Raw genomic sequence first — 72,089 nt, forward strand, 5'->3', positions numbered from 1 at the left:
GCCAAGAGAGGCAACCTACCCATGTCACATGGCATAACTCTCAGCAAGAAATAGTGTTCGCAGACTCCTGGTGAGTGAGAGAGCATGAGTCAGATTCCATATGCTTCACTTATTGGATCGACCATGTATTCCATGATATGTACTAGGCTGGATGTATCGTATGTCTTGAGTGCTACAAGCCGATAATAATCAGACCTAGGAGAGGCGTATTGGACTGCGGCCAAGAATATCTTAAAGTACCTGAAAAGGAACAATAATAAATTTATGTTCTATGGTGGGAGTAAGGATTTGGTTGTTGAAGGTTACACAGACGTAAGCTTGCAAACTAACGCAATCATGGTACATATTCTGTCTAAATGGAGGAGTGTTAAGTTGGAAGAGTACTAAGCAAAGCACAATTGCAGATTCTACAACTGAAGCCGCATACTCGGTAGCTTCTGAAGCAGCTAAGGAGGCAGTTTGGATTCGTAAGTTGTTGGCGAACTTGATGTTGTACCCTCAATCAACGGTCCAATAGATCTCTATTGTGATAACAATAGAGCTATTTTTATCTCTATTGTGATAACAAGGGAACATCAAAAAGCCAAACATGTCCAGAGGCGATTTCAAATAAAAAGGGAATGAAAGTCCGAGGGTAAAATTAGAATTTGTAAGATTAGAACGGACGACAATGTAGCCGATCCACTCACTAAACCTTTTCCTCAAGTGAAACACAATAAGCACGTTAAGGCAATGAGAATCAGGCATGTTGGAAATTGGCTTTGAAATCCATGTTTATGTGTTTTAGTTAAATTTGGGGATTTTAATGTAAAACAATATCTTGAACCATTCATTTATGGAGTAATTTAATTTTCACAAATTGTTATATTTCATTTCTATTTAATTGTAGTTTGGAATTAAATAAAGAGTCCATTCGACTTGAGAATATTTAAAATAAGGTATCAAGACAATTTCTTGTATAAAGAAACATATATTAAGTGAACGTTGAATATCATATAGAAATCATCCCTAATCAAGGTCATTTTAAAATTGGATGACTAATGACCACGTGAGATTAGTGTGCAGTATAATTTATAGTAGCGTTTCTTGTGCTACAAGGACAAGATTGTCATAAATCATTTACACATGTATTAGTTTGGAACTATACTGAAATGACCTATGAGAATACTTTAAGTGATTTAACAATCGTCATAAGTATATTACTTATTATGGCTATCAAAACCTCTTTCCTCAACCATGAGTATTGTAAGTTCTCTTGTTTGAGTACTAGTCCATTTTGACGTTGTCAAACGTCTTCCGTACAAGTGGATCATAAAGGCAACACTCGGGCGACTAGGGCCTCTTAGTAAGGGAAGCTAACAATGCAAGACTGGAAATGTCCCCCTATTAACAGTAGTGAACATGTCTCTGTTGTTAACTAGGCCTCTCGAAGAGCGAGACTGTGAAAATGCATGGCCATGCTCAGATGGGTTTTAGAAATTATCTGCTTATTTATAGTCAAACTCGAAAATCGAGAAACACTTCTGGACGTAATAAGGATAACGAAGAATCTTACGTTATAGTTCATGAAAAGATATTAAGTGACATAGAAAACAGGCTATACACTAAAAGCACACTTGTCCGGCTGGAAGGACAAGTGGGAGATTGAAAGGAATGGTGTCCTAGGGTTCAGAATTAATTAAGAAAGCTAATTATTCAGTGAGGTCAAGTGATTGGAATGCCTAGATGAGGCCGCTTCTAATCAGTAATATTAATGTATAATTAATATTACAGCTTGCTCTTGATTGACCCCTTCGGGTCACACCCAATCATTTAACCGAACCGAAGCGACGAATTAATCTAATGGATTAAATAGTCAATAAAGATTTTATGAACCTAGATGTCGGATTTTGAGCTTAGAGCGTCTAAGCTGAGTTTCGAAAGTCAAGTTGAATTTAAGAATCGACGAGACGAAAAAATCATCCAAACAACAAGCTAAATTTTAGTCGTAGCCTCACGTTGGCCTAGCTAAGCAAGGGCTAGGCTATACATGGCTGCTAGCCATAAGCGTTAGCAATGCCGTAAGCCCAGCAGCCCTATGTGGGTGCCGGCTGGGGCTTGTTGGCCGAGCTTATGTGGTAGCAAGGCCAGCCACAAGCTAGCGAGCGGGGCCTCACTAGCTACTACTAGCGCTGGCTAGCTCGAGCTAGCATGCCTAGGCACTCATACACCAGCGAGCTTCTGCTACTGCTGCTAGCACCGAGCTTGGTGCGCGGCACAGCAGCAGCGCCCAGCAACAAGTAGCTCACATATACGCGGCATGATGTTGCAGACTGGTGCGAGGCTGCTAGCGCGTGGGCCAACTAGCAGTCCTAGCCAAGCGGCCACGCCGCCAGCGAGGCAGCCTTGGCGTCCTAGGCAGGTCATGTTAGCTAGCGCGCTTTGGTTAACCGAGTGTGTGGGGCGGTTTGGTATGGGGAGCAAGGGAGGTGTGGTCCTCCCATTTGGTCCTCACCTTAACTCTTGCTTTCCTTGTGCCACTTGTTGTTTGTGATTGTTTTGGCTTTTAATTTAATTTAGAATTATATTAAATCTTAATTTTGCCTTTTTACCAAATATCCCACATTTAACGATAATAGGAATTCATGGGAACATTTCTCTATAAATACTAATCATTGGGTATTGGGAATTTCACTTGAGTTGGTGAACTCTAAGGGATCTCCAAAAGCGAGAAAATCTTTGTTCGTAAACTCTAAGTTATTTAGGTCTAGCTCCGCCTAAACTATGGGGTAAGGGCCGCTTACGGTTCGACAGTGAGGGTGTGAGCCGTCGAAGGTTTTAGCACTTGTGAAACATGAAGCTTTCAAGTTTGAGCTCATCGCTTGAGAGAAGCACACTTCTAGGGTGAGTATTTTTTCTCTCTTCTCTTTATGTTTGTGTTATTTGTTTATTTTCATGCTTTTGTTTATGTTGTAATTATTATGCATGCCATCTAGTTATCGGGTTTTATTTTCGCGCGGTGTTTGCACACTGCAAAACCCAATAAGCCTACCTTTCCGATCACTTAAATTTGCTGAATAATTTGCTCCGTAATTATTTTTATCCCTCCATTGGAATATTACACTTGTTCGAAGGACACAATTTCTTTCATAAATAGGAGTCTCTAGTTAGAAATTTAACTCTACAATTTTGAAAACCCTAATTCCTCAAACTCTCTTATTATAACACTACTTTTCCCCTCTCTTCCCAAATACTCTTCAACCCTGATCTATATTTTTGAAGTTCTTGGAGGTACGAAGAAGGAGGGAGGTCTATAAACACCCAATACGAAGATCTGACAAAAAAAGGTGAATGGTTATTAGTTTTCTAAGCGCTTAGATAAATCACTTTTCATTTCTTAATTTATGTAACATTAATTGAATAATAATTAATATTGTTTTGTAACATTAAATAAGATTAATTAATTTATTTGCATAGTATTCTTTCGTTAATTAAATATTATAATTGGAATAATTAAATTGTTATAATATCACCTAAAACAAGCAAATATTGTTTTAGTTTTTGTTCCTTTTATGGACTTGGAATAAAAAAAGAATAATGTCATTTGTTGCAATGTAACTCTTCGTGATTCTTGTTTGTAAATAAAATCAACTAACTTAACTTTTTAGAATCATGTTGCATATATTATTTGGTAATAAAATTGTAAAAAAAGAGAGCTAGTAGAGGTCGTAATAGGTCTAGAATTGCGATTCTAAAAAGAATGTTTGCCTAGTACCCTTGCTATTCATGTTAATTGTCCCTAGAACTCTACTTGGGAGAAAGGTATGAACGAGGTTTAGTAGACCAATTTTAGCATGGGTAAACTTATTATTCATGTTAATTGTCCCTAGAACTCTACTTGGGAGAAAGGTATGAACGAGGTTTATAAGTTTTCCTAAAACTCATTGGCAAGTCTCTATTAGTTTCTTAAAAAATAATGTATTGCTTGACTCCTCTTAGATTCAAGGTCTCCCAAACAGTCAGGAATTCAAATTTCAATACACCCTAAAAAGTGTAAAGTCCTATGCTTTTAAGGGGCCAATGGCATAGAGGAAATGAGATCCCCAACGACGGGCTACCCTCCTCACACCTTCCCCGTTACGATTTTGATCCTTATCTCCATCCCTCATCTTGATTCAAGCCTCCTTCCCCTTCCCCTACCCCAATATTGTCCTCTCTCTCCTTACCCTTATCTTTATTTCAACCCTCCCATCCCTGTTAACGTTTTTAGCCCCCATCCTCCTTGGTTTAAGGTGGCTTCGTGGGGTGAGGTTGGGGGAAGGGATGGCTGGGATTGGTGTTTTTTTTTTTTATTTTTTTAAATATTCAATTTTTTTCTTTAAATTTTATACAAATCACGTGGTGGCTCGTGTATATTAAACCAAAAAAAAAATTACCTATATAATAGGCCAGGTTGCCGGTCATTACTTGGGACCACACAAGTAGAATGACCCCCCGAACTCATTTATGGCTTAGTAGACCAATTTTGGCATGGGCAAGCTTATTATGATTGATGTTAATTATCCCTTGAACTCTACTTGAGAGAAAGGTATGATTGAGATTTATGAGTTTTCATAAAACTACACTACTACAAAAAGGGGAATACAGAACGCCTAAAACAAGTTATATAGAACGCCTTAGAGGCGTTCTTCTGAGGGGATGCCTTATAAAGTCTATAGAACGCCTCCAAGAGGCGTTCTATATCTAGCAAAATACAGAAACGCCTAACCTCTTATTCTAGGTACAAAGTAAATTAAAAACAAGGAAAAGAGAACAGTCATCTTAAGATAGGCGCTCTATATTCATATAAATAGAGAACGCCTACTGATGCCAGTTCTCTTTTCCCTCTAGTTTTTGTAAAAAAAATTATTATTATTAGTACTAATAATAATAATAATAATAATAATAATAATAATAATAATAATAATACCACGTAAAAGACCAGTATACAAGTATATATTGCTACGGAGTATATTAGTTCGTATTCTGTGGTAAATAAAATACAAGTATATATATTAGAATCACATTTGATTATTACATAATTTCCCGAAAAAAAAAAAGAAAAAACAGATGTATTTGATTAAAATTAAATAATAGATACAATTAAGCTATTGTACACCAGAAAATCATCATCATCATCTTTTAATCAGATTTCAACGAGGGGAGCTTCATCCATCAAGTATTCAAGTATCATCCATCCTAAAGAAAAAAAAATGACATAAAGAACTTAGAAATATAAAGGAAAACTGAATCAAACCGAGTAAACCAATTAATTCATAATCAATGTCGAGCAACTTTACAATCACAAAGACCATGAGCTGATTAACAATTGTATCAATAAGAATTAACCATGCATAATAAACAAGCAATTTAGCATACACATAATCAAAATAGCTGACATTAAAACACTTACATCTACAATTGATTATTATGTTGGGTTTCGATGAGTCCAACTCATCGCGGAAGAAAATCCGAGCCAAGACCACACTCACAATTAATATAATCACACGACATAATTAACTTAAACAACAAGAATTAAGGAAAGATTAATACCTTTAACGCGTGCTTCGCTCACTACAAGAGCTCTTATTTCGGAAAGCTTTTAGCTTCGCTCGCACAAAGACCTCCAACGGAAGTCCACCCACAACACGACCCCGACAAAGGTTCAATGCTTAGAGGTTAGCTAAGCCCAACCTAAACTCGAGTAATTATATGTGTTAAAAGGTTTTCTCAATGGAGATGCCTTTTCTAACACCTTACTCAAGTGATTTTCCCAATACCCCAACTTGGGTAATTATATGGAAAAACATGAGTGAGATTTGCTCTTCCATCAATGTGGGAGAATTGATTATTCCTTTTATTTTTAAATCAAAAATAAAATTAATTATCAAGCAACTAATAAATCAACAAGTGGCATACTTAGGAGAAGAGTTAGGTGAGGACCACAAGGAGGGGAGGGGACCAAACTTGATCCCCAAGGAGCTCCATTTGGCCGGCCAACTATCCCCATACATGACCAATCCCCGGCTGCCACGTGGCACCCCAAGAGGAGCACCAAGGCAGCCGGTTTTGGGCTACTGCCACGGCCTAGCAGCTGCGGCCAAGGCGCGACTTGCGGGTGTAGCCTCAGCCAGCTAGCTGCTGGCCTTGGTTGCGGCTGCTGCCCTTGGCCGGCTGTCGTAGCTAGCACCATGCTAGCTGTGGTGTACTAGCATGCACCAGCCAGCCTAGGCTCGGCTTGGTGAATTTGCTAGCCACCCCGGCTTTTACCAAATGCCCCTAGGCATCGATTTGCTCGGGGCATTCCGATCCTAGGGGTATTTCTGTAAATTGTTGAATTATTAGTAATTTTACCGTCTCGTCCTTTATTATTTCGACTCGACTTCCGATGCTCGGATTTGACACTCCAAGCTCGAATTTTCGACGTCTAAATATTAATTACTCGAGTGACTCATTAATTCCTTCCGAATTAATTCATCGTGTCGGTCCGTTTGTTCCTTGGGTGTGACCCAAAGGGTTCAGTCAAGATTAAGCTGTATTATTAATTATACATTAATATTATTGATCGAAAGCGGCCTCCACCTAGGCATTCCGATCACTTGACCTCACTAAATAATTATCTTTCTAATAATTTTGAACCCTCTTTCGGAATAATACACTTGTTCGAAGGACACCATTCCTATCATACTCCCACTTGTCCTTCCGGATAAGTGTGCATTTAGTGTATAGTCTTTTTCCTATGTCTCTTCATGAACTATAAAGTAAGATTTATTCGTCATCCTTATTATGTCTGGAAGTGTTTCTCGATCCCGAGTCTGACTATTAATAAACAGATGATTTCTAAAATCTACTTGAGCACGACCATGCATTTTTACAGTCTCGCTCTTCGTGAAGCCTTGTAAACAACAAAGACATCTTCCCTATTTTATTAAGGGGGGATATTCCCAGTCTTGTAATGTAGCTTCTCTTACTATGAGGACCTAGACGCCCGAGTGTTGCCGTTATAATCCCCTTTTACGGCAAGCGTTTAACAACATCAAAGCGGACTAGTACTCAAACAAGAGAACTCACAATACTCATGGTCGAGGAAATAGGTTCCGATAGTCATTATGAGAAGTATACTTATGACGATTTTTAATTCTCCAATCTCATAGGTCGATCCAGTATGGTTCCAAACCAATACCTGTGCAAATGATTTACGACAATCATGTCTTTGAAGCACAAGAAACGGTGCTATAACTCAATCTACACACTAATCTCAAGTGGTCATTAATCGTCCATCGTTTAAATGACCTCGATTAGGGATAATTTTCGATTATAATATTCAATGTTCACTTAATAGGTGTTTCCTTATCAAGACTGGTCTTGATACCCTATTTTGAATATTCTCATAATCGAATGGACTTATTATTCAATCCTAAACCACAATTAAATAGCAAATGGAGTGATAAAATTGCATGAAATTTAAATTATTCCAAAACTTGAATGGTTTTTCTTAGTGCCTTACATTAAAAATTTTAAAATTAACTAAAACACTAAACAGGGAAATCAAAGCCAGTCTCCAACGTGCTTGATTGCCATTGCCTCAACGTGCTTGTTGTGCTTCTCTTGAGGCAAAGGTTTGGTAAATGAATCGGCTACATTGTGAACCGTTCAGACTTTAAAAATTCTGATTTCACCTTCTGATTTCCATTCTCGAATCATGTGAAATCGCCGCTTGACATGTTTGACCTTCTGATGTTCCCTTGGCTTTCTGGCATGAGCAATAGCTCCATTGTTGTCATAATAGAGGGCTATTGGACCCTTGATAGAGGGTACAACATCAAGTTCACCAACGAACTTACGAATCCAAACAGCCTCCTTAACCGCTTCAGCAGCTGCCAAGTACTCGGCTTCAGTTATAGAAACTGCGGTTGTGCTCTGCTTGACACTCTTCCAACTAAACGCTCCTCCATTTAGACTGAACACATATCCAGATTGCGATTTAAAATCGTCTCTGTCAGTCTGGAAGCTTGCGTTGGTATAACCTTCAACAACTAATTCTTTTGAGCCACCATACATCAGGAATTTATCCTTGTTCCTTTTTTGGTACTTTAGCATATTCCTGGCCGCAGTCCAATGGGTCTCTCCTAGGTCTGATTCGTATCGGCTCGTAGCACTCAATGCATATGATACATCTGGCCTAGTACATATCATGACATATATGATCGATCCAATTAGCGAAGCATATGAAATTGATTCATCCTCTCCCGCTCATCAGATGTCTGTGGACACTGCTTCTTGCTTAGGGTTATGCCATGTGACATGGGTAGGTGACCTCTCTTGGCTTCCTCCATGCCGAATCGTGCTAGTACCTTATTAATATAAGTACTTTGGCTTAATCCAATCATCCTTTTCGATCTATCCCTATAGATCTTGATGCCCAATATGTACTGAGCCTCTCCCAAGTCTTTCATTGAAATACAATTTTCGAGCCAGGCCTTTACAGACTCTAACATCGGAATGTTGTTTCCAATGAGCAATATGTCATCGACATATAAGACTAGGAAGGTGATGTCACTCCCACTAACCTTCTTGTAAACACAAGGTTCATTTGGATTCTTGATAAAACCAAACTTACTGATGGCTTCATCGAATCGCAGATTCCAACTCCTACTAGCTTGCTTTGGCCCATAAATGGACTTTTTAAGCTTACAAACTTTCCCAGCATTGTTTTGGTCGACAAAACCTTTCAGGCTGTGTCATATACACAATTTCTTCCAAAATACCATTGAGGAAGGCGTTTTTTACGTCCATCTGCCATATTTCATAATTGTAATATGCACCAATCGTTAGGAGGATCTGAACGGATTTAAGCATTGCGACTGGAGAAAAAATTTCATCGTAATCAATACCATGAACTTGCATGTAACCTTTTGCTACCAATCTAGCTTTGTAAATGAATACATTTCCATCTTTGTCTATTTTCAACTTGAAAATCCACTTACATCCGATAGGTGTGTAACCCTCGGATAAGTCAACCAAGTCCTAGACTTGATTTTCAAACATGGAATACATTTCAGATTTCATGGCCTCTTGCCATTTAGTAGAGTCGATGCTTGCCATCGCTTGCTTGTAGGTTGCCGGTTCATCTCCATCCATAACCTGGATGCCCTGATTCTCAGTTAATACTATACCAAGATATCTATCAGGTTGAGATCTCGGCCTCTGAGACCTACGTGGGGTAACGGACTGAGCATTTGCATTGTCGGTTTAACTTTGCACATTTTGACCAGCGTCAACAAATTTTGTTTGAGCACTTTGATTGTTAATCTGATTTTGTTGCTCGTCCTCTCGAACTTCATCGAGTTCGATTTTCCTCCCACTTGTCATTTTGGAAAGGTGCTCCTTCACCAATAAGACACCATCGCGAGCAACAAACACATTGTTCTCGGATTTATTGTAGAAGTAATACCCTTTAGTTTCTTTTGGGTAGCCCACAAAGTAAACCTTGTCAGATTTGGGATAAGTTTGTCAGAAATCAATTTCTTGACATATGCTTCCCATGCCCATATCTTTAGAAAAGACAACCTAGGAGGTTTCTTCGTCCATAACACGTATGGAGTCTTTTCTACAGCTTTTGATGGAGCACGGTTCAGTGTTAGTGCCGCAGTTAGAAGTGTGTGTCCCCATAAAGAGATAGGAAGATCACTAAGACCCATTGTAGATCGTACCATGTCTAACAAGGTTCGATTTCTCCTTTCGGATACTCCGTTCCATCGTGGAGTTCCTAGAGGTTTCAATTCTGAAAGTATACCCTTTTCTTTCAGATGGTCATCGAATTCTTGGCTCAAGTATTCACCACCTCAATCCGATCAAAGGGCTTTGATTTTCTTGCCAAGCTGATTTTCAACTTCACTCTTAAATTCTTTGAACTTTTCCAATGATTCAGATTTGTGCGACATACGGTAGACATATCCATATCTACTATAATCTTCTGTGAACGTGATAAAATATCGATGTTCGTTTCTTGTGGCGGACTCATTGGTCCACATACATCGGTGTGTATTAGACCCAACAAGTCTCCTGCCCTTTCTCCCAACTTGGAGAATGGCTGCTTAATCATCTTGCCTAATAAACATCCTTCACAATTCTCAAACGATTGCAAATCGAAAGAGTCAAGAACACCTTCCTGTAGAAGTTTCTTGATGTGTTTGATGTTAATGTGGCTAAGACGACAATGCCACAAGTACGTTTGATTTGACTCTTAGATTTGGTATCATTGTAAACATGTTTGTCTAAACACACATAAACGTGTCATTCCATAAATAAAAGCAAGAAATAAAATATAAGTCTTGTGGTCAAAGTCAAAATGACGTCTAACGCCAAGAGATCAAAGTATGGTTGATAAAACTAAACAAGTTTTAGTTTTAGACAAAACATGAGATTATAAGCTTTCTTCGGACGGGTTATCTTCATCTTCCACTTGTGTACTCATATCCACTTGAAAAGCACCGGTCACTTTGTTCCTGAAATAGGAGCACATAGTGAGTCAATTTTTCGGTATCTAATACCTTATAAATTGCTTATATTCAAGTGTAAAGATGATACTTGAGATTGAGGCTCTTTTCCTCTCGTCTCATCTTCTAGATACATGCTACATTCTCTCTTGTAGTGTCCTTGCTTACTACAATAGAAGCAGCGCATCTTAGCTTTGTTCTTGAACTCCTTCCTCTTAGGCCTTAGAGCAAACTTAGCCCCCTTGAAAGAATAGGTTTTCTGAAACTCTTGGATAACTTCCTCTAAGGACAGTTTGTTCTGTTTAGCGGTAAGTCGCATCTTTAATGCAACATAGCCCGAGTGGAGTGAAGCTTAGAACCATGTGAGCCGCTTGCTCATTCTCCACCGGTTTGCCAATTGCTCCAAGCGGGTGAATAACCTTGTCATCTTAAGCACATGAGCTTGAAGTGGCATCCCGGGTCTAAGTCTTGCATTATAGACCCTAGCCCATACTTCTTGCCTCTCTTTGATGAGACACCCATCTTGCGGTGGGTTGATCCTCATGTTAGAGAGTGACCTAGTCATCTCCTCCACATGACCATCATAGTTGCCTCTGACGCTCTTTGTGACTCTTAAATTGACTACATCCTCTAGAGCTTTGAGGAGCATATCCGGAAAATAGTTAGAAAATTTCCCCTTCCATTTGTTCCGGAATGGAGTTTTCCATGAGTCGCGAGACTCTCTGGCAATCATAACTCCACTCCTTATGAGCCTCATCGCTCATAACCCCTTTTGAGTAGAAACTCGGGTTGGGCGTATCCAGAATATGCTCTAGGTAGAAATTTCGGAGGGTCTTTCGGAATTCTTCCTCCCATTCCTTAAAGTTAACTAAATTCAAGCAAAATGGTAACTTTTCGGGAATATTCGGGCACATTAGATTGTTGTCGATAGTTGAAGACATGATTCTACAATTGAAAGAATTTAAAATGAAAAATCATTCATAATACTTAAATAAGATTGAAATCATGCATTTTAATCAAACTTATTTAAACGTCTTATTCACACATTAAAATTGTCCCCATTTGGTGAGAATAAGTCGATTCCAAGATCCAAAGAAACAAAGAGTGGTTAAGCATGCTTTGGCTTGTCTTAACACTCAATCTTTTAAGGTAAGCAACTTCTTTGCTAATGGCTCCAAGCCACTCTTGGTTGGATAAATCGTCGCATCTAATGCTCTCTCAACAACTTATCCACTTTGTCACGACATGTTAGGACTCCATCATTCATATCACTGAGTATAACCAAAACCAACACATATGCGATGTCTTGCTTTAGCAAACCCATCATGATACCTTACGTATCCTAGGGAGTAATGGTGATGCCTTGATTTGGCATAGCCCATCACTACTCTCAATAGGTCGATAAGTGTTGTTTTGGAATGGCAATTTCACTCAATATTTTAGGGACCTAGGGTTTCTAAGTTGGTTGATTTAAGTGAACTTAATTAATCATCGCAACATTCGAAATCCTAAACATGCATCTAACATATGAACCACATATATATATAAAATCATAAATATATATATCGAAAACATAAATAAGGATGCATTTGGCAACTAGCATGACCCCTTGAGTCTTTAAGGGACGCCTTTTGCAACTTCATGGCTTCGTCTTCCAAGAACCTTCGTCTTCAAGACATAACCATAATTATGCAAATACTAGTATCTACAATTAGGAATAATCTAAATATTAAGGTACAAAATACTCAACGGTTCGCATACCGTATTTAGATTTACAAAAATACATCACGGATCGCAGTCCGTAATTACTATCCTAATCGGGCCCACTAGTTGTCATTTCATAAAACCTGTTAGAGAATATACATTCCATTCATCCATTCACTATTTGTGAATGGCCCATGCATTTTACAACGATAAACAAGTAACAATGCATAAAACACTCGTAAACTAGTAACTGATTTAGGTCGTTAATCCAATTAACATGCCTAATTAAAACTAGTCAAAGTTGTTTTAATCGATTATGTAATTTAGCGCAATTAAAATTGAATCTCCCACTAAATTCCGCATCCATCTTAATTAATCCAATTAATTAAGTCGGTAAAACCAAAATTTTGTCAAAATTATGCCGCTCAAAACCGAGGCCTAGCCTCAAAATTTAATTAAAATAATTAAAACCAAAATAATTAATTAAAATAATTAAAACGGCAATAATTGCAAATAAACATTGCCTTAAAATGAGGCACAGGTGCTAAGTGAAGGCAACTGAGCACAGCCGTGACTCATGCCAAGCGTCACACCCATAACCTATAATGTCGCATACGCGTAGACTCCCTATGGGGAGTGCTTGCGACACAAGCCACAAAGGCCACGCAAGCTTGCTGTTGTGCGCATCGTGCCACAAGCTCGTAGCACACCAACACGCACACCCAAGCCACAACAAGCAACGCACACCACAAGGCTCAACCACACGCAAGCAACCACAGCAGCCGAGCCTATGCACAACAGTCCACATGGTCAGCGTTGCTGCCGCGCCATGGTGCTGTTGTTGCTTCAGCTGGCAGGCTGTGCTTGCTCGCTGTGGCAGTAGCCACTCACAGGCCGCACCCTCATCGAGGCTACCCTTGGCAGCCACATGCGGGCTGCATAGCAGCCCGGCTCGCCAAGGGGAATTTTTCCCTCAATTTTCATGCAACACCCCGGGTTTTTAACCCCAATTTTTGCATGACTAATTAATTAACTCCAAATTAATTTTAGAATTAACAAAATGAGCCAAAATGAAAATTAATACAATTCCAACTTAAATTAAAAAATTCATTAAGGTGCACATACCCAAAATTATTTCCAAGAACCATTCTTTGATAAAATTGGTTTAACTTGGTACAACAAAATGAACAAGGGTGATAACTCACTATTTATTTAAATAATTTAAATTAATCATGAAATTTTGACAAAATAAAGGGGGGTTGGAATTATGAACACAAATATTCAAATAAAGATTTCAACTTTAACTTGTGAATCCTTGAAAAATTATATCTTCCAACATGAAGATAAATGAAATTTCTATCACAAGATTCAAACTTTATGATTCCAATCAACATAATACATGATTAAATCAAAAGTTCAACTAAAAATTCATGGAATTTCGTAACTCAAAGTTTCAATCACTTAAAACAATTAAAGATTGAATCATAAGTACCTAGAAGCATCAAAGAACAAATTTTTCACACTTAATGCAATGGGTTTGCAATTATATGAAAATATGAACCAATCTTTCAAGCACCAATTACTACAAAGTAACCACTTAAAGAGGTTTAAAATTGCAGAAAAATTAAGGAAAGAACCAAATACATAACCACAATAAATATGCCATTAAGATTCAAGGTTAGAAAGACTTAAAATTTTTCGTCAAAACAAAAAATCCCTCGAAAAAGGCATTTTTGGTCGGATTTTGGCTAAAAACACAGTGCTGAAAGGGTAAAATCATTTCCAGAACACGTATTCCACCCAAAATTCACTATTTTTGGGCGAAAATCTAGGTTCTGGGCTGAAGACAGCTCTGATACGGGCGAAAACCGAGCTACTAATCTAATTAGCAACATAAAACCAGAAAAATTAAGCCATAAAAACACCTTAAAAATTATGATTATAAAAATAAATGAGCAAGGCTCCGATACCACTTATAATTAATATAATCACAAGACATAATTAATTTAAACAACAAGAATTAAGGAAAGATTAATACCTTTAACGCTTGCTTCGCTCACTACAAGAGCTCTTACTTCGGAAAGCTTTTAGCTTCGCTCGCACGAGGACCTCCAACGGAAGTCCACCCACAACACGACCCCGACAAAGGTTCAATGCTTAGAGGTTAGCTAAGCCCGACCTAAACTCGAGTAATTATATGTGTTTAAAGGTTTTCACAATAGAGATGCCTTTTCTAACACCTTACTCAAATGATTTTCCCAATACCCCAACTTGGGTATTTATAGGGAAAAGCATGAGTGAGATTTGCTCTTCCATCAATGTGGGAGAATTGATTATTCCTTTTATTTTTAAATCAAAAATAAAATTAATTATCACGCAACTAATAAATCAATAAGTGGCACATTTAGGAGAAGAGTTAGGTGAAGACCACAAGGAGGGGAGGGACCGAACTTGATCCCCAAGGAGCTTCATTTGGCCGGCCACTATCCCCATACATGACCAATCCCCGCCAGCCACCTGATACCCCAGGACGAGCACCTAGGAAGCTAGTTTTGGGTTGTTTCCACGGCTTGCGGCTACAACCTTGGCTCAGCTAGCTGCTGGCCTTGGTTGCGGCTGCTGCCCTTTGACGGCTGCCGTGACTAGCACCATGCCAGCCGTGGTGTGCTAGCATGCACCAGCCAGCTTAGGCTCGGCTTGGTGCATTTGCTAGCCACCCCGGCTTTTACCAAATGCCCCTAGGCATCGGTTTGCTTGGGGCGTTCCGATCCTAGGGGTATTTCGATAAATTATTAATTTATTAGTAATTTTACCGTCTCGTCCTTTATTATTTGGACCCGACTTCCGACGCTCGGATTCGACGCTCCAAGCTCGAATTTCCGAAGTCTAAATATTAATTACTCGAGTGACTCATTAATTCCTTCCGAATTAATTCGTCGCGTCGGTCCGTTTGTTGCTTGGGTGTGACCCGAAGGATTCAGTCAAGATTAAGGTGTAATATTAATTATACATTTATATTACTAATCGGAAGCGGCCTCCACCTAGGCATTCCGATCACTTGACCTCACTAAATAATTAGCTTTCTAATAATTCTGAACCCTCTATCGGAATAATTCACTTGTTCGACACCATTCCTATCATATTAATTGATAAACCAAACATTCAAACATTTAATTTCAAGTGCATATACAACGACCAAGTCAAAAATTGAATTCAAGCTATTAATCAACCTATTGTACTAGTCAATAAAAACAAATTGGATATCATAATTCCAACAGTAAGACGAATAAATATCCAAAAAATTCAACATAAAAATGTGAAAGAAAAAAGAATACTCGTAGAAACAAACAAGGATATATCGCACATCGTAACCCTTTACCAACTAGGATTCAAACCGGAATTATGTTCTTAAACCACCACCGCATTGCCCGCCCTCGCAACCACCTCAATCATCCAACCTTACAGCAGCTTCCACCACAACAGAGCACAAAAACTTAGGAGTTGTACCAAACAATCGTACATCCACAAATCAAAAGATGAAAATCGAAAATTTTAAAATGAAAATCAGAAATTTTAGATCTAATACAATTGAAAATTAAAACCAAATCTAAAATCAGAAATTTAAATCTAAAAATAATTGAGAATAAAAACGAAATTTTAATAAATATAAGAAATTTATAATAGAGAGAGAGATGAACTAGTTCAGTATCATACCTTGGTGTAAGAGTAAATGGCACAGAGCATTTAAGAATCAAATGCTGAGACAGAAACAAAGTCAAACGCCTCATCGGCGACACGAGAAGCGTCAGTGGCACCGTCGAGAACGAGAAAAGGAGTTAGAGTTAGATGAAAGAGGAGTTAGGGAAGAGAGAGGAGGAGTTAGGGCTTAGGGGGTTAGATGAGGAAATGAGAGGAGAGAGAAGTGAACGACCGTTTTAGAGGAAAGAGAAGGAATTAGGATTAGAGGTTTTTCTTTTTTAAAAAAACTTTTTTTTTTTTATAAATTATGTTGTTTTGGGGTTTTTTTATGAACTCCTCGGATACCGGTCGCGTTCTTCTGACAATGAGACTTGGGCACCTGCAAAACAACGAATATTCCGTTTATCGGGATATTCGCCTCCGACGATCAAGTTAGAGATCGGAAATCGAAAAAGCTAGAGAGAGAAAGTAGAGAGAAGTTGGAGCTTTTTAATGCTCTATATTTATGTTATGTCGTAATCCACCCTTCCCATCATAAATGATTGGGGTATTTATAAGGGTGGGAACATGTGCCCCTCTAGGGTTTATACCCTAGAATTTCGTGACGTGATTGGCTGCACAATCAGGGGTCGCCACGTGTCATGGGGGGCGTCGTTTTACGGCATTCAAGGTGTTTCTCGGGATTTGGGCCTAATGTAATGAAGGCCTTTTTCTCTTTCTGATGTTGTATTGTGTATTTAAAGGTATCTGACATGTGTCACCCTATCAGGAGGACACGTGTCATCCTCTCATAATGTCACGTGTCGCCTTCTTATTGGGCCACGTGTCACTATGAGATTGGGCCACGTACTTGGGGTATTTTTACCCTAAACATTTGCCCCTTAGAGGGGGTGGCTCGTACACTTACTGGCCGCCTCCTCTGATCTTCCATTCTGGACGTCCATGTACTCTGGGTTGGGTTTACCTCCCATCTGCCCTGGACGTCCATATACTTTGGACTCAAAGCTCTTTTTGCTACCTGGACGTCCGTATATTTTGTTCTGGACGTCCTCGTAGTCTGGAGTTAACTTGTCTTCTTGCTCATTTGGACGTCCATATTGTGTACTGGACGTTCTCGTACTCTGAGAGAGGCTTAACCCCTGGTTCATTTGGACGTCCACATACTTTGGACTGGACGTCTTCATGCTCTGGGTGGAGCTTATCTCCTAGCTCATCGGGACGTCCGCATATTTTGGACTGGACGTCCTCATACTCTGGGAGGAGCTTATCTCCTAACTACCCAGAGCGTCCACACCATTTAAAATGAACATCCTTGCTTTTTAGTCTAGACGCTCTCGTACTCTGGGAGGAGCTTATCTCCTAGCCACCCAGAGCGGCCTCAGCAGTGGGACTAGACGTCCTCCTATTTAGGTCTGGATGTTCTGATACTCTGGGAGGAGCTTATCTCCTAACTACCCAGAGCGTCCACATATTTTTGTAATGGATTGGGCTTCCTTGATTTCAGGCGTACTCTATGGTTCTTTCATCATGCTGCGTACGTCTGAACTATCCCCTTTGGACTAAACGTCTGGGAACTAGGCGGACGCATTTTCCTCTTAGATATTTTTAAGTTCTGGAGACTAAGTGTTGAAGGTGTAAATCTCTTGAATTTGTGACTTAACTCACTTCAACTCACTTTGACGTGCCGTCAATTGTCCGTCTGATTTTTTCACAAGTTAACAGAACCCTAACGTCATTCTGTCCCTTTCTTCGAGTAATTTCTCAAAAAATTACCGTTTGAATGTTTAGGCGGGAAAGATGGTTTTACCATTTTGCCCCCATAAGTTCATTCTATAAATATGGGAGGTGAATTCTCATTTTCACACTTTACCCAACTGTGAATTCTAGAGAGAAGTCAGAGCATTCTAGTGAGAGAAAGTGATTTTTCCTTTAATCTTCAAGAGCGCCGCCGTGAGTTTGAGTTTTCCGGGCATTTTTCAACAACACCAAGAACACTTTGAAGTTTTCAGAACGTACAAAGGTAGGCCGTCTACATTTCTTTCTTTTCTTTACTTATATTTTTTCTTTTATTTCAATTCTGGATCCACACTCGGCTTCGTCCGACTCTCCTCATGAGGCCGGCCGTTCGCCGGGGACTGAGGAGTCTAGAGTGGACGGAGAAGAGTTGTCTCCTCCTTGGAGTGAGTCTATGTCTGGTGCGTACATACTCACCCCCACTTATTCTTCTCTGTCCCCACAGGCAATGGCAAGAACAATGCGTACGCGCGAGCTTCATGCGGCCAGGAACCCAGACGGTAGTCTGGTTCACCCTAGGGTCCCTTATGACCCTAATAACCCAAGTACCATGGAGGTGGAGACTACCTCCACCACCCAAACAACGACCGCCTCCACTGGCTCTCATCACTTGGCCATGGAGGTCACTTCTTCTTTCGAGGAACGCCAACAAGCTCAAGGCGCCTCGTCCACCCCTGCTCCAGAACTGAGGTTCCCTTAATTTGCCAGCTCAGTCATGGATGAGGCCGAGCTGGTAGCCTGCAAAGACCATCCTACCAATTTTGGGGCGGATGCTGCTGGTTCGTCTGTCCCCTCTTCCTCTCAACCTCTACTCCAACTAGGCGGGGCGGACAGACCTATGACGGGAATCTCAATCAGGGAACCGTCCGATCTGCCTATTCGCAACGCCCCTTCTTCGGGGAACGAGGCGGACGCTGCCAAAGACAAAGGCAAGCGTCCATTAGTTGAGGAGGGCGTTCCTTCTTCCACGGGCGTACTTAGCTCAAGAGGCCGAAGCTCGCCGGAGGCAGTAGACCTGGATAGGGTACTGTCTTCAGAATTCAGGAGTGCCCCCTCTCACCAAATGGAAGAAGAAGAAGTTGAGAAAGAGGCCGTGGGTGAGACGGCCGAAGAAAACGTCGCCAACATTGATAACTTTAGGGACCCGTACGCCTGTACAGTTGGAGAGACGGCCCTGAAGTTCTTGAAGAAAGAATTTGAGGAGTACAAGGAGTCCCTCCATTTGGAGGAGGGATTTGAGATACAAGTCCCCAGGAAAGCCATTGTTGTGGCTACCTGGGATGATGAGAAGCCGCGCAAAAGGGCTTTTTGCGTTTATAGGGCCGCCTTGGATGTAGGCCTTCGCTTCCCTCTTCATCCATTCGTCCGGACAGTTCTGGACGAGTATGACATTGGCCTTTTCCAACTGACACCAAACAGTTGGTTAAACATATTTGGGTACTTGGTGACGTGCATCTGTAAGGGTTTCACGCCAGACTTTGCGGTCTTCTGTGAGATTCACTCACTTACACGGCTGGAAAACGATACGGATGGTTGGCTCATCTTGAGTGCAACCAGGGATTACATGGTTGTGGTCAACCGTGTCAGCAAATGGAGGGACTGGAAGCACCGTTTCTACCGCATCAAAACCAAAGATGCGGAGTTCAACCTCCGCATGAATAAGTGCCGTCCAGATCCCATTCAGCTCGGACGTGGGGATCACAAACCTGACAAGCTGCCCATCCATCCAAGCCAAGAGCACCAACTTGAATATTTCAAGGTCAACCGGGTCAAGCGGGGTAACAAAACTGAACGTGTCCCTCGCCATTGGGTTCCTCTGGCCAATTGGCTTAGAGACACTACCTTTATGTCTGCGTACGGCCTGTACCAGAACATGCCCCAAGGTGGACACTTAGATATATAAACCTTTTGTACGCACGTAGAGTTTTTTAGAAAAATATTCTAACACTTTGCCTTTTTCTCTTTGCAGCGGAGGCGTACGCTATGCTTGACTCGGCACAGAAGGGAGAAGTGGCTCCGAGGTGGACATTGTCCGTTACAAGGCTCGTTTCAAGATGTACGAGCAAATCAAGGAGGTAAATACTTAGTTTATTTTTTAGTCTTTCTTTTCTCATTGTCCGTTCTGCTGTATTGGGAGGAGCCTGCTTCCCGAGTTTGCACGGACGCATTTCATCCGTTCAGGCCTATTGGAAGGGGGCTCTTTCCCACTTTTACACGGACACTGAAATTTTGTTTTGTGCCCTTTTTCTAACAAGTTTACTTGTATTTTGACAGTCCTCCTCCACTCCAAAGGCGAGAAGGAAGCAGCCAGCTTCTTCTACTCCCGATGCGAACGCATCGAAGAGAAGGAAAACGGTTGCCACCAAGCCTTCCTCCAAGTCCGCGGCGAAGGAGAAGTCGTAGACTGCTACAACGCAGTCTCAAGGAGAACAGCCCCGGCTGACACAAAGTGGGGTCTCCAAGCCCGTGGAACCTGTTGGTGATCAGGTGCACGACGCGTCCGTCCCCATGGACGACGGGGGTAAGTCAACCCCGGAAAAAGTGACCGGCCTCACCTCGACTCCGCATGTCGAGGTAGTTAAAAACTCTGATTGGCTAAATGCCAGTCAGTCGGCCAGTGACACTGTTGGCCGTTTAGACAACGAGGGGTACGCCTCTTTGCCGCCCCCTCCCATCAATCTCTCTCCTCCAATCTTCTCCACTGGTTAGCCTTTCTTCCTTATTCTTGTACCATTTGATTTACTTGTACTTATAAATTTTAGCTAACTCTTCTTGTCCGGTCGTCCGCAGACATCTCAGAGGAGTTGCAAATGAGGCTGCCCGGCCAGTCACTGACTGGCGCGGACAGGAAGGCTATGCGCGAGGCCATGGTTTGCGCGGTTCCCCAAGCGCAGCGTGATAAGCTGCGGGGAATCAATGAGGGCTTCCTCGACCCTATGCTCAACTGTAGTGCTGAGGTACGTCTCCTTTTCTCTATAACTTTTCTTTCCAACACTTAGCAATTTTTTCTATATTTGACTAAGTTTCCTTCTTCTGTCCGCAGCTCTTCCTCCGCCTGAACGCCTTCCTTGAATGGAAGGATAAAGAGAACGAGCGGTTGAAGCAAGCTTGGCTTGAGATTAGAAAGGCCGAGGACGCCGTGACTGGGACGGCCGCCGTCCAAAGGGTGCATTTTGAGACCCAGATAACCGCGCTGTCCGACAAGGCGGCGCGGCAAACAGAGGACCTGGTCAAACTGGGAAAGGCACTCGAACAAGAGTCCTTGGCCAGGGAGGCCTTGAGGGTTGAAAGGGACGAGGCCGTCCTAGAGAAGGAAAAATGGAGGCTGGGCTTCGAGGCGTCTGAGACCTTGAAGAGTGAGCTGAAGTTGGCCCAAGCCAACCTTAAGTCTGCTTTGGACGAAGCGGACGCGCTGAAGGCCGAGGTTGAGGCCTTGAAGAAGTCCGTTTCGGACTATGCTGAGCAGCTAAAAGCTCCTCGGCCGCCCAGCGCGGAGGAAATCGTCCGCATTAAGCAGAATGCCGAAGACAGGCTTAGGGCATACTTCTTCGATGCCTTCGAGCTGATAGTGGATGACGGTGAGGCCGCTTACTATGAAGAACGCTTCAAGAAGCGGCTGAACTATGTCTGCCTCAGAGAAGAGGCGAAGAAGGCCGGCCAGCCTCCTCCAGAGCTGGTAGTTACCTCTCTTGAGTCCAGAGAGGACGAGGAAGAGGGAGATGAGGAGGAGGAGGCGGACGGTGATGCCGCTCCGGACGAAAACGCCAAGGTTGCGGAGGATCCTGCCAAGGATGATACGGCTAAGTAGAGCTCAGGTCCTCCAGCAACCGTCTGCTCAGCTACCCGGCTTTTTCTTCTTTTTTCAGCTTTACTTAGCTTATTTTGTACTCTTTTTTGTTCTTATTTTAAGGCCACCTGTTTGAGCGGTTTTGTAAACATTTCGGCCGCCTTTTGCGCGGTCAGTTTAATGAAGATTTCGTCCGCCCGTTGAGCGGTTCTTTAATTCTGTTTCATACTTAGCAATTTTTTGCAATGTTGTGCTTTTTGAATGTTTTTGTACGCTCCTAGGGGTATGCCCCTTTATTCGGTGTTCCGCTACTCCATTCTTTAAGATGTTTGATTAACTTGGTAGTTTTTATGCCTTAAAGGGTATGACGACTAGCAAGTTAATCAAATCATAGTAATGATTGCCCTTGGACTAGATGAAGCACCGAATCAATTTAATTGGCCGTTCAGCTATCTTTGTATGAGTAGTCCGTTGAAACTATCGCTCGGACATACCCTTGATATCCCAAGTATTATCTTAACTTAGAGATTCCTGGCTCGGCCGGACTAAACGCCTAGGTATGCCCTTGCCCTATTTGTAAAGGACACTTGCTTTTTAAACAAGTTCAGAATACCTTGCCTCAACCGTCCGCCTTGAATTGGTGCGGACGCATTATTCTCTGAATTGAATCAGTTTTTTTTTTCGTGGTCGAATTGCTCCATCGGAAGCAATCTTTCTTCCTTGTTGCTTCGGCCACTCAGTAAGACTGATAAGCCGTGTTGCTATATTGGAAGCAACTTAGTAAGTCATTTCACTCGGCCTTTAATTACAAATCATAATATGCAAATAAAGATAAGTAAAATAGCAAAATAGTTCAACAATGCTTGACTTTTCATTAATTTTGTCAAAAGTACATTGTTATGGCCGTATGGCTTTGATTACATGGCTCGGTCAATAGACCTAGCTGTATACACAGCTTTTTGGCTAAGTACTTAGAGAAACTTAAACATGATATTTCTTCAGATTGTCAGTGTTCCATGTCCGTGGGATCTGACGGCCATCAATTGCTTCAAGGCGATATGTGCCGTCTCGGACTTCTTCCCTGATTCGGTACAGCCCCTCCCAGTTTGGGGTCAACTTGCCGTCCTCATTGGCACGGCCAACAGCTTCCATTTTCCTCAACACTAGATCCCCCATTTTGAGTGGCCGCTTAGACACTCGGCGGTTATATGCCCTTGTCATCCTTAAGCGATAAATTTCATGTCTAAGCGCCGCATTGCCCCTAGCTTCTGGAAGAAAGTCTAGAGCGGTCTTCATGGCCTCCCAATTGGCCGATTCATCATAGAGCATTACCCGCAAAGTGGGCTCGTATATTTCAATTGGGAGTACAGCTTCAGCTCCATAAACCAAAAGAATGGAGTCTCCCCTGTTGAACTCTTTGTTGTTGTTCGTATGGACCATAGCACATTAACCAACTCATCTGCCCATAGGCCGCCTGCCTTTTCAACCTTGCGCTTGATCCCATTTGAAATCAACTTGTTATAGGCCTCAACTTGGCCATTGGCTTGTGGTCGGCCGACTGAGGCAAAACAATGAGTTATGCCTTGGTTCCCCAACCATTCCTTGAGTTGGCGCGTCTCAAACTGAGGTCCATTGTCGAACACTATTGACTGAGGTACCCCATACCGAGTGATTATGCTCTTCCAAATGAAGGCGGTCACATCCGTCCATTTGATGCCTCGGACGGCCTCAGCTTCAACCCATTTAGTGAAGTAGTCTACTGCCACTAGTACATATCGTCTCTGGCCGGACGCAGGAGTATACGGCCCCAAAATGTCCATGCCCCATTTATCAAAAGGAAGCGGACTACTGATGGCTGATAAGCTATTTGCTGGACGATGAATAAGGGTTGAAAACCTCTGGCACTTGTCACATTTTTTCACCATTTGCATGGCGTCTGTATTCAAGCTTGGCCAGTAATATCCCAAATGTGTCGCTTTTTCAGCTAAGGCTCGTCCTCCAATATGTGAGCCACAATGCCCGTGATGGAGGTCGTCCAACACATCATGCCCTCTTTCAGGGGTTATACATTTAAGATAAGGCTTCACAAAAGCTTTTTTGAATAGCTCCCCATCCTTCATCTCGAACCAGGCCGTCCTCCTCTTCATTAGCCAACTCTCTTTTGGGTCGTCCGGAAGTATTCCATCCCTTAGATAGGAAATAATTCCGTCCATCCAGGTTGAACTTCTATCTATTATCTGAACGGGCTCGGCATCAATACTCCTTTTCTCCTTTACTTCCCAAAACACTGATCTTGGAGTATCACATGATGCCGAGGAAGCCAATTTGGAGAGCGCGTCCGCTTGATGATTTTCTGATCGAGGAACTTGTCTGAGAGAGAAATGTTCTAGGCACTCGGCCTCATCCTTCACTAGCTGCATGTACTTCATCATGGCCGGCTCCCTAGCTTCGAAGCCACCATTAACTTGGTGGACTATTAACCGGGAGTCCGAGCACACTTCAACTTTGGTTGCCCCGATCGCTTTACACATCCTTAGGCCGGCCAACAATGCTTTGTACTCAGCTTCATTGTTTGACGCTTGGAATTGAAACCTCAACGCATACTCATATTTGTCTCCTTCAGGAGATTCACATATAACACCAGCACCACACCCGGTCGCTGTTGCACTACCATCCACAAACACTTTCCAGACCTGTCCCCGGCCGGCTGAAGATCAGGCCGTGCCATTTCAGCCAAGAAATCCGCAAAAGCTTGCCCTTTGATTGCCTTTCTTGGTTCAAACACAAGGTCAAAGCCCCTGAGTTCCAAAGCCCACTTAAGCATGCGGCCACTTGCTTCTAACGTTGAGAACGGCTTCTTCAAAGGTTGGTCTGTGTAGACCACAATTGAATGTGCCAAAAAGTACGGTCGCAGCTTCTTTGATGCCATGTACAAGGCCAGGCCAAATTTTTCAATTGGGGGGTACTTAAGCTCAGCATTGTGAAGTACATGGTTGATAAAATACACCGGGACCTGATGGCCGTCCCTCTCAGCAAGAAGGACGGCACTTAGAGAATGTTCAGAGATGGCTAGATAGATATATAGCTTCTCATTCTTGAGCGGACTGACGAGGCGAGGCAATGTATGCAAGTGACTTTTCAACTGTACGAATGCTTCCTCGGCCTCCTCTGTCCACTCGAACATGGCTTTCTTCTTAATGGTTTGAAAAAAGTAACGACACTTATCCCCTGACCTTGACAAATATCTTCCAAGGGCTGCTAAATAGCCGGTCAGTCTTTGCACCTCCTTAATTGTTCTTGGAGACTTCATGTCAAGGACGGCTTGAATTTTTTCAGGGTTGGCCTCAATTCCACGTTGATCAATCAAAAATCCGAGAAACTTGCCGGACTCAACACCAAATACACACTTCTTTGGATTCAACATCATCTTATGCCGCCTGAGTTCGGTGAACATTTCTCGTAGATCCTTGAGATGGTCGGCCGGCTCTTTTGACTTGACAATCATGTCATCAATGTACGCCTCCATGTTCCGGTCGAGCTGGTCTCTAAAGACTGTGTTAACAAGCCTCTGAAATGTGGCAGGGGCATTCTTGAGGCCGAATGGCATGACTTTGTAACAGTACAACCCCTGCTCGGTCACAAACGCTGTCTTTTCTTGATCTTCTTCCCACAAAGGAATTTGGTGGAATCCGGATTATGCGTCCATAAAACTCATTAGGACGTGTCCGGCCGTAGAGTCAACCAAACGGTCGATCTTAGGCAAGGGGAATCTATCCTTAGGACACGCCTTGTTCAAGTCCATGTAGTCCACGCACATTCTCCAAGTCCCATTCGGCTTTTTCACAAGAACTACATTGGCCACCCAATCTGGGTAGAAGCATTGCCGAATGAAACCGGCGTCCAGCAGCTTTTTCACCTCTGCTGCGGCCGCCTGATTCCTCTCTTCTCCGTGATTCCTCTTCTTCTGGCGGACAGGTTTTATCAAAAGATTCACGGCCAACTTGTGCACAGCCAGGTCAGGACTTATCCCTGGCATTTTACCAACTTCAAATGCAAACACATCTTTGAATTCTCTTAAAAGCTGAACTCATCCCCAAGCAATCCCAAAGCTATAGTGCCGACACTAACTGTCCGTTCTGGGTGGTTAGAGTCAAGCACTATATCCTGGTGGCTGCCGGCCGGCTGGGGCCTCAACTGATCTGGCCGGCCGACAGTCATTAATTGCTAGGCTTCTTCTACCCTGGCTGCCTTACGCTTCTGGCCAACCTGGTATGCTGGGAGTGAGGTTCCTTCTTCCTTTGACTCGGACAATTTTGGGCCGCGCGCTGTTGGCTTCACGGCCAGCTGATTACATTCCTTAGCCATTTTCTGACTTCCTTGAATTGTTCCAATTTTTCCGTCCGACCTTTCAAACTTCAACAACATTAAGTGGGGCACTATGACCGCCTTGGCTGCATTTAGAATGGGGCGGCCAAGGATGACGTTGTAGCCGATCAACTCTTTAACAACAAGGAAGCGGACGACCATGTCTCTCCCCTCTCCCTTCTGCCCAAAACGGATTGGAAGATCAATCCGTCCGACCGGATGAATGACATTCCCCCCAAATCCTACCAAGGGGTGAGTGATGTCCTGGAGAGCATCTTCTGGGAAGCTTAAATTTCTTAGGGCGGACAGGCTGATGATGTCGGCCGAACTGCCCGTATCAATCAATATTCGTCTCACCTTCAAATTTGTTATCTTCATGACAAAGACCATGGGATCATTGTGCAAAGCCCTGACCTCTCCACGGTCAGCCTCACTTATGATCACTTCAGGAAATGGCTCGGCCTTAACGGCGTCCGTTTGCATCACATTTGACAAATTTCGAGCATCCTGCTTGATTCCTTTCATGGTAGGGCCGCCTGAAGCAAAGCCTCCTGATATCACGGCCACAAAACCTGAATCATTGCTATTCCCATCATCTTCCTTGTCATTTTTCTTATCACTTTGCTGCTTTTTCTCGGACGCGTTGTCTGTCCGTTTGTAGGTGAACTTGGACTTGGTCACATAGGGTTTCAGCAGACCCTTGTCGGCCAACTTATCCAACAGCCTCTTGAGATTGATACAATCGTTCGTGTCATGACCTACATCCTTGTGGTAATGACAATACTTGTTCTTGTTTCTGTACTGGGCCGAGCCTCTCAAAGGCTTAGGCTTCTCAAACTCAAACTTGTCCTTTATCTCCATCAAAATGGAGTAGCCATCCTTGTTGAACTCATACTGAGGCTCGTACGTCTTGCTTTTCTTTGACTTGGGTTGCTTGTCATCAGCTACCCAAATTTCTTTTCTTTTGCTTCCTTCTTTCTTTCGGCCGGCCGAGTCTTGCTGAGAAGATTTCTTCTTTTCAGCCCCCTTGGCCGGCTGTTCTGATTTGGTGAGCGAACAAAAGTCCGCGGCCTCAATATAGGCTTCGGCTTCCCGCAATACACCTGCGTATGACCGAATCTTTTTCCTTACCAAATCAAACTTAAAACCATTATGCCTTAATCCCCGGAGAAATTCTGAGTATGCCATTTCGTCCGGAAGATTATGAATTTGGGCTTTTTCTTGGTTAAATCTTTGGACGTATGAGCGTAGTCCTTCATTCTTCCCTTGAACAATTGTTGCCAAGTTGAGACTTGTCTTTCTTGGTGGGATATTGTATGAGAAATTTCCCACAAACAACAAACTGAGGGTAGTAAAGCAATTTATGCATCCAGCCGGAAGGCTGTTAAACCAATCCTAGGCCACCCCCTTAAGAGTGGCCGGGAAGCATCTGCACCATGTAGCATCATCTATACTTTGCAAGTACATCAAATTCCTGTACGAGGTAATATGTTCCTCTGGGTTGCCCGTACCATCATAGGCACCCACTAATACACTCTTCACTTTTGCTGGTTGAGGGGACGTTAGTATGTCCTGCGAAAACGGAGGCGGCTTATCTCCCAAATTCAACAAACGCATCTGCCAATTGATGGGCTGAGGCTACGCGGACGTTCCAGCCAAGTAGGGAGCCTGGCCGAACACCTGGCCATACGGCCCATATTGCCCAAAGACTTGGGGAGTTGGCTGTATCAACCCATTGAGTACTTGAGGGGGATGATATTGTGATGGCTGAACTGGTCTGGGAGTAATGGTATGAGCGGCTTGACTTCTGCTAGAGATGGCCGTGTTGGTGTATTGAGAGAAAGATTGGTTGGAGGCTTCATCCGGCATGGTTGGGGTAGAGGCCGTGTCAGAATATGCGGCCCTCTCCTTTTGCTTGTGCCGAATGTAATCCCTTGCGTCTTTGAAACGCTGTGACGGCTCAGTCTCAACTCTTTTCGGCTGTCTGCCCCTCCCCCCAGCCGACTGTGTTTTCGCCAACAGACTAGAGAGGTTGGTCCGTGGGACTCGGGGAGACCTTCCATGCGGACGACGGAATGGGGTATTACCAGCATCAGTTGCATTGGTCTTGTTGTGTGTTTTCTTGGAAGCACCTCCTCCCCCTTTTTGTTGGTTGGAGGCCAACTCTTAGCGAAGCTTAGTCAGCTCGGCCATTAGGGTAGCTGGGGTAACAGGAGGTTGTTCGGCCTCTTGAAATGAGGCAGTCAAAGGATTGCTAGAATGTATGGTTGTACGTAAGTCTTCTACATATCCGTCCTCGCCTGTACGAGGACCAGTATCAGGTGTCTGACCATCTATTGCCATAACGGACGAGTATCCCCACAGACGGCGCCAAATGTTTCGGGGTTTTTTGTGAACTCCTCGGATACTGGTCGCGTGCTTCTGACAATGAGACTTGGACACCTGCAAAACAACGAATATTCCGTTTATCGGAATATTCGCCTCCGACGATCAAGTTAGAGATCGGAAATCGGAAAAGCTAGAGAGAGAAAGTAGAGAGAAGTTGGAGCTTTTTAATGCTCTATATTTATGTTATGTCGTAATCCACCCTTCCCATCATAAATGATTGGGGTATTTATAAGGGTGGGAACATGTGCCCCTCTAGGGTTTATACCCTAGAATTTCGTGACGTGATTGGCTGCACAATCATGGGTCGCCACGTGTCATGGGGGGCGCTGTTTTACGGCATTCAAGGTGTTTCTCGGGATTTGGGCCTGATGTAATCAAGGCCTTTTTCTCTTTCTGATGTTGTATTGTGTATTTAAAGGTATCTGACATGTGTCACCCTGTCAGGAGGACACGTGTCACCCTCTCATAATGCCACGTGTCGCCTTGTTATTGGGCCACGAGTCACTATGAGATTGGCCACGTACTTGGGGTATTTTTACCCTAAACATATGTTAAATACACTTTGTATAAAGCGGTTAACAAATAGGAGCGTTCTATATGGTGTAGTGTAAATTTTGGATATATCAAATAGAACGGTTAGGTAGGGGAGGCGTTCTATATGTTTTAATATACAAAATGCTTATATTTCATAGGAATTCTATAGAGGTGTAGAGATCGCCTATCTAACTTGACAGTTGTGTATTATGTGTTGCTTTTTCCACTTTTTGTGGTAGTGCTAATTGGCAACTCTCTATTAGTTTCTTAAAAAATAAAGTATTGCTTGACTCCTCTTAGATTCAAAGTCTCCTAAACAGTCAGAAATCCAAATCCTAATACACCCAAAAAGTGTATAATCCTACACTACTACATTTTTTATCAAATGCGACGGCTGAAGTAGAGCTAATGCAACGGCCAGATGCAATACCGTGGCAGTAGTCAAATCTAATGCAACGGATACATACTAGCTGTGGCAATAGCATCCTCTAATACAATGGATACACCATAATGTAACTGGCCGTTGCATTAGGATTCAGAGCCGTTAGGTTAGGGTAGTCTAATGCAACGGCCAGCCAAAATATGAAAATTTTATACAGGCGCGTTAATTTTCCTCTTATATTTTCCCCCAAATTTTATACCCCTTAGGGGGCGTTTGGTTCACAGAGTGGTATAGGTTTGGAATCAGGAATAGGGTTAAGGTGGTATCGGGTTGGAATTTGATACTTAATACCATATGTTTGGTTCAATTCTGGAATAGAATATCACCCCTTTAATTTCATGTATTTGATACCTAAGGGAATGGAATGATCCAAACCCACCTCCCCCAAGGTTTCTAAACCCCATACCTCATGGGTTTGAGGTATGGGTTTAAAATTCATATTTTGGACAACCAAACATAAAGTATGGTTTTGGTCATTCTAAACTCGTACCTCATACCTATAATCCGCGAACCAAACACCCCTTAATTTTTTTTTTTTTTTTTGAAACCCTAAATAATTCAACCTTGTGTTTGAATGTCCTCATTCCTCTAGCCTCTTATTCTCTGTCCTTTCAGCTACAATACAACCATAAATCTGGTTCAAATCCTCTCAAACAACTTAACCCCCAATAGTCGAGAAAAGAGAAATTCGCTGAGAAAACAGATCGAAGATCGGGCATCGAAAACTACATCAAGGGAATTCTTGAAGATGATATCATGGTTATTACAATTTTTGGGGAAATTATATGAAGAATACGGGCTTGAAAAACGAATCAGGCTTTAGATTTGGTTCTGGGTTTGTGTTCGGGTGCAAATCTCAAGCCTAGATTTGAGATTATGACCGAAGATTTCCAAAAGGTTGAGAGTTTTTCTCAAGTCCAGCCATGGAGGATTTGAGTTTAAAAGCTTCTAGAATAGCTTCATTAGCCACAAGAACATCCAAAAATTAGGGTTCTTCTTGTTCTTTGAATTGTCTGGATTTTGAAGATTATTCTAATTTTTTCGCTATCTCTCTCACCCCCTATAATAAAGCGTACTCTAATCTCCATTGAAGCAATTTCTAAGTTCCTCTTCAATTGAAATGGCTCCTGGGTAAGATGTTCATTCAACCTTTTATAATTATTATTATTTTTTTTATTTTGTTTGTACTGCATGTCGTGATGTTGTTGCTTACCAGGTATTTCCCTCTGCTGCTACCCTGCTATTTCATCCCTGCCTGTCTTTGTGTTTTTATTGCTGCTGACTACTTGTTGTCGCACTATTGTGTGCTTGTTGTACTTGTTCGAATCATAAATTAAATGTTGAGAGATGATGATGTTCATAAAGTAAATCCAATTACTCGTATTAATCAAGTGAATATTGTTTCTTATTGTGTGACTAATTTATTGAATCTTGAGTTATAATGTGATTAAAATCAGGAATAATGTCTAATGATAAGTGTAATTATGATTAAAGTACATCAAAAATAGTGTAATGTGTGTAATGTGTGTAGTGAAGATTAATGTAGGAGTTTATGATGAGGAGAAGGTGAAGAAGGCATTTAAGTTTCCTGTGAAACATGGGAAGGAATTGGACTTGGAGGATGATGATGTGAGGAGGTTGAATTTGTTGAATACATTGCCTTTGGTTTCGCCGTATTCTGATGGGTGGAAGCACGAGCTTTCTTTGGAGGCTGAGAAGTATAGGGTTGGGGTTATACATGAGTTTTTGAGCTTGGCATTGGAGAAGAAGGCTTCTATTCATTATATAGTTGAGTTTAAGGAGTTTAGTCTTACTAAGCATACTTATCAAATGCTTAAGAAGAAGCCTAGGATGTTTTTTTTAGCTAGTACTGAGATGAATTGGGTTATTTTCTTGAAGGATGGGTATGATGAGAATGGGAATTTGATTCAGAAAGATCCTCAGGTTGTTTTTAATGAGAGGTTATATAGGTTTGCTCAAATGCAGCATCCTGATGAATTGTGTCACGACAGTATTAGTGAATGATGGTGACGAAAATATGCTTGATGTAGCAAGAAAGATGGGGTAATTAGATGCTTTTAGATAATTTTGGTTGGCAATATCCTTGTGTTATGCATTTGTATACTTCATGATCATTACTACTGTCTTAGAAAGGTCTGATGAAAATTTAGTTACAAACACTGATCTTTGGCCTATAGTTTGCTGACATAAAATAGATTTAATGTTGTTAGTCTCGGTGTTAGTATCTCTGTATTGTTTCAACTTAATCCTCAAAGATGAGTTCTTTAATCTCTAATTTTCTGCTTGTTTCTGAACTTGCTGTCTAATATAATTTTTTTGAACTGTCCAATATTTGTATGCAATTGTTTGTATAACATATTAACATTGTGCAAGGAACACTTGATTTTAGATGATCTTTATATTTGATAGCTCAATAGATCGAGTTAGTTTTTAGACAGAATTTTCCATCTATCACTAGTTTCTTTGGGTCATATTTCAGATTAATTATCATGTGTATCATAAATCATTGGTCTATAAGATCATCTTTAATTAACTGATTACAGTCCTCGTCTTCAACCTCGACTGCTGGTTTGCTTGCCTTTTGGACTTGTTCCTGCTTCTCTGCCTAACACTCGTACTGCTCCTGCCAGTGCTAGATGACATCAATCCACTCTGACTACTCTTTTTCACATACTTAAATGCAAGTGAAGTTTACTCTATTTTGTGGGTTTGGATTAGAAGAGATGCAAATAAGGTTGCACATGCTCATGCTCATGTGCCTCCTTGGGAGTTGGGTAGTATTATTTGGTTTGCTGATTTTCCTGTTTCTATTAGCTCTGTATTGTTGAATGATTTGCTTTCTTTAAGTAATGATATTTGAGCTGCCCCTTTAGGGTTTTAATAAAAAATATAAAAAAAAAAAAAAAAAGTTGATTTTGATGTATAGAGATTTACATTGATTAATTTGGAGTTGGTTCAATGGTATCGGAGTATTGAACCATAGGAGTTGATTTCAAGGTAGCTGTCCTCTCCAAATGTCTAGAAGGAAGCTGGTTGAACGATATGTACTGCCGTTGTTCATTAGTTAGCTAAAGATACTGTCAACTGTATTGCTGGTTGATTTTGTAGGAAAAATACATGTCCAAATTTAGCTATAAAACTCTGTTGTTGTAGTTAATAAGTATTGCCTAAGCCAGGCCTATGATGGACAAACTGGTCACTGTTAACGCATAACTATATTTCTAGTGCATCAGTGTTGTACTTGGTACATTTATTTTATTTCCAGCTTTAAACTAAGAACTGATGCTTATAAGCATCTGTTGTGTGTATTCTTCTAGTTTATACTCGGTACAAAGCATTACTCTTCAAAGTTCAAACATTTTTTTTGAATAATCTATATCGTGGATTATTTTAGTGTATATATTTCATTGTTGGCTGAGTAACAGTATCATAGTTTTCTGTTTGATGTTTACCAGCACTGCTCCAACCCCGGTGGAGTGGCAAGGCCGATACTTTTGGTGACTTTTGGTGACTGCTTCTGTAGATAAGATTCTTCTCAAGAAGCCAATTTGCATTGATGTGAAAAACTAGTAAAGTTATCAAAAATATTTCTCCAGTGATGTTCCTCCTCTGTCCCCTTTTGTTTGCCTTTTATAGGTTTTGTTATTTTAGTTATGGGTGGATGGATTTGATGAGATAGAAAATTGGTGAGATCATCTGTAAATCAAGGCAAACAAAACGGGATCGGGGGAGGGGGGAGTTGAGGGGAGTAGCGTATAGTAAGATTCGATGCACTGATCTTTTATGCTAGCAGGTTTGTCTTCTCCTTCTAATGATATTATGTGTATCTCTTCTCCTTCTAGGACGGGCTCGACGGGAAATGCCATCATAAATGATCTTTTACGACGGGGATTTCCCATCTTCAATAACTCGATTCTAGTATTATGTTTCAATTTCAGGGGAAAAAAACAAACATCATGTTCCTTTCTTCTTTTTTTTTTATTAGTGCTCGATTCTTCTATAATCTCATTTTGATTTATTTGTGTGTTTTGTTTATCAAGGGATTTAGATCAATTGGATATGTGTAAACAGTGCTAGAGGTGGATACTGAAGCTGAAGAAGATACTTCCCGAATTGTTCTGAATTGCTTTACTTGAGAAATTGGAGAAGCAGGAGAAAAAAATGATAATGCGGTCACAAAATTGCTGAAAATATTGTTTGGGGGACAAAATGATTAAGTTTTAACTTTTATTTGTTTTTTTCTTAGTTTAACTAGTGATAATTTAATTTTGTAATTTTCCTTATAGATAACAATGTACAAACAATGTACAAACTTTTAATTTATATTAATAAAATTCTTTTTTTTTTTCTGAAAATTCTGATTTTATTTGTATTATTATTATTATTATTATTATTATTATTATTATTATTATTATTATTATTATTATTATTATTATTATTATTAGGTATATAACCTGTGTGACAATAAGTTTAGAGAACTGTTGTGTTAGGGTATATGAACCGTGGCATTAGGTATAGGAAACCCGTGGCATTAGGTATTATAGCTAATGCCACGACAATAATGTTGCCGTTACATCAGGTATTGATCTAACGCAACGGATCACTGATGTCGTGCCATATGCCGTTGCATTAGACCTACTGCAACGCCAGCAGATGCCACGGTACATGGCCATTGCATTAGGCCTAATGCCACAGATTTTGACACCTAATGCAATGAATTTGGGGGTTGCAATAGGTCAAAAATGTAGTACTGCTAGGCTTTTAAAGGGATAAGGGCATAGAGGAAATGAGATCCCCAACGATGGGCTACCCTCCTTACACCTTCCCCGTCCCGATTTCGATCTTCCTTACGTTCCCTCGTCCCATTTTCAGCCTCCTTCGAGTAGTCCTTCCTCTTATCCCACCTCAATTTTGTCTTGCCTCTCCCTACCCTTGTCTTGATTTCAGCCCCCTCCCCATTCCTGTCAACGTTTTTGGCCCCCCATCCTCCTTGGTTTACGGTGGCTTCATAGGGTGGGGCTGGGGAAGCGAATTGACATTAAAGTTCATATTATTAAAATAATAATCCAAAGTTGAGATTATTTTAGGCAAATGAGACAAAGTTCGAATTATTCTAGTTAACTTTTCCTTTTTATACCGATTTTAAGAACGGAAAAAAGAACTATTGTTCTCTAATAAAGACCACTCTATAATGATGAAGAGATTGTCTTGTACAACCGGGTGTAAAGTGCACCCAAAAGAATTATTTGTTCATTTACTCATCAAATGAGCAAAAAATTACCCTTTCGTGTACATAAACCCAGGTGTATATTATTATTTTCAATAATGATGGGTAAACAAAATGGTTCTTTCAGACTTTCACTAGTTCTATACGCTTTAAAAATCGGCCACAAATAAAAATGGAACACGACCGTAAAATGAAAAATATTTCATTTATTTAAATAAGGAGTATTTTTTTTTTTTTTTTTTTAAAATTTACTCGGTACGGAGTACTTTTTAGATGACAAGATGTGATCTTTGTTTATGATTCTGGTCTTGGGATTTGATCATTTGCAATTGCAGAGGAGTTAATGTGCCTTGAAGGAAGTTGCCGACAAATGGATGTACTTTTATATCAATTTGAATTATGCGGAGTAGCTAAATCTGGAAGGTGAACTATATTTTTGAACATGTAGTTGTGTCTTGTGATTCTTGTGAACTGAATTTTATTTACACAATATTTACTAGGTAGCTGTTGTTTTTTTAAAAATTCCATTTCTGTGTGTTATCTCCTTTTAAATTATGTGTAACACTTAGACAATTTTTACTCATATATCATGTAAAATCGTTTCAAATAATTTGATGTAGTAATTTTTTTTTTTAGTTCTATTTATACCAATTTCTTATAATTTCATTGAAGGGCCTAAACTTTACTAACTAAAATTATTTTTACCATTGTATATTTGTAGTTAACTTTGACCAGAAAAAATGTAGATTAGATCCTTAACAATGAAAAAAATGGTTTATACTCATAACACTGAAAAAAGTATAACTTTCGACTCTAATTTTATACTTAACTAGTTAGTGCCCGAGCTAATTCCAGTTCATACCTTTTAAAAAAATATACTTTATACCTATTAAAAAAAAAAAAAAAATGGGGCTTTGAGGAGGAAACAAATTTACTTTAGTATAAGTAAATAGATAATAGATTTAACTTTTATACTGAGTACAAAATACGGTTGATTTTTTTTTTTTCTATTCATTTTTAATATTTTGTTGTTGTAGTTATTTATTAATGTTGAAAGAAGGGAGGACAAACAGACAGACAAGAGGGATTGCATTGTTACTGATATATATTGTAATTGTATAATGTGACCAAAAAATTAATACCTTTAAATAATTTATGAGTGTGACCATGCTTGATAAACAAAGTCATAATTTCGGAATTTCCATACCTTTGATGTAGACATATCTATTTAGCTGGTCTAATAAATAGATTGAGCCATTTGACCTAATTTTAGCAATTCATTTGTAAATCTAAGCTTTTATTTTCTCCAATAAGTATTTGTTAGTTTGATCATGGATTTTGGGAGCATAACGGAGTTTTTAGCAAACAAAACTATCTTAATTACTGGTACTACTGGCTTCATTGCTAAGAGTACGTGTTCTTCTTAATCTCGCTTTTCTAATAGCTACCCGCCTTGATCTCTCTCTTTATTACAGTATTAATTTTGTACGATGAATTATTTATGTAGTTCTTTTGGAGAAGATCCTTCGGGTTCAACCAAATGTGAACAAACTATACCTTCTTATAAGGGCTAGTGATGCTCAAGCAGCCGACACTCGGCTACAAGATGAGGTATTTATTTGCCGATCACGTACAAAGGTTACGTAATAATGTAACATAGCTGATAATGTAGTTATTGTGGATGCAGGTGTTAGGAAAGGAGTTGTTCAAAGTACTTAGAGAAAAATGGGGATCGAGTTTCGACTCAATCGTGTCGGAAAAAATACGTGCAGTTGCCGGTGATACATCCGACGAGAACTTGGGACTTTCTGATGATCAGCTAAATGAAATGTCCAACGATATAGATATAGTTATCAACGTAGCCGCAACCACAAGATTTGACGAAAGGTAACGGTTAACTCTGCAACACTAATTTTTTAAATAATAAATTAAGAAACATTTTCTGAATTGATACTCCAATAACTCCATATGTGTTAAATATCTAATAATTGTGAAATTGAACTAGCAAATATCTAAATATCTTGAAGGACGGTGTCCATTCTACACCCATATATGAGCACATTGGCCGAAATTTAATTTCTGTTAGATTGGATCTAGTAAAATCAAAGATAATGAGCCAAATGTTCCTTAAGGTTGTGTCAGTCCAACATCAACATGTACTTGTTTATCACAAAAAATGACTTAATTAAGATGTGTACATATCAAAACATGGTTTGAAATCTGCAATACTAATAACGATATAGATATAGTTATTAACGTAGCCGCAACCTAGTTTTGCGAACAAAAATATATCGATTTGTGGACAACTATTTTTTGCTGTAAAAACGAGGTACTTACGTTATTTTTTTTTGCTAATTTTGAGCTCAATTCGATACCTTTAGGCTTAAAATGGCCCCTAAAACCTTAACCAAATATTTTTCGACACGTCAAACGATGAAAAAATTAAATTAGTTTATAATTTACAATTTATAAGAACTTTTGGGCTGCGATTTGCAATTTTTTTAAAGGACTGCAATTTGCAAATTTTCCTAAGAAATAAGAAAATTTAAAATACACATCCTTATAAGTTTATGCCTACATTCAAATTACAAAGGGTTGATGTTAAAGATCACATTTTGCATGTTATTAAAAAACCAGTAACACAATCTTATCATTCTTATGTGATAAGAATCATAGTAATGAAAACAAAATGAAATGAAATTTAAGAGAATTAATAAATTTTATAATGATGGATATAATAATTTAATTTTATCTTGCGTGGTTATTAATCACTATTCCCTCCATCTCTTATTTAAAGGCCTGTATGGCTGTATTCAATTTTTGGATAGTCATAATTAGAGGGCCTATTTCTGTTTAAAGAGTGTACTTTTAGATAAAATTGCACTCTTTTTTATGAGTTGTCATCATTTTTCTTTTATTTTTATACACTTTTGACATCATTTCCCAATATTTTTTCTCACCACCTCTTCGATAATTACCAACTATATTTTCTTTCTCTTTATCTCTCTCTAATTCCTTATGCATATTTGTACTCTTAGTCGTTATTGTTAAAGAATCTACAACTTTCTTAATTCCGGTGGAAAAAAATCCCAAATATGCCCACTAAATAAGGGACTAAGGAAGTACAATTTACAAAAAATATAATCTAATAATTTAATTTTTATGCTACAATAGATTTTAGTCAATGGATAGTTGTACTACAATGACTATTACAAATTGTAGCAATTACAATAAGTTTTAATTAGGATCGTTCGTTTTTAATATTAAAACCAATATCATATCTTTGGTTGACTAGGTAGTTAATCTCTAAAAATTAATGTAGAATTTACGGATAAATTAATATTAATCTAGATAAAATAAATTATGATATCTTTAGTGTAGAATTTAATATTAAAACCAACATCATGTCATTTAATTAATGTAAACAGATAAAATAATCTTGAAAATTAATACATTGTAGTACCTAACCCTTCTATAATTTTGGTCGTGAAATTATTTTGATAAAGTAGCTCGTTTACCTAGTCTAATCACTCTAAAAATTAATGTAGAATTTAATATTAAAACCAACATCATGTCATTTAATTAATGCAAAGATAAATTAATCTAGAAAATTTATACATGTAGTACCTAACCCTTCTATAAGGTCCTGAAATTGTTTTGATAAAGTAGCTCGTTTACCTAGTCTAATCATCTCCTAAAAAGGCGTGTCAAAAGGGTGTGTTGCATTTAAAAGAAAATAGAGAAGTATATAAGATATTGAATCAAATAAAAATTTCCTTTATAAAAACTACGATCGTCGAGTAGATCTTGCACTATGCAACATTTCCCGCTTATATTGCTGGAAAATACAACATTGTTGGAGAGACAATCTAATAATCTTTTGTAGCCGTGAGGATATTTTCTTTCTGATTCATTTGTCTGTATTCGAAAACTTGATATAATTTTTTCACCAACAAAATAATTTTACGACAATCCATTAGATCTAATATCATGGATTCGAAACTAAGAAATTTCTCTCTTGAAAAGAGGAGATAAACCTCGTCTTTCGAAGGAGGTCGGAAAACCCTTGTCTTTTGAAGGAGATCGGAAACCCTTTCTTTCAAGGGAGAAAAGTTCTTCCCAAAAGGAGGAAGCATTGTCGTAAACAAAAAAAAAAAAAAAAAAAAAAAAAAAAAAAAAAAAAAAAACTTTTGAAAAACAAGAATTGGGGCTTTCCACCGATTAAAACCGATGAAAGCCCCTTCAAAATTCAACAATAGAGGCTAGCGTTTTGGCGAGAGGAAGAAGGAGAGAGAAGAGAGGAGAGAGTTTTTGTTATGTTAAAAGAATTAAAGACATTTATGGAGAATTTCATTTATTATCATTTAATGGAATTTATTCTATCTTGCATTGGAATTTGCTATCAGCTTTAATTCTTAATGCTTTTATTAGCTGAATTTTGGGAATTAAAGGCCTATTAAATAGAAAGAATTGAAAGCAAACAAGAATTAGATAAGAGTAATGTTATATGTTAATCATTAATTACATTCTTGAAAGTTGTATAAAATTAGGATTTATGATCAAAATACGCGTAAATCAGTATAATTAGTGTCGATATTTTTTTTACTTCGTATAATTTACTTAATTTATACTATTTCCTAGTCTGTATATAATACTTATACGTAGCACTAAGGGGTATATATAGCATTTTTCATTAAATAATTAAGTGCTCCCTTTAGCAATTGGTTGAGAGGTTTTTCTAGGCCCCTTCAACCGATGATGGGCTCTAGGCCGCAGGCCCGAACATACGCAAAAGATTTTGTTAGTATCAATATAATTCCTTGTTGTTATTAAAATGATCATTTATATACAATTTAAACGAATACTATTGTTAGTCATTTTGACTCGAGATATAAGAGGCAAAGAATTTCTCAATCATAAACGCTAATGACGTATTATTTCATTAAATGAGTGTAGGTACGACGTTGCATTGGGCGTGAATACACTTGGTCCTAAGCATGTTGTCAACTTTGCAAAAACATGTGCTAAAATAAAAATGTTTATCCATGTATCAACAGGTAAGAAATTAAACTTCTATTTTTTAAATATATGTAAAAGACCAGCTAACTCAATCAAAAGTCCTATCTAATACTCTTGAATTTATTTATATTCGAGTAATTTGACCATGCTCTTCATACGAGAATCCCTTTGAGTTTAAAGTATGCAAGTAGCTTAAGTGTTTTCATGCCAATAAATGAAAGGTGAATGAAATTTAAACTCGTAAAATCTATATTACTCTTGCTTTCATACCATATTAAATATAACCAAATTAAAAGTCTAGCTTGATAGTTGGAGTTTTGAGGTTCATTTATTATACATATAATAGATTATGTTCAACAAGTAATGATTATGAAAATGAACTAAATAATTTTATATCTCAGCATATGTATGTGGAAAGAAAACAGGTTTAATATCGGAAAAAGCACATGTCATGGGTGAAGCTTTGAATGGTGTGGTTGGTTTGGACATTGATAATGAGAAGAAGATTGTCGCGAAAACTTTGAGCATTCTTAAAGCCAATAATGTTCCTGAAAAGGTTATCAGACAAACTATGAAGGATTTGGGTAGTCAAAGGTATGAACTATTTAAATTTAATTCGTTAAAACATATATGTCAAATTTTTTACTTGTATTTTTAAATGTATGGTCATATTCTCTTCGCTTTATTTTTGAAGAATTGAAATATTTTTGCTGAAATCATGTTATTTTTATTAAACTTAAATTATTCAATGATTTTCTACATATTTGTTCTTTAAAATTATTGATTTTTTCTTTTGTTAAAATGGACTTATTTTTACTAAACAAAAGTTTTTTTTACTAATTATTATTTTAGGTGAAGAAAACAGCATCAAATCTAGCTAAATAAATAATATTTTATTTTAAATATTCGTTTATTATTAATTATTTCCTTTGGATTTTCGTATAACAAACCAAATAACGTTTTTTTTTGTTTATGTACTTTAATTTACTAATACCTACCCAAGTTTCCATATATAGTGTTTGGTTTACTAATTGAGATACGTAATCCATACATTTAGTTGATTATGAACTCAAAAATGAAACTTTACGCCTTATTCACTTCTCCCTATTTATGTTAAACTGAAATTTATTTTTACTACGCTTAAATTACTTTTGTTGAAATTAAATTATTTTTACTAACATGAAATTGATTTTACAGAACTGAAATTATATTTACTGAAATAAAATTATTTACTGATTTTCTATTATATTATTTTTTAAAATTACTTATTTTAACTGAACAGAAATTATTTTTACTTAATTGATATTATTTTTTTATTGGAATGAAATACTATTTACTGAATTTTATTTTTACTGAATTTTTTTAATAGATTATTACTTTTACTTTAGCCTAATGTTGATGCACTAGTACATAATTAATAGGGCAAAGATGTATGGGTGGCCAAATACTTACGTATTTACTAAAGCAATGGGAGAGATGCTTGTCGGAAAGCTTAGAGGCAATTTACCAGTGCTAATCATGAGGCCTACCATTGTGTGTAGTACATTGAAAGAACCGTTTTCTGGCTGGGTTGAAGCTTGTAGGTATGTATTAGATTTTTGGTACAAGTGCTTATCAATGTGACTACTAATTATCCTCTTACTAACATTTTATTAGCATGTGCAAATAGTATCAAAAGCAATACATGCATGTTCAATATTAAGAAACGGAGAAAGTATTAAAGATTTAATTTCGATGGATTGATGTTGGAGATAGTTGAACTTACCATACCAGCTAATTAATTCATAAAATGGCCTGACAGGACTATTGATAGTATTGCCGTAATGTATGGAAAAGGATATCTTGGTTTGTTCTCTGGCAATGGAAGCTCAATTTTGGACTTGGTTAGTCTTCTACTATTCTCCAAATAGTGAAATATTTGTATTTTCTTAATTTCAAAATAATTGACACAATTAAATTTGGGACACATTTCAATGTAAAATTTATATATATAGATGTGAGAATTCATACTTATATGAGAACTGATCTATTATTTAGAACATGTGACTAAAATTTAAATTTAGAACATATGAGTAATAATTTATAACAATTGTGTGAGTAATAATTTAGAACAACTGATTTAAGAATTAGAACATGTGAGTAAAAATTTAAATTTATGAAAATTAGAACATATGAGTAAAATTTTGAAAACCTGATTTAAAATTTAGAACATATGAATAAAAAATTTAGAAAACCTAGTATATAATATAGAAAATGTGAGTAAAATTTTAGAATATACGAGTAAAAATTGGAACATATGCTTTCAAATCTAAATCATATAACTAAAAAGCTTATGCATTAGGAATTCCCCTCGTAAGGAAGGTTCCTGGCCTAATGTTTTCTTTTTTCTAACCTTAAAAAAAGAAGAAAAGAAAAAACCCTTAGAACACACGTTTTGAAATTTAGAGTTAAAAATTTTAGATTAAAATTTAGAACATCTAACTTAACTAATGTATAGTTTAGAACATAATTAAGAGTGCTAATTTAGAACATTTGATTTAATTTAGAACATCTGAAGAAAAGTTTAGAACATCAGATTTAACATTTAGAACATACAAGTAAAAATTTAGAACATAAAAAGTGTTCTCACATAAAGGAGGGGTTCTCACGAGAGTCTTCCCCGATATATATATATATATATATATATATATATATAGGTAAGAACCCCTCCTTATATAAGAACACCCTATGTTTTATTTTATTTTTTTTCTGCTTATATTCTAATTTTTTTCCTATATTCTAAATTTTTTCAAATTTTCTAAATTATTTTTTATATTTAAATTTTTTTTTCAGCCTATGTTCTGAATTTAATTTTCAGCTTATGTTTTAAAATTTTTCCCTATGTTCATGATTATTCTTATGTTCTAAATTTTTTTCCTATTTTCTAATTTTTTCAACTTATGTTCTAAATTTTTTCCTTTGTTCTAAATTTAATTTTTAGCTTATGTTCTAAATATAATATTCAGTCTATATTCTAAATTTTTTCCTATGTTCTAAATTATTTTTATGTTCTACATTTTTTTTGGTATTGTTCGAATCCTACGTAGGTTTAATATTTAAAAAAAGATTATAAACAAGTTTCAATATTACAGAAATGTTATTACTTAATAATCATTTTAGATGGCTAAGTTTCAATATTACAGAAATGTTATTACTAAATAATCATTCATTTTAGATGTCTCTCTCTCTCTCTCCTCTCTCTCTCTCTCTCTGGATAAAGAAAGTAAATTAACTTTTGAACCAAATTTACCAAGTCATCCAACAATATGTGGTCTAATCAGTTTGGATAATTTCATTTTGGATAAAGAAAGTAAATTAATTTTTGAACCAAATTTACCAAGTCATCCTACAATATCTGGTCTTATCAGTTCAGTTCAATTCAGTTCCTTATTTCCTTCTCTCATAAAATATTCATTTCATCTCTATTCAATTCTGTTCAGTTCAGTTCAACTCCAATCATTTTAGTTCAATTTAGCTCAATTCAGTAAATTAAAACAGGCCCTAATTCACCCTGGCCTGATTCTATATGCAGATACCGGCGGATATGTTTGTAAACTCGATTATTGTTGCAATGAAGACTCACATAAATCAATCAAAATTGATTGTATATCAAGTCGGAAGCTCATATAGGAATCCAATATCTTTTAATGAAGTGCATGACATTCTTTTTCATTACTTCACTAAAAATCCATGGACTAACCGCGAAGGTAACCTTGTCAACATTAGAAGAAGTTTGGTGCTGAGCAACGTGATGATATTTGAAATCAGTTTCTGGATATTGCACCTATTTGTACAAATGGTTAGTTATTTATTTTTGATTTATTCGAAGTTTAATTACATACTCCGTATTATATTACCTCGGTTAATTTGTAGTTACAATAAAGAGGTATTATTTGTGAGTTATAAAAAATCCCTTTGTTGTAACTATTAATTAGCGAAGGTGGTATAACACAATATACTCCATAGTGAATTATGATAATTCTAAAAGTTGTATATAAACATTGATATAGTATTTCCTAAAATAATATTATGATAAAATATGCGTAGATTAGATATGATTCGTGATTATATATTTTATTTTACTTCTCTTGCTTTGTATATGCAGCTCTTATTTTACACTTAACAAAGTGTTTGATATGTTTTTATAGGCTTTATTTTTTCCTTTTCGTCGAATGGGTGGTAGTACCTTCCAAAGTAATTTGCTTAACTTCGAGAAAAAACTGAAAATTATCACAAGGCTCGTGGAATTATACAAACCTTACATATTCTTCAAGGGCATGTAAGTTGAATAATTGCTCAGTATATATTATCTGTTACGTATGGAGTAATTTTTAACCACATAGAGTAAGGGAAAAAAATAGAAAGATTTTAAAAACTAGAGGAAAATGTTATGCTTTGTTCTATTAGATATCCTTTCTTGTTTTTTAAGAAAAATAACTATAAATCCCCTAAATAACTAAAAAGAGTTTTATGGTTTGCAGTTTTGCAGATATAAATACAGAAAAGCTGCGAATTACTGCCCGTGAAAATGGTTTAGATGAAGATGCTTTCAACTTTGATCCCTTAAGCGTTAATTGGAAAGATTATTTCTTCAATATCCACCTTCCATCAATTGTTAAATGCCTATTCTAATAGTATGTGCCTATGTGGTGTTTGTGTTACATTTGCAAGGCCCTCTAGCCCCTCTTCTTGTTCTCGTTCGAATTGAACAAACTCGTTACATAATTATGAATTTCTAAAGTGCTAGATATATATTTGATTAACTATTATTTCTATTATTGTAAATGACGTAAGATTTTAATAAAGGAATATATCTATCTATATATTTTTTAATTAGAGTATATCTATATTTTAACCATAAATAACAACATGTGTTATTGAATAAGCTAGCTACATCATTATTAATTTGATACGGAGTAATTTCTAAAGTGCTAGATATATATTTGATTAATTACTATTTCTATAGTACATGTCATAGGATTTCAATAAAGGAGAATATCTATATATATATATATATATATATATATATATATATATATATATATATATATATATATATATATATAACCACAAGGACGGGGTGAAAATCGATGTCAAGATCTCCTGAAATCGAGAAGGAAACTCTAACCATTTGAGCTATTCCTCACTCTCGGTATATCATATAACTAATATATAAAGCTAAATTTTTATCTAGGCCACGAGACAACGACACTTGACGTCTGAGACTCCAAGTGTCGCGCCACATATACAACAATTAATAATTAGTATGACATGCATGATGAAAATATTACATAGATTTAGATAGATTTGTAAGATAAAAGAAATATTAGTTTAGAGTTTTACATTCCATAAACTGTAGATAGATTTTTAGGATATTAGTTTAGAGTTTTACATTCAATAAACTTTAGATAGATTTTTAGGATAAAATTATTGTTTTAGAGTTTTATCTTCAATAAACTTCCAATATTTTAAATATTATATGTCGTCGTATCTATAGAAAATACCACTAAATTATAAAGGCCGTCCAACACTATCAAATAGAATTTGATTCGTAATTTTCATAACACTAAGCTTTTTGATGTTTTTAACTTCTTTCTCTGTTATTAAGCCAAATTCTACTTCCTTCGAACTCTATGTAATAAACTTCAGAAGTCTTGATAGGTTAATATTTATCATTAATTATAGTAAATTACAAATATAGTGTGTGGCACTAATTAATCACTAATATCCTATACCTACTATAACACTTTTCACATATTAAAAAAATGGAATCATACATTATATTAATCGGATAATTAGCAGTACAAATCTAGGCACTATTCTTAACTTCTTATTTTTGTTTCATACCCTTACTTTTGCTTCAAGAGTAAAAATCGAGCTTTAATTACTACTATGCTTTAGGTCATATTGGAGTTAATTATGTACAAAGTAGTTTTTTTTCCCTTTTAATAATCATGGTGTCTTATAGACTAAAGCGGTATGATGATCCCATTAATCCAATTATTTTTAAAGTTCGATGGAGGTTGTTAGGTAGGTTAGAAGTTAGTTTGGTTTTAATAATTTTTGTGTATGTTTGTATAGTACATTTATAATACATCCAGTTGTAATATATTTATTATTTGACAAATATAATTATTTTGCAAATTTACTTGTTTGTTGACCATTAATTAATGGGTTGCAGATTGAAATAATATAGAAATCATCATACTACTGAAACTGTAAAAAGCACACCATTGTTTTCACATACAGAGATTGTTTTTTTTTTTTTTTTTTTTTTTTTTTTTTTTTTTTTGAATAGATACGGAGTTTGTTTTTATAATAATACCTCCGTTAAATGTTATGTGCAACTTTGGAATATTTTATATCTCACAAATAATACCCCAAAGTTGCACATAACATTTAACGAGGGTAGTATTCATTATCACATAAATTAATGGTATCTATCTCAAAATATCTTAAATCAAAAGAGATTGTGTCTTTTCATAAAATATGATTTGTGTCAATGATAAGTGTTAAGTGTAGGTAATTGGGACAAAGAGTTTATCTTAAAATTTTAAAAACAACCCGGGCATTGCACGGGCACAAAACTAGTTGTAATATATTCCAATACTAATACAAGAATAATGGCACATCGTAATTTTTTTATACATATATACTAATGTCAAGGTTATTGAAGCAATAGACTTTATATTTTGTAAAATTAAATAAGGTCTACGGGATTTTATATTAAAAAAATAAATAAATAAAAAAAAATCTAGTTTAATACATGTGCTATTATTGATTACTACTTTTATGTGTAAGAAAATAAAGGATATACTTATATATATCTTACCAAAATGATTTGTTAAATTGAAATAAACTTTATTGTAAAAGTAGTAAAATTGAAACAAAGGTAAAAGAAATGATAACATTACAGGAAGTGTATTAGATAAAATTATTAATTTAATATTTACTTAATCTTTGTTCAGTTTTTTGAAATATACCATATAAAATAGGAAAAAATGGAAACTAATAATCACACCTTTGGGTTTTCTGTTCAAAACAATCCCACCTTTTCGAAATCCCAAAACAATCTCACCTTTAACCCCCATATGCTCAAAACAAGCCTTTTACCAGTTTGTGAAAATGGCAACCTATGTTAGAAGGTAATTTGACACGTGTCACCTTCTAACTGGTTTATTTTATTTTTTTAAAAATAATAATAAAAACAAAAAACAAAATAATAATAATTAAAAATAATCAACCCCTTTCCCAAACTTCCCACCTGAAACAAACTCCTCACGCCCCCACCATTGCCTTTCTAAGGAGGGTGTGCCCATCTTAGGGGATCCTTCTCCTTATATGCCCATGGCCCTTTAAAAGCCTAAGACTTTACACTTGTTAGGGTGTATTAGGATTTGAATTCCTGACTGTTTGGGGACCTTGAATTAGAGTTGATCCTATCATTATGCTTTTTTGTAAGAAACTAGTAAAGAGTCGCCAATGAGTTTTAGGAAAACTCATAAACCTCGTTCATGCCTTTCTCCCAAGTAGAGTTAAAGGGATATTTAGCACGAATCGTAAGTTTACCCATGCCCAAACTGAATTACTTATACCAGAAATGAGTTCGGGAGCGAGGGTACTAAAATAATGTTTCCTTTAAGGGGGGAAATCGTTATCCTAGCCCTAGTGCGGCCTCTACTAGCTTTTCCTTTTTCACAATTTCATTACCAAACAATATATGCAATCCGATACCTAATAAACTAAGTTAGTTGATTTTATTTACTAGCATTTAATCACGTAGGAATTACATTGCAAAGTCGTTATTCTTTATTTAATTTATATTCGTGAAAAGAACAATAAATAAACAATATTCGCCTTGTCTTAAGTGATCAAATAATAATTAATTATTCAATTTTATTCTTTATTTAACGCAAGATACTATGTGAAATTAATTAATTAAAAGTTTGTTTAAAGTGATCAAACAACACTAATTAATCAATTAAAGGTTCATTTAAACAAAAAAGGAAAAGATGATTGGTCTAAGTACTCAGGAATTTACCATTTTTCCTTGCTAGATCTTCGTTTAGAACACTTATGGACTCCTTCTTGTTCAGGAATTTCCACCTTAGTAACAAGTAATAAAAGGGGTGAGCTTTTAGGACAAGAGGGTTGAGAGTACACAAGTTCACAAAGTTTCTGCCAGTGTTTCGGGTTATTTTTTGTCTATTTAAGCCTCTATTTATAGGGAATGGGTGTGTTTAGGGTTTCGAGTGTTCTGCCGCAGCAGGTGTCGCGCACATCTGAATGGGTTGCACGCGCCTGCCCAGCGCAAGTGATTCAGGTGTGTTTCTATGGGCAGCGCAACGGTACGTCTTGTGCGCGGTTTTATGGTAAGATTCGATTTTATATTTTTTAAAATTCTGAATCTTTTGCGAGCACATCACTAGAGGCTGCGCTAGGCGTCACGGCAACCCTATGAGTTACGCGCGCCAGACTAGCGCGACTCTTTGAGATGCGCGCGGATTTTTCTGCGGCAACTTTTATTTTTAACGTAGGCGCCTCTAAGTCCGTCAAAATTAGGTTTAGACTTCGGGTTTAAGCCTAATTTCTGATCGGGCTTAGTTAATTGGAATTTAATTCATTTTTTTTGGGTTAGGCTAGGTATTTTGTATTTTTGTGGCTCAATTAGTTGTCCATAAGCATTCTTCACGTTGATCCAACACAAAGATGGTTTTATTTATCGCCATAGCACTTTCTGTCGGGACAAGACGCCAAAAGTAGATGGGGATCAAAGTAGTCAAGGAAGTAAATCCGAGACTTGTTCTGCGAAGTTCCTCAAGAATCAAGAATCTTTTACTAGTGTTGAGAATGTCAAAACTATTCTCGATTCGCTAAGTGTTCGAGATAAGTAGCTGTTAAGGCTAGAAAAGGTATTTTCTACTTTTAGCGCGCTAAAGAATCTAGATTGACCCTTTGCAAGTGTAGAACGCTTTTACAAGTAAAGGCTGTCCTGGGTGATGTCACGTCATGAGAAGATATCGGTTTAAAAAGAGTAAAGAGGATGATATCCTCTCATTTATGGCATTTTTGATCTAAAGTCTCTTGATATGTCATTGAAACTTTAGTCTATGATATTAACAAGTTAAAAGATGATAAAAGAGAGGTGTTTCGGCATTTGTAGCCTAACACGTGAATAGAGGTTTTGACACTAGCTTGCCAAAATGCAATATTCGGGGTCCACAAGATAGAGATACATGTCTTAGGACTGGAGGCATATATCCAAATCCAGTGAGAGAGAAGAAAATCAGAAACTCTCTCAGTAGTTTTGTCCACAAGATGAAAACATGTGTCTCAGGACTGGGGGCACTTGTCTAAATAGGTGCGACTTCGGCATGTCGCTCTTTATATAGGGGGTGGACGGACACCCTAACTGTCCGGTAAGCTAGTAAGCTCACTAACTACCGTATTTTCTTCCAATCGAGAATGTGTCTTGTCCTTGATGGTTCGGCGAACCGGTCGACTCGTTAAGCTAACGCCTAAAGTTGAAAAGAAGTTCTACTGTTTTCGTTACGGGAGGTTGATCACGTTGCTGGGGAAGAGGATGCAATTTTACGCAGCACCTACGCCATACAATTTTACGCTTTACGATATGCCATGCAATTTTACGCTGCACGATACGCTATTCTTTTTGCTGTGGACGCCAAAAAAAAAAGGAAATGAACGTGACATTTCTAAAGTCAGTACAGTAAAATGACAAACCTGTCTATGGGAGCTTTTACGCAAAGCACCACTACGGAACGTTTTAAGACACGCTCACGAAAAACGTCCAAAACGTATGCTTAGGGTAGGCACAAAGCACGGTGTGCATGCAGGATGATGCAAAAAGCTAACAAAGAAAAAAATAAACTACAAAATGCAAAGCAATTTAAAAGATTTCGATGATTCGTGCGTTATTACGTCTAACAACGCACAAAACCGTTGGAAAATTTCAAAACGGATCAAGATCTGAGTACCAGTCTTTTAAGTGACCAGTATCCACGCTCAACTCAGTGGGTCATGCTGGCCAGGCGCGCGCAAGAAACTGGGTTGCGCTGGGATGCCACGCGCAACTTGATAAGTTGCACGCAACATTTGAATTAGTAAAAAGAGTTGGAGAAGCGGGATCTGCAGCTCACTCTCTTCTTCTCCTCTTTTGCCATTTTTATTTATCTCTTTTCATTTTCGTTTTCGTTTGAAGCTAAGGAAAGTAAATCTTACTCCTTTTATTGTACCAAACTTTGAACTTGGTCAATAAAATGGAGAAAGACGAATGAAGAACTCTAACTTTTAGAAGTTGGGGACTTTGATCCGAGTTGTATTCATGAATTTGTTTGTTCTAAGTCATTGGGATATGTTTAAAGAAAGTATTGCAACAAATTTCATGTGAAATGATAAAGTATTGATCCTGTATGAGCATATACAAGTATATACGTATTTAATTTTGAATTTGTACTTGAACTTTTTCTTTTTTGCTCACGTAGACTATACTTGTAAATTTTAATTTAAATTGGAGTATTATTAGAACGACAATTATGCACTAAAACTATGATCGAAATTTTGAACTTTGATAATGGCATGAAATTGTTCTTACGACTCATGTTTATTTTTGTCATGCCTAAGTTGCAAAATTGGTTTTAACAATGATCACAATAACCGAAGGTTATTATTATTCACTTATAAAACTATGATTTCAAGATTTGCATAAACTAGTAAATTTAGGAAATTCTTGAAGACATCATCGAACTGGTGTAATTTGGCTATATCTCGAACTTTTAAGCCCCCATTTTATATTTTCGGATGTCGTAGCCCCCAACATTGGGTAGCTTCGAGGATTTGTTTGTTTTATTTTTTTTTGGAATTAGACCCTTTCATGTTGCTCGAAATGGGTCTAGAAATCATGTGTTACAACAACTAGGATCTTTGAAATGTTTAAACGAGTGTGTTAAAATCGTTTTTGACCATTCATAGTTTTAACAAATGAAATTTGCTAAGTCTAGTAATATAGGTTGTTCGTTGGAACAAGTAAGAGGAAAAATGAAATGTTGCTCAACTTTTTCCTCTATTCTCGCTACTCTCGAATTCTTTCTCTTGAGTTCAAATTTTGTTATCGATTGAAGCTTAAGAAAGTAGATATTATCCTCTTTGTGAAATTCCAATGTTTTCAAAATTTTTTTATTCGTAAAATAATAGACGTGAAACAATAGAGAATTTAAAATGAAGACCTCTTAATTTAGAATTTAGGAGTCTTTTACTCTAACTCATGAAATTGTTTGTCTTACGTTAATGAAGTGTCTTGATACAAATTTCATGATGAATGTTTGAGTACTAAACCTTCGTATGAGCAAGTATGTTGTATGCGTTTGAATTCTATTTTGAAACTCATGATTTTGTTTCTTTTGCTCTATACTAGTCTTACTTTCTAATCCTTGAGGTAAATTGAAGTATTGAAACATCAATTATGCACTAAAATTAGTTTTTGAATTTGAAAATGGCTCGAATATGTAGCTTGTTCTATGGCCAAGTTCAGTTGCAAACATAATTTTCAAAGGAACACAATGTTTGTCAAAATCATTGTGATGCAATTGAAAATTGTAAGGCTCGAGATTTATGTAAACCATTTATAGTTTAGGCGATTCTCGAAAGTAGCTCGAATGACATGAATATCTCATTTTGTTTATTTAATATTGGAGCCCCCAGGAATCGGGTTATGCGCATTCTTGTTATTTCACAAGTCTTAGAGCCCCTCAATTCGGGGTAGTTCTAATGACTTCCTATTGTTTAGGCCATTCATATAATCATGATATGAGAATAAGCCTATGTATCCCATGTTTTTTGTTTTGAGAACATTTTAGGATAATGACATGGCTTACGCATTTTAGTTAAAGTCATGTTCAAGGAAGCAAGTTAGTTCTTTTCTTGTTTATAAATCCAAAACAATTATAGTTAAGGTTTTATAATCTTTACCTAATGTCAAAACGTTCGTAGAGATCATTGCGGTAATATTATTCTTCAAAGTTGATTTAAAAGATCAAATGATTTTGGTTGATCAAGTTGATTTCATTGTTCTTATCAATCTTTGATTTTGGTCCTGTAGGTGGTTCGTTTACCATCCCTAAGCCCATATTCGCACGATAAGTAGGCGAGAACAAGTTCGAGTCAAGAAGAAGTCAAATCTTAGTTCATTTCTTTTGGAAATATATATGTATATACATGTACTATCCAAACAATTATTGAGAATCTGAAAATTTATTTATTTGAGAAAACGATATAAAAATTTAGAAAGGAAATTTTGAAGACTATTTTTTTTTAGAAAGTAAGAAACATGTTATATCGAACTAGAATTCAAAATTTGGAGAGGGTCCAATAAATTTAATAAGAGTTTGTTTTGAAAATAAAATGAAGCAACTTAATCTAGTAAGCAAAATACATAATCATGTTATTTTCGAAACTGGACCCAAAATGGAAAGAAAAGTCTAGCTCATAATTGAGTGTGACTTTTTTGTCCAAGATTGATGAAGGTAAGTTGTAATTTGCAACTTATTTCAACAAAGCTATGAAAATGTGAACAAACTTTTGTATATCTAATTTTGCTTATGTTTTTCTTTTTAGTGTTTGTCATCATTGTTATATTTTGCTAATTGAAACTGAAGTTCTTCCAATTAAATAAGCACCGTAGTATGAGAATGAATATTATTAAACTTAGGTTTGATGGAGTGTTAGAATAGTTTATAAAATCATTCAAATCACTCTCCAATGATCTCATTTCAAAACGAAAGTTAGGTTGAGACCTATAGTTTCGTAGCCCCTAAGTGTAGACTTAGGTGGCTTTTGGAATTCATGTATACATATGCTAGAGGATGTTTCTCATGTTTATTTAGAGTCCCAAGATTTGTATTTCCAATTTTTGGGATTTTGCAAATGTTTATCATGAATTGTTTGATCAAGTAGGAAGTAATGTTCTTCCATTTGACATTTAAAGTTATTATGATGGTTCGTAATAATCTTTGCATGACGTTGATTTTTTAACATAATTAGTGTGTTCAAATATGTAAATAGAGGGAAGTAAGGATGTCCTTGCTTGTTTGAGCCTCCATGGAGCAAAAATTTGTTACCATTTTTGGAATTTTAGTTTGTCAATGGGAGGGATCATCCCGACTTACCCCCCTAAAAAAGAAATGAACAAAAAAAATGGATTTGCATAAAAAAAAAAGGAAGAGGAATCCAACTTTCCCATAGAAGAATATAGAAAAGGTTTAGACATGTTTTCGAAAAGCAAGGATTATCGACTTAATAGTTGAATCATCGTGATGACTTGGCAGTGAGGTATACGAGTAATAGCGATAACGATCATTTTTTCATGTAGTGATCATGTTCAATTAATGTTCCTTGCTTAGAGAGGATGAAGATATCCCACACATGCGGACATATTAGTTGCTCATGATAAGTGAGAAGACCAATGCTCAAGAGTTGTAAAAGACATCTAAAGTTGACGTCAAGGCTGTCGATATATCAAATCAATTTACTGTATTAACTCGTTTTCTTTCTAGGCAATGTATATAGAAATTGAATCACCTTAGTAATAAATAGCCCTATTATTAAAAGAAAATAAGATGATTGTTTGTTAAAGTGATAGTCATCTCATTTTTCTTGGCAAAGGATATGGAAAACATCAAATTTAGTTTGATTGGATTGCTTTACTAAAATGATGTAATCAAGCCAATGGCTATCAAATCATCCAAATTGTTTGAATTTTTTTTTTATATGATTTTGTAATCATTTACTCAACACTTCATGCATTTTATGTTGGGGCTTAACTACTCAATAGTAGTGACGTGGGGAAAACTATGTCGTTGAACTAATCCTCCCTACGGTCAAACAAATTTATAATCACTCAACTACCTAAATACAAGTATAGAGGTAAGTCAAGGGTCGAACCACTAGGAACGGTTATGTTCAAGTATTTCTAATTAACGCCTAAGCTAGGTCGAAGTTTAAAGTGAAAGGTAACATTATTCTACTTCCTAAATCAAGAACCAAACAAATGAAACACTAGGGAGTGGGGATCAACATGCATTCATGATAATCAAGCTAATTAGGGAGTCAAGCAATCCAAGCAATGCAAAGACAAATAGTAGGAGCAATTAGGGGCATTAAACTAATCATCCTCACACTCTCTAACATAGATTTCTCTAGTGCTAAACAATATGAAGAAACATAATCAAATACTCAACTAATTATGATCAAACCGATATCAAGTGGTCATGTCAATCAATTCAATCATGCAATCAATGCTAGAAATCATGGTTAGCTACTCTAATCAAACTTATGCAACTTGCAAACCTCTATGAATCAATTTAATCACAACACAAGAACTACTCAAATTCCCAAATCAACCTCAATCCATCAACCACACATGTTTACCCACACCCTAGCAAGTAAACTACTCAAGAAACATCATCATCAAATCTACTATCAACTATAGAGAACAAGAATCAACAAAATATCAAGAACAATTACTCTAATCAAACATCAAATATCAAAATCAAACCAAACAAACATCAAATTAAACAAAGCAATTGAATGAGATAGAGTTTAGAAATGCTCATTGATAATTAAGATGATCTCCAACACAATTGTCACACTTGCATCTTCAATCTCTCAATCACCATTGAAATTCTTCACGTTCTCTCTCTAAAACTACTCCTAAGCTAGCCTAAACTAGAGAGAGAAGCTCTCAACCTAAGAGAGAGAAAACTATTCTAAAACTAAGGAATTACATGAATCAAGAAAAAAGGAAACAAAAAACTATATAAACAAAAGAAGAAAAGAAGCTTAAAAATCGTTAAAGACCCGGAAACCCGCCCCCGCGGAGAACTCGGCCGCGCCCGCGGAGGAAGACGGAAACCATGATAGCCGCGCCCGCAGCCCAAGCCCGCGCCCGCGGGGCCAAGGCCCGCGCCCTCGGGGAGCCCTCGGGACAACCGCGGGTGCTTACTGCCCAAAAACGGCAGTTTTGGAGCTGCAGCAACCCCGCGCCCGCGGGTACTGTAGCCCGCGCCCGCGGCAGAAGTTCAGGGCTAACTTTGGAAGGCTGTAACTCTCAATCTATAAATCGTATGAGGGTGTGCGACCTATCATTGGAAAGCTCTTTAAGTCTAGTTTCCAACCCAACTTGAATCACATCAATCCGAGTTGTAGAACTTGAGATATGGCTGAAACAATGAACAAAGATCCTATTTGAAACTTTGCAATCCTTCGTTTTCCTTTGTTTCAAACTCAAATTCAATTCCGAAAAGTGCATATTGATGCTAGTGGGTGCTATTTTCAATTTCCATGCATATGGCCCGCGACGTACCTACAAACAACACAAAGAAACGGAGAAGCGAGAGAAATAGCCGAGAAATGAATAAAATGATAAGAAAACCATTAAAAGCATGCATTTCTCTAAACTAACACAAAATAACCCAAATCGAGCATTATTATCTATAAACACGACACAAACGACTAAAAATGAGCATAGAAATATAAAGAAAACATAGCCCAAAGGTGCCATAAATGGCACGGATCAAATTCCCCCAAGCTAAACTTTTGCTCGTCCTCGAGCAAAACAAAATCCAGCACAAGGGAAAAATGATGACATTATTCAAGCAAAGAAAGAAACGAGAAAACTAGAGAAGATGGGAATATATACTAACTCACTTTCGTAGGAATCACGGTCAATTTTAGCAACTAAAGACAAGCCATTTAAACCCCTAGATCGCCCTAGAGGACGAGTGGTGCTCTCGTAAGGGTATCCTAAGAGTTTACCCATAACTCTCATAATAATACAAACAAGGCAAAGCATGAAAAAGAAAACAAAATACAAGAAAAGCAAACAAATGTTCATGAGAGGACTTTTGCAAATGTACCACCACAAGTGAATGCAAATTTTTCTAAACAAGTAAGGGAGTGCACGCTATAAGATACCTAAGGTTGATTGAAACATAAATATGCTAAGCATATGAACTAGTTATCACACTCCACTTTCATCCCAAACGGTCTTACCGCGTTCCCCCTACTAATCTCATATCTCCCCTTAGTGAGCATCTCATAGATTCCGCGAAGGAACCGGAAAAAGATCAAAATTTTAGGCTACTCGACATCTTGACTTCGCATCCCCTTTCCTTAGGCAATGACTCATGATTCCCTCCCCCGAATAGTGACTCAACTTTCTAGGTCGAAAGGTCTTTCCCTAAGGTTGTAACGTAAGGCATAAAGAGTAAAATTTTTAAAATTTGGCGGTTTTCCTAAAAAGTGAAGCAAAAGGGTGATCAATCCTTAACAACACGATCAAGAAATCACCAAACAAAAGCAACACCCCCAAGCTTATTTGAAGCTATACTCACAAGAAATATATACAAAAAGCGTAAACGCTTCTCCCCCAAGCTTAAATGAAGCATTGTCCTCAATGCTTAGAAGGAGAAAAGAATACATCAAAATATTTTTGAATTCTCACTTTTTCAATTTTTTTCTTTTTTTACTTAAACTTGCAATGTCCTCGCCTTTTGCTAAATTCGGACGGCTTTTTCTATAATGCAATTTATTAGTCCATGCCTTTTATGATTAAGGACGGCTTTTACTCAAACACTTTCCATTATTCACAAAGAAAACTTAACACAATCTTGCACTCATAAAAACCAAACATCCAACTTCACCACCACAAACTCCATCAAATATGATCAATTTGCATCACAAAAACAAGAAAAGAAAGAAAATGAAACAAAAGGCCAAAGATCTAAAGATGTGGCTTGAAAATAAGGAAATAGGCTCAAATGATTGCAAGAAGGCAAATGGAACCCAAAAACAAATATGAATCAAACTAACCTAAAAATGAAAAATACCACCCCGAAAAAGGTGCCTTTGTCCTCCCTAGATAGCTCGGTCTCGGGTTTAAGAATCATACATCAAGCTTTATAGATTAGGCTTGCAAAGTCAAGGATCCATGCCGCTCATGCAAGAGTATGATGAAAGCTTGAACAAATATAAATCTCACATGGTTGTAGCAAAAACTCACTAAGGTTGTCAAATCGAAGATAGGGAGCAACAACCAAACATGCCACAAACAAGTAGAATCCTGCTTCATGATCCCCCTAGTTCTAGACAACTACCTTAGCATGCTTTATCCTAGAATCAACCAAACGTAATTTCAAACCGTGCATACCACTACCATTTAGGAAGAAAAACATTCAATTATATAAGTCCAAATGTTATTATGTCCAAAGCAAGAACAAAACAAAACACATTGCAAATTTTCCTTGATAAAAACAAAAATCTTTTTGGAGTTTTTTCAAAATATAAGAACATGGAAAAGCATATACAAAGGTGCATAGCATATATGAATCAACATCCCACCAAACATGATAGAATACCCTCCCCCAAGCTTGAATAAGACATTACACTCAAACATAAACCAAAAATCCATGGGAAGGGAAAACAAGGAGATCAATCCAACAAACCAACATATGTCCAACATGGCATCATCCACTAGAGGAAGAGCGAGGTAGGATATTACCGGATATTAGGTGGGTGTAAATACTCGCAAATGACCCAATTTTACCCTTTCAAGGCTAACAACCTCTAGTGTCGAACTTGCCTTCCTTATGCTAGCAAAAATAGGAGTCAACCTTCCTTGATTCTTAATCAATATTGAAGCACCAAAGTATATCAACTCATGTACCTAGAAAAAGGCACACAAATATTTCCATGAGATAAAATCTATTCTAAAAAGAAAATAAAATGAAAGCAATAAAACACGGGTTACTTCCCGAGAAAGGCTTGCTTAAGGTCCAAGCATGACCGCTCTAGAAAATAATAATTCAACGCACGCAAGAGCTTGTCAAATGCACTACTACACATTTCATATGATAAAAGGTAGGCAAATGACGGGATAAGAACGTGCAACAAGAACGTTGCACGCAAGTGAGAAGGGAGATGCCAAAAGAAAGAAGAAGAGGGATCAAAAGGAAAAACAAGAAAATAAGAAGAAGAAGAAGAAGAAGAAGGGGGAATAAAAGAATGGAAAGAAAAAGAAAAAGGCAAAACCTCCTCACAAAAATATTTTTAGGTGGCAACATCACCCTTTTCCTCAACAATAGACGAATGAGGGAAATTAAGATCATCATAGACAAGGGAGTCCCCAATAGGTTTATCAACAAAGGAAGGGAGAAAAATTGGGCAATAGGGGATGTGGTCAAACCTTTGAGAAAAAGGGGTATGAGAAATAGGCAAAGGGATCGCGACTCCCTCAACACAAGGTCTCACATCGCCAATGAGGGCATGAAAATCAATCATAGAGTCATCAAATGAAGTCCTCTCACAATCGACATCTCCCTCAAGCTCAAAAACTCCAAAGGAATCAACCTCATCCTTCTTTGCACCACAATAAACAACCTTTCCTTCCACAAACTCAAAACCTAAGTCCTCAAAACCATGCATGAATGGATGCAAATATAACTCAAAATCATCTCTCTCCCATGAAGCATCATCAATGAACTCACTTAGAAGGCTATGGGTTTTCATTTGACTCTCAATAAACACATTGGACATAACCTCAAACAAGTCCAAACACTCATGTATAGAAGAGTCACATTCATACACTTGAGACTCATCATAATTAACCAAGGAAGAGGAGTTTAGACTCACAAAATCATCATAATCATCATCACTCTCAACTCCCTTTCCTTCACTCATATGCTCAACAATAGGATCCTCACACACTCTTGGTTGTTCAAAATGATCATCATCATCATCCTCAACACACACATCAAATTGAGATTTTTCACAAACAAGCATCAAGGATGACAATTGGCTTTCTATCTCATCTTTTCTTTTCTTTCCCTCCTCAAGACGCTCCTCATTCTTTTTCATTATCTCTAATTGACCTCTCATAGATTGAAGAATCATCTCCTTACTAGTCCCAAGATTATCATCAAGCTCAATGTGCCTAATTTGAGACTCAAATATATCAACAAGAGATTTAAAAGATGTAGAAGGTTGAGGCTCAACAAGAGAAGAAGAGGTACAACCAAGATTGGAAGAATCAAAATTAAGATCATGAGCATATACATCACATTGGGGAGCGGGGGCACAATCAAGAACATGAGATTCATCATTAAGGGAATGAAGCACATCACAAGAAGGCATAGTAAATAATGAAGAATATTGAAACACACCATTAGCATCAACTTGAGCATGTACTTCATCATTATGAACAAAAGGGGAAGTAGAGTTGAAATCATGTGTTCTAGGTTCACTAATGGGATCATGTGACAAATCATTGGAAATCATGCTAATATTAGAAGAATCAACACATTGCATATAAATATTAGGATCATGATTACCCCTATTATAAACATCCCTAGCAAACCAAACATAGAAATCCCAAGCATCATCAATTGACAATGCTCTAAATTCACCATTATACATGCATTCAACTTCTTCCCTAGTTTGCTCATTCAAACCAAAATAACAAATCTCACAAGCTTCCCAAAGGCTACAACAATTACAATCAAGAAATCCCTCTAGTCTATTTAAATATTCACAAAAGGGCTCATTGTCAAAATGAGAGACATGCCATTTTTATAAAGCAAACAAAAAGAAATAAAAGAAAAGTTTACACAAAGACCTAGACTCAAGCAATTAAAAAAAAACTCAAACATAGACACCGTTCCCCGGCAACGGCGCCATTTCGACGTGGGGAAAACTATGTCGTTGAACTAATCCTCCCTACGGTCAAACAAATTTATAATCACTCAACTACCTAAATACAAGTATAGAGGTAAGTCAAGGGTCGAACCACTAGGAACGGTTATGTTCAAGTATTTCTAATTAACGCCTAAGCTAGGTCGAAGTTTAAAGTGAAAGGTAAAATTATTCTACTTCCTAAATCAAGAACCAAACAAATGAAACACTAGGGAGTGGGGATCAACATGCATTCATGATAATCAAGCTAATTAGGGAGTCAAGCAATCCAAGCAATGCAAAGACAAATAGTAGGAGCAATTAGGGGCATTAAACTAATCATCCTCACACTCTCTAACATAGATTTCTCTAGTGCTAAACAATATGAAGAAACATAATCAAATACTCAACTAATTATGATCAAACCGATATCAAGTGGTCATGTCAATCAATTCAATCATGCAATCAATGCTAGAAATCATGGTTAGCTACTCTAATCAAACTTATGCAACTTGCAAACCTCTATGAATCAATTTAATCACAACACAAGAACTACTCAAATTCCCAAATCAACCTCAATCCATCAACCACACATGTTTACCCACACCCTAGCAAGTAAACTACTCAAGAAACATCATCATCAAATCTACTATCAACTATAGAGAACAAGAATCAACAAAATATCAAGAACAATTACTCTAATCAAACATCAAATATCAAAATCAAACCAAACAAACATCAAATTAAACAAAGCAATTGAATGAGATAGAGTTTAGAAATGCTCATTGATAATTAAGATGATCTCCAACACAATTGTCACACTTGCATCTTCAATCTCTCAATCACCATTGAAATTCTTCACTTTCTCTCTCTAAAACTACTCCTAAGCTAGCCTAAACTAGAGAGAGAAGCTCTCAACCTAAGAGAGAGAAAACTATTCTAAAACTAAGGAATTACATGAATCAAGAAAAAAGGAAACAAAAAACTATATAAACAAAAGAAGAAAAGAAGCTTAAAAATCGTTAAAGACCCGGAAACCCGCGCCCGCGGAGAACTCGGCCGCGCCCGCGGAGGAAGACGGAAACCCCGATAGCCGCGCCCGCGGCCCAAGCCCGCGCCCGCGGGGCCAAGGCCCGCGCCCTCGGGGAGCCCTCGGGACAACCGCGGGTGCTTACTGCCCAAAAACGGCAGTTTTGGAGCTGCAGCAACCCCGCGCCCGCGGGTACTGTAGCCCGCGCCCGCGGCAGAAGTTCAGGGCTAACTTCGGAAGGCTGTAACTCTTAATCTATATGTCGTATGAGGGCGTGCGACCTATCATTGGAAAGCTCTTTAAGTCTAGTTTTTAACCCAACTTGAATCACATCAATCCGAGTTGTAGAACTTGAGATATGGCTGAAACAATGAACAAAGGTCCTATTTGAAACTTTGCAATCCTTCGTTTTCCTTTGTTTCAAACTCAAATTCAATTCCGAAAAGTGCATGTTGATGCTAGTGGGTGCTATTTTCAATTTCCATGCATATGGCCCGCGACGTACCTACAAACAACACAAAGAAACGGAGAAGCGAGAGAAATAGCCGAGAAATGAATAAAATGATAAGAAAACCATTAAAAGCATGCATTTCTCTAAACTAACACAAAATAACCCAAATCGAGCATTATTATCTATAAACACGACACAAACGACTAAAAATGAGCATAGAAATATAAAGAAAACATAGCCTAAAGGTGCCATAAATGGCACGGATCAAGTAGGTCCATATGTGCAAAGGCCGAAGGTGGGCCATATTTTCGTAAAATGATGATTTTTGTGGTACATGATTATGGTCTACCTCAAGGAGAGCCTTTCCAGGATTGTAACGTGGCTAGGCTCAAGGTTATGAAAAATGGACAGGCTCAAGTATACTACCTTAATCCCTTACTTTTGGTGCTTCTCAAATTAAAACCTTTCTACTTTGTGTGTGAAAACTCGTACATTAGGTGCCTTTTCCTTGTCTTCTTTCTCTTTCTTTTTTTTCTTTTTTATCTTTGACAAGTTTGGTTTTGGGTTTAGAACGATTTTGCATTCGATCTTTCCTTTTTGGGGTTTAGACTAACTTTATGTCCCCCTCTTATGTTTCGTTCCCCCAATTTTTCATTTGTATCTCTTTGCACCATTCCCATCCCAAGGTTTGGAATAATTTAGGTTGAATAAGTAAGGCTCCATTGACGAAGCTCAAAAGGGCTAGCAAAAGACAGATTGTTCTAGGGTTATTAACATGGGATTATCTACGTGGATTTTCAAGTTGCCTACTGTGTTGGTGTAATCATCATATCTCTTTTTAGTGGGCCAAAAGATGGGCCTCTTTTCATTCAATACATCTTGTAAGCCAAAGCTCATCAAGATTCTTAAAGTGTTGAGTATGTATGCCTTTTTTGATATTGCCTGTTTGCATGTATATATTTTATTTATTTGAGCTAATAACAACAAAGAGAGAGAACAAGATAGACGTACTTGAAAATATAATTTTTATTCATTAATTAATGAGAGTACATAATAAGTAGATTCGACAGCATGAATCTCTTAGTCCATCATAAAGAAAACAAAAGAAACAAAACAAGACATAGGGTGCTACACCTTGAATTGTTGACCACTTCTTAAGATTGCGTCTTCGAGCTTTGTCCATTTCAAACGTAAGTGAAATCCTCTCTAAAAATCTAGTCCATCTATATGATTCATGCTTTCATTTATCAAGTCTCTTTCAATTAATGTTCCAACAGTATAGACTTTCTGAAATGTGTCTAAACCAAGGTATTGTAAATGTCACTTGTATGGTGGACACATATTGTCTGTGAACTTTGGGAGAAGTTCATGATCCGGAGGTCTTTGTGAAAGAAGAGCAACCTTTGATTACCACCTGGAAAAGAAGTCAATAAAGCCTTCTTCTTCCTCTTGCTTAAGCAATTCAAGATCGCGCAAGGTAGTTGTGAGCTCGATGTTGTCTCCATATTAGGCTAAAAACACATCTACAACGTCACTCCAAGTGGAAGTTTGTTTTGCATAGAGGTTATAAAACCATGATCTAGCAGTTAGGTCTAATGAAAGAGGAAAAGTACATGGATATAAGCTATGCGCAACCCCTTTCAATGCCATACTTCCAATAAAACTCATTAAGTGAGTCATAGGATTGTCTGTAACCTTAAAGGTTGGTAAATCCATAGTCAAGAACTTTTCTGGGAGAGTCTTCCCACTAGGTTGTGGTGCAAGCTCATAATTGAAATACTTAATCCCTAAGCCAGCTCGAAGGACAAGTTTCTCCAAGGCCTCTACTCTTTTGGCACTTGCTTTTTCTTGCAGAATTTTTTCTTTTTCTTTCTCTGCTTTTATTTTAGCCTTTTCTACTTTTTTATGAGCCTTCATTTGGGCTTCTTCTTCTCGTAGGACCTTTGGGTTTTGGAGTTCCTCTCTAAGTTTCTCCGATACTGCTTTGTCACCCATGATTGGACTAGTATGCGAATGTGGAAGATGATCTAGTAATGTGTATCACGAGAAATTGAGCGCGTTCACTTAAACCTTTTCTGCCAAGCATTCAAACAACGATCAAAAGTCAAAATGATTGTTTTTTTTACTCCTTGTAATACGAATTCACTATAAGCAAGTTTATTGATAAAAATGTCAAAAAATTCACAAACAATCAATAATAGAATGTCATGATTTGTGTTGACTTCAACAAGGTAATCATCTAAGGATTTTACTTGAAGTGAATTGTTTTCGAAAAAAGGAGAAGAGAAAAAAAGGGAAAGATGGATTGACATGCTCATCAAATTTTTAGAAATATTAGTCAACCTTAGTACACTCCTTAAAATGATCAAATATACTAGAAATACGGTATTTGTTGATCATTTAGATTGCAATAGAGATCTTTATCGATTTTTTAAAATTATGATTCTCATATTGCTCATCTTTAAAGGATAATTACTATTTGTTTAAAAAGAATGATTGCCTCCGAAAGTAAAATCCAAGAAATGAGTAAATCATTTTCTTGGTTTTATCATTCATTATTTTCTCTCTCTTTTTTTTAGGATAATAATATTTTTGTATCATACTCTTTTTTTTTTTTTTTTTTTTTAAGAACGATTCCTTGATTTTTTTTTCTTCGTTCCATTTTTTTCCTTTTTTCCTTTTTTTTTTTTTTTGGTGAAGCAATCATCCCAAGTAAGGTTCTCGGATTTTCTTTTTAAACTATAACAGAGGTAAATAAATTATGCTCTTAAGTCAAGGTTGATTAATTACAACTAAAAGATGACGACCATGAAAATAGGCATGTTTAAGAATGAGAATATTGATGACGCCCTATCAAGAGATGCGAATTTCTAATGACGAACCTTATGAGAAGTAATGTCATTAGTTCGATTATAAAGTACGTAAATGAATCATCATAATCGAAAACAATATCGTGCGCAATTTTCCGTCTTGCGCTAAGGTGGAAAGTGCAACTTCGAGAGTAGCGCCTGCCACGCGTGGTTTTTTTTTCTTTTTTTGTTTTGCGAAAAAACGCACAAAGAACGATAAAAGACTTTTTATTTTTTTTTTGGAAAGGAAAAAAAAGGAAAGAAAGAAAAGGGCGATTAAAAGACATGTTTTTTGATTTTTTTTTCCAAACAAAAAACGATTAAAGATTTTTTTTAAATGAAAAGAAGAACAATTAGAAAAAAAAAATAAAAAATTAGACAACATTGTTAGCCAAAGAGATATTATTAGCACCTATTTAACGATTAACCTTGAAACGGTAATATCGTTTTCTTCATATAACATTGCTCGTAATGAGTCAAAGTCAACGTTGAACAGTGGGCGCGCGAAGGACACGGAGTTACGCGGAAGAGGCGCACACAACTTCTAGACTTGCGCTTGAAGGGTGCGCGCAACTTTGATAGTTGCGGGTGCCACCTGGTGGTAGGTTCGACATTTTTTTTTTATTTTTTTTTACGAAAATGAAAAAAAGAACAATAAAAGGTTTTTTTTTTTTTTTTTTTTTTTTTTTTTTTTTGGTCGAACCACAATATTTGCGAATTTTTTTTAATATCTTTAGGTAACAAGTTGGAATTAATTAGATTAGACACGAAGCACGTAATTAAACACATATCCATATAGTCACATAAGCACATTAAAGGAACCGTCGAAGCATACAATGTCATTCTAAGGTCAAGGCTTGGGTGTCCAAAGGTACCATATCTTAAGTAACGATGTACAAATCAATCACTCAATGTGTTGACCCATGACATAGTTCTCCCAACATTTTTTTGGCGATTTGGGTGGGATGATTGTTATTGATTTCGGGATAGAAGCCTAGTGTTGGAAACCCCTAGTCAATGAGCCAATCCCCAAGGGTTATAGTGTGCTATGATTATGCATGATTTGCTTGTTTGGTTTTTACTTTTGTGAAAAAGGAAGATATTATGCGTTCAAGTCTCGCTCTCTAACTAGAGATTATCCAAGTTAGTTCCTGTTACAACCCATAGGCAACTAGTGTTGGAAACCTTGAACCATAACTAAAAACTAATCTTGTAACCTCTAAGTCCCCAGTGGAGTCGCCACTGTAAGGAGGGTGTGCCAATCGTAGGGGATCCTTCTCCTTATATTCCCATGGCCCTTTAAAAGCCTAGGACTTTACACTTGTTAGGGTGTATTAGGATTTGAATTCCTAACTGTTTTGGGGACCTTGAATTAAAATTAATCCTATCATTATGCTTTTTTTTGTAAGAAACTAGTAAGGAGTTGCCAATGAGTTTTAGGAAAACTCATAAACCTCATTCATGCCTTTCTCCTAAGTAGAGTTCAAGGGATATTTAGCACGAATCGTAAGTTTAACCATGCCCAAATTGGTGTACTTATACCAGAAATGAGTTCGGGAGCGAGGGTACTAAAATAACGTTCCCTTTAGAGGGAAATTGTTATCCTAGCCTTAGTGCGGCCTCTACTAGCTCTTCCTTTTTCACAATTTCATTACCAAACAATGTATGCAACGCGATACCTAAAAAACTAAGTTAGTTGATTTTATTTACAAGCAATTAATCACGTAGGAATTACATTTCAAAGTCGTTATTCTTAATTAATTTATTTTCGTGAATAGAACAATAAATAAACAATATTCGCCTTGTCTTAAGTGATCAAACAACAATTAATTATTCAATTCTATTCTTTATTTAACGCAGGATACTATGTGAAATTAATTAATTAAAAGTTTGTTTAAAGTGGTCACACTAATTAATCAGTGAAAGGTTCGTTTAAACAAAAAAGGAAAAGATGATTGATCTAAGTGCTCGGGAATTTACCACTTTTCCTTTCTAGATTTTCGTTTAGAACACTTATGGACTCCTTCTTGTTCGGGAACCTGCACTATAGTAACAAGTAATAAAGGGGGTGAGTGTTTAGGACACGAGGGTTGAGAGTACCTAAGTTCATAAAGTTTCTGCTAGAGTTTCTGATAGGAATGATGTCCTTCGAACAAGTGTATTATTCCGATAGAGGGTTCAGAATTATTAGAAACCTAATTATTCAGTGAGGTCAAGTGATTGGAATGCCTAGTTGGAGGCCGCTTCCGATCAATAATATTAATAAATAATTAATATTATAGCTTAATCTTGACCGAACCCTTTAGGTCAAACCCAAGCAACTAACGATCCGATGCGACAAATTAATCCGAAAGGAATTAATGAGTCACTCGAGTATTATGAACAAAGACGTCGAATTCCGAGCTTAGAGCGTCGGAACCGAATCTCAAAATTCGAGCCAAAATTTAGGAATTGGCGAGACGGGAAAATGCTTCAAGTAACAAGTAAAAACCCTAGCCACGCGAAAGGCTAGGGAAGCGCGCCAAATAGAAGCGCCACATGGCAGTGCACCACGTGGGCAGCACGCCACGTTGGTAGCGTGCCTTGTGGTAGAGCGCCACGTTGGTAGCGTGCCACGTGGTAGCACGCCACGTTGGTAGCGTGCCACGTGGTAGCACGCCACGTTGGCAGCGGGCCTCATTGGCAGCACCATGTGGTAGCGGGCCGCAGACCCGGGTGACGGGTTATGGACGTGGGCCAAAGGGTGGAGGCCTAACCGAACCCATCTTGGAGCTCAAGGTTGGGTGCCACATGGTTAGCTCACAATGGATGTGAGTTGCCTTGAGGAGCAAGTGAGAAAGCGGTCCTCACCTAACCATGTGACACTTGTTACTTAGTGAATCCTTGGTTTATTTAACTAGGAATTGAACTCAATATTCTTTCCATGTGGGATGTTTTTGAGAAAAAGTCCCACATTGAAAGATAAGAGGAATTCACAAGGAAGCACTCCTTATAAATAGCCAAGGCATACCTTGGGATTGTTCACTTGAGTAGGAACTCAAAAGGGCATCTCCATTTGAGAGAAAACCTTTAAGTTCATATAATACTCGAGTAGTGTTTTGGTCCGACTCGGCTAAACTCCGAGTAAGAGACCGATCGGGTCGAGTTGCGGGTGGATACCATAGCAGGTCTCTGCACTTGCAAGACTTGGCTTTGAAGTAAGAGCTCCGGGTGTAAGCGAAGCATGCAACAAGGGTAAGATCTTTTTTTCTCTCTTTGTTGTTATTTATGTCATTTAGTTATAATCATTGTGAGCGGGTCGGGTTTTGTTCCGTGGTGAGTTAGACTTATCACAACCCAAAAGAGGTATCGAAGCCTTGCTCATTTAATTTGTCACTAAAATTTTCATGGTTTTAAAATGGATTTAATTTCTAGTTGTGTTGCTAATTAGATTAGTAGTTCGATTTTATTAATTTTTAATCTCGTTTTATTAAGAACTTTGGCTCCAGAACCCAGATTTTCGCCTAAGACTAGTGAATTTTGGGTGGAATCGATATTCTGGAAACATTTTGATCCTTTCAAGATTGCGAAAATGCCAAATTCTGCCCAGAAATACCTGTTTTGAAGGATTTATCGTTTTGACGAAAAATTTTAAATCTTCTAAACCTTGAATCTTAATGGCATATTAATTGTGATTATGCATTCGATTCTTTCCTTTATGCTTCAACAATTTAAAACCACTTTTAAGCATAATTACTTGGTAGTAATTGGTGCTTAACAGTTGGCTCAAATTTTCACATAATTACAAATAAATTGCTTTAAGTGTGAAAAGTTTGTATCTTGAGGCTCTTAAGTACTAAAGATTCAATCTTTAATTATTTTAAGTGATTGGAACTTTATGTTACTAAATTCAATTTATGTTAATTGAACTTTTTTTATTTAATCATTATTAAGTTGATTGGAATCATATAATTTCAAACTTGTGATAGAATTTTCATTAATATCATATTGGAAGATATAATTTTTCAAGGATTCACAAGTTTAATCTGGAATATTTATTGAATATTTATGGTCATAATTCCAACTCTCTTTTAATTTTTTCAAATCTCATAATTAATTTATGTTGGTTAAATTAATGGTGAGAATAGTCCTTTTTTATTTTATGTTGCATCAAGTTGAACCAAATTTCATTAAAGAATAGTTCTTGGAATTAATTTTGTTTAGTGCACTTGAATGATTTTATTACCCCGGTGCCTAGCACACCAAGGCGAGAGGCTTGATGTTAGGCACTTTGGGGTTTTAGGGCTATAATATTTTTGCGTTTTGCCGATATTAATTATTTTAGTTATGTTTAAATTATTTAAATTAAATTTTGGAGGCCAGGCATCGGTTATGAGCGGCACTTGCAAAATTTTATTTTGTCAAAATTTTGGGTTTACCGGCTTAATTAATTGGATTAATTAAGTTGGATGCGGAATTTAGTGGGAGCTTTAATTTTTAATTGCGCTTAATCACATAATCGGTTAAACAACTTTGACTAGTTTTAATTAGGCGCGTTAATCGGATTAACCACCTAAGTTAGTTAGTAGTTTACGCATGTTTATGCATTGTTATTTGTTTATCGTTGTAAAATGCATGGGCCATTCACATATAGTGAATGGATGAATGGAATGTATATTCTCTCACAGGATTTGTAAAATGGCAACTAGTGGGGCCTGATTAGGATAGAAAATACAGACTGCGTTCCGTGATGTATTTTTGTAAATCTAAATACGGTCTGTGAACCATTGAGTATTTTTGTACCTTAATATTTAGATTAGTCCTAATCGTAGATACTAGTATTTGCAGGTTATGTCTTGAAGACGGAAATTCTTGGAAGATGAAGCCATGAAATTGCAAGAGAAGACCCTTGAAGATTTGAAGACTCAAGGGGTCATGCTAGTTGCCAAATGCATCATTTATTTATGTTTTCGATATATATTTATGCTTATATATATGCATGATATGTTAGATGCATGTTTAGGATTTCGAATGTTGTGATGATTAATTAAGTTCACTTAAATCAACCAACATAGAAACCCTAGGTCCCTAAAATATTGAGTAAAACTTGCCATTCCAAAACAACACTTACCGACCTATTGAGAGTAATGATGGGCTACGGCAAAGCAAGACATCACTATTACTCCTAGGAAACGTAAGGCATACCGGGTATGCATGTTGGTTTTGGTTATACTCAACGATATGAGTGATGGAGTCCTAACATGTCGTGGCAAAGTGGATAAGTTGTTGAGAGAGCATTAGATGCGGTGATTTATCTAACTAAGAATGGCTTGGAGCCATTAGCAAAGAGTTTCTTACCTTAGAATATTAAGTGTTAAGACAAGCCAAAGCATGCTTAACTACTCATTGATTCACTACAACAAATTAACCTTTGCGCCACGGGAAAATTCGTGGCACACGTTTATAATTTCCATGGCTATGTAGTTTAGCCACGTGAATTTTAAAATACTCCCGAGGCACCAGAGGTCGTGGCAAGAAATTTGCCACGGGAAAAGGGATGTCGAGGCAAATTTTGAATTTTATGCCACGGGTATTCACGTGGCAAACAAATTCTTTTCCACAAATACTAACGAGGCTACCAACCAATTTGCCACAAATTTTACAGTGGCTAATAAACTTGGTAGCCACAAATATTACCGTTGCTAATATGTTTGTTTGCCACAAATACTACCGTGTCAAATAATATCCCCTGCCACAAATACTATCGTGGCTAAACAAGTTGTTTGTCACGAATTTTTATCGTGGCTACCAAATTTACTATCGATGATCTTTATCGTGGGTTCGTGGTTTTTATCAGCACGTGGCTTAAAATTTTAATTGACATTTTTCTATCAAATAAGTCACATTTGGTATTTTTTTTTTTGAGACCAAAATATAAATTTCGTAACACATAATAAATTTGGAGAAATAAAATTTCAAATTGATGTTTAATATTCATACAAACAGAAATACTTGAAATTAGTATGCTTCATCACTATTCACATATACACACACGAAAAAGTGGGAAAAAAAAAGTCATGCCCTAGAACCTTCTGCTGAAGAAAAATAAAAATATTACATTCTATGAAATTTGATAAATATACATAGTAGTAAATATTGTGCTTTGCATTCTCCTGTTTACCTACAAGAATTAAAAAAAAAAAAAAGGAATGAATTACAAAAATTATTATAAAAGCCTAATAAACTATAGATTATAAACAATATAACCAACACATGATAGAAACCTCTATGATAGAAACAATATATGATAGAAGGCTACAAAGGGTAATGGTACAACAGGATGGCAGGGAGAACTAAGTGACAAATAGAACTAGAGAAGTAATTGTTGTTACCGTTATGATTCTTTTAAAGAAAAGGGACACACACCTTTGTATATTTATAAGCATAGAAGATAAAAGAAGAATATTTTTGCTAGCTGATTTTTTTTTGTTGTTAATTTCAGAGGGTTATATTTATATTCTTTGTAAAGTTTTGGAATTCATTTATGTGGAGTTCACTTCCCTTAATCAAGTATGGAGATGTGATGATGTGACAATTTCAATTATGTACTAGTAATTAATATTTGGCATACTACTCAAATTTAGCAAACCAAGTGACAGATATATAGGCATTCAACTTCTCAATAGTAGAAGCCAAATTGAAAGTGTTCAGATAATCTCATAATCTCTGCTTGTGGAGTTGAACTCGACAAGATGAGCACAAGTAAGAATAGTTTAAACACCAACAAAGGTCAGCTTGTGGAGTTAAATCGACATGAGAACAATCAAGGAGAATAGTGCAATGGAACGAGCCGAAGCACACCAACAACTAATCAAGGTCTACGAAAGGAGACACAAACAAAAGAGCAAGGGACAAACTCAAGGGCTGCAGCAAATGTATTAGAAAGAAGACAAGGAATTTTAATGTTCCACTAAGTGTGGTGGCAAAGGGTATTCTGCCAGTACATGACAAAGAAGTTTAATGTGAGGGTACTTTTGTAAGGGAGAGCTTGGGATATAAGGATGAGCAATGCAATAGTAAAATTCATGTTGTTGGAGAGATTAGTATTACCCTAGCAGTAGCATAGTTGTAGAAGTAGCCCTCAAGAGTAGTAGTTCTGCTATTCCTCATTGTAGCCGTTATATTCCATTATCAATCAAATCCTTCAAGCTTTCCTCTGTTTTTCTGTCTTACTGTTTCATTCATTTAACTCGAGTACCCTAGTTCATAGCAAATAGCTAAATTCAAGGCAATCAACTTTAACTTTGTAAGTTATTTCCATAACATAGGGGATTTTTTATTCATAATCTGTATTGATATATATTCTGGTTGGGTTGCTTAATGATCTTAGAAATTAATGGTTTATTTTTGAGTAATCACAAAAATCAGATGCCTAGTACAGCACCGAAGAAGATTTAAAATTCCTACCTCCACCATTCGGAAGAGAACTAAAGAGAATCAATGAGGAAAAAAAAATCATCATGCACTACTACAAAAAACCTCTAATAAGTTGGAGTTTTAGACTCACCTGTACATAAGGTGCGACTTATAAGGCAACTTGTTAACTTAGGGTAAAATTCAACAAAACACCTAACGAGTCGCCTAATATATATGAGGCAACTTGATAGGTTAACAAGTCGCCCCATATATGCATACGACTCAATAACCCGACTTATTTGGTGGTTTATATTAGATTTTCAAAGTCACCTGTACATAAGGTGCGATTCAAAAACCTATTGAGTCGCCTTATACACATTAGGCAACTCAATAGGTGAGTTTTGTTGGGTATGACTCTCACCTAATGAGTCGCCTAATGTGTATAAGGCGACTCGATAGGTTAATGAGTCGCACCCTATATACAGGTGACATTGAAAATCTAATTTAAGCCACCAAATAAGTCGGGTTATATAGTCACATGCATATAAGGTGCGACTTGTAAACCTATCAAGTCACCTCATTTATATTAGGCGACTCGTTAGTGCTTTGTTGAACTTTTTCCCAACTTAACAAGTCGCCTAATAAGTCGCACCTTATGTACAAGTGACTCGTTATTATCTTTAACTATCAATATGTAAAAATTATAAAAATTTGATATTAAATTGTATAAACCGAGACAAATCTTACAGGTCCCACATGACTATATTTTTATTTAAGTATAAACCGTCAAATCTAGTAAAAGTGAAACACATGAATAGTGTAAAAGTCAAACTGTTGCAACTATAAAAAAATGGAGGAAATATATATTTAGTGAGCAATTCAGGTATAAAATTACAATTTTACAAATAAAGTTGTTAATCAATAAAAAACATGCATTTTAATCAAACTTATTTAAATGTCTTATTCACACTTTAAAATTGTCCCCGTTTTGGTGAGAATAAGTCGATTCCAAGATCCAAAGAAACAAAGAGTAGTTAAGCATGCTTTGGCTTGTCTTAACACTTAATCTCCTAAGGTAAGCAACGCTT

General features: G+C 37.1%; 2 protein-coding genes and 2 long non-coding RNA genes across 4 annotated transcripts; 3 read left to right on the forward strand and 1 right to left on the reverse strand.

Annotated features, from left to right (window-relative positions):
* Window positions 1-15,358: 15,358 nt before the first annotated feature.
* Window positions 15,359-16,177, reverse strand: LOC145579009 (uncharacterized). Its single transcript, XR_014098969.1, has 2 exons — window positions 15,936-16,177; window positions 15,359-15,714 (listed from the first exon to the last, which is right to left on the reverse strand). It is a non-coding gene; the product is annotated as an uncharacterized LOC145579009 (long non-coding RNA).
* Window positions 16,178-30,221: 14,044 nt separating this feature from the next.
* Window positions 30,222-33,595, forward strand: LOC145579011 (uncharacterized). The gene is made up of 2 exons (XR_014098970.1): window positions 30,222-30,361; window positions 32,707-33,595. It is a non-coding gene; the product is annotated as an uncharacterized LOC145579011 (long non-coding RNA).
* LOC145579010 (protein WHAT'S THIS FACTOR 1 homolog, chloroplastic-like) lies at window positions 30,353-33,595 on the forward strand. The gene is made up of 2 exons (XM_081636297.1): window positions 30,353-33,044; window positions 33,292-33,595. The coding sequence occupies exon 1, from the start codon at window positions 30,743-30,745 to the stop codon at window positions 31,253-31,255; it is 513 nt and encodes a 170-aa protein (XP_081492423.1). The 5' UTR covers window positions 30,353-30,742; the 3' UTR covers window positions 31,256-33,044; window positions 33,292-33,595.
* A 2,185-nt stretch (window positions 33,596-35,780) lies between these two features.
* On the forward strand, window positions 35,781-44,168 carry LOC145579012 (alcohol-forming fatty acyl-CoA reductase-like). Its single transcript, XM_081636298.1, has 10 exons — window positions 35,781-35,888; window positions 35,986-36,089; window positions 36,166-36,365; window positions 39,435-39,535; window positions 39,899-40,091; window positions 40,919-41,080; window positions 41,299-41,380; window positions 43,069-43,335; window positions 43,685-43,815; window positions 44,018-44,168. The coding sequence occupies exons 1-10, from the start codon at window positions 35,810-35,812 to the stop codon at window positions 44,166-44,168; spliced, it is 1,470 nt and encodes a 489-aa protein (XP_081492424.1). The 5' UTR covers window positions 35,781-35,809.
* Window positions 44,169-72,089: the final 27,921 nt, after the last annotated feature.

This window comes from Chenopodium album, chromosome 14, assembly GCF_948465745.1.
Source record: "Chenopodium album chromosome 14, dcCheAlbu1.1, whole genome shotgun sequence".
In the NCBI taxonomy this organism is placed as follows: Eukaryota; Viridiplantae; Streptophyta; class Magnoliopsida; order Caryophyllales; family Amaranthaceae; genus Chenopodium; species Chenopodium album.

Coding starts and splice junctions, on each gene's coding strand:
- LOC145579010 (XM_081636297.1), top strand. CDS start 30,743: ATGTGTGTAATGTGTGTAGTGAAGATTAATGTAGGAGTTTATGATGAG.
- LOC145579012 (XM_081636298.1), top strand. CDS start 35,810: ATGGATTTTGGGAGCATAACGGAGTTTTTAGCAAACAAAACTATCTTA. Junction 35,889..35,985: donor TACTGGCTTCATTGCTAAGA/GTACGTGTTCTT, acceptor TTATTTATGTAG/TTCTTTTGGAGAAGATCCTT. Junction 41,081..41,298: donor GGCTGGGTTGAAGCTTGTAG/GTATGTATTAGA, acceptor ATGGCCTGACAG/GACTATTGATAGTATTGCCG.